Below are 60,948 nucleotides of genomic sequence, written 5' to 3'. Positions count from 1 at the left end.
CAAATATATTAATGACTGAAGTTTCAAGTGTAAAGTGAAAATTATAGTGAAAATGTATTAAATACATTGAAGTTATGTGACGCCTTTGTGTTGCAGAGCCTTTTTATATCTTTGCACCAGCGACACATTTTACGTGAACTTTTGATCTTAGACTTTTGGAATCCAGCAAATCATGACAAGCACCCATGCACACAAGACAACCTTTCACCTCTCACACCTCCATCTGGACGCACCCTTTGGACACAAATTGTTCTGTGCCTGCTCAGGCAGTGTCATTGCCAGAGTGCGTAGTTGTCATGAAAGAAGTCTGCTGTTGGTGATGAGACTCTCGGGTTGTTGTGCTGCTGTTTTTTTTAACACACACAGATGTTGTGAGGAGGAGGAAGGATTGCTCACTCTTTCCGAAATTTTGTGGACTTCTTTTAAACTGTGTACAAATGGGACACTTCACAAGGTATTCATTTTTCTCTCAGGATGAAGTAGTCCCTGTGGTGCACCAGATAAACATTTGAGTACATTACAAGATTCTCACCACTTTATTTTTTGCAGCTCTGTAGATACAGCTTGTGAACCTGCCTGCTTGCTGACTAAAAACACAAAAAACTAACTGAACTTACTCTAACCAAAGCCACAACTTTGACTGCTTTATCATACATCAAATTCTGCAGTGGATTGTCATGATGGCATACATGCAAATCCTCCATAAAGTAACAAGTATTAACTGTGGGGAGAGAGAAAAAAGAAGATAGAGGTGAGGACTGTGTAAATGGAGAGAGAAAGAGGATTTATAGCATGTTAAAGTTAGCCTTGAAAGCCATATCACCCCTCTCAGCTCTCAGACAATCTGTTTTGGGACACAAATTCCATGTAATGGAGTCTCACTGTTGACTATCTGGACAATAAAGAGAGCAGAGGAGTGTCACAAACACACCCAGACACTCATACATGGGGGCTGTGTCCATCAGTACTTTATTAGTTTTGGCGACTCACATTAATACTTTTGTAACAGAGTGATCCACTGATACCAATGTAGCAAATTGAACTGAGCTGAGTAAATAGATAAAGGAAGGGAGAGCCAAAAAGAATAATGTGTGAACATTAGAGCATAAATGCAAGTGAAATTGAAAAATAATTGATTTCAGCTGAGGTGAATTTGTTGCACAATGAGCCAGTGTTTGGAGAGAACTCAGGAAGTGTATCAAAAGGGGTTGATCAGAAAAATGTGATTAAATGAATGTGCGTCTCAGCTTGTCATAGCAGGAAAAGGTGTAACCCAGGTGTAAGTAATAACATTAGTGATGGCTCTCTGCCACATGAGATTGTAACAAGACACCTAATGCTATAATCTGTATTTGGCAAGTCCTAATGTTAGCTGAAGGTCTAGCAACAGCATATGCTAATATGCAAAAGACAAAGTACAAAGTACAGCTGAGTCTGTTGGGAAAGTATGAACAGAAACTTTACCTGATGATGGCTCTATATGAAACACCAGGAGACAGCATTATTAGTTCATCCTGAGGGGAACAGGAATGACATGAAGGAAAAACATCTCATGACAATCCATCCAAAAGTCGAGATATTTCACTGAAAAACAAAAACATTGTGGTGCAAGGGGAGGGATTCAGGATGACAAAAAAAACGCATAAGGATTCATCCTGGTCATCCTGGACCGAGTGACCAAACATTAAGCTAGGCCACCAGCTTGGCTAAAAAAACACTATAGATGCAGAATTTAACAACAGAAGAGAGGAAAAAAATGGGATTAAGAGATCTGACTTCAGACAGATCAGAGTTGTTCTTGCAGTGTGAAACTGACAGGAGCTTCCAGATCTACTGTCTGTGTAATCCTGTTTGTCCACCTGTCAGTCGTGCATGGCTGCATCCTGTTTCTGTTCCTCTGACTTTCACTCAAGACACCGAATCACATTACGGGATAACCTGTACATGAAAAGATGTTGAGAGAGATTTTATTAGAAAAACTGCCATCTACTTAATGGATTTTGGTGTTATCCATTAATGTCCGGTCCCCTATTGTATTCCATTATATTCTGTTGTATCCAAGTCTGCTTCATTCAGTTCTACCAGGTGATTTGTAGGACTGTGAGAATACAGTGACTGAAAGGGAAAACTCAGCATTTCTGGTTATATTCATCAAGTTCACTGAATAAAGAACAGAAACTGCAAACAATGGGAAACCGCCATGTGGAGAGAAAGAAAGGGAGAGAGTGAGAGAGAGAGTAACAAGAGAGGCAATTTATGTGACAGGGGCACTGACAGACAGGGAGAGAGAGAGAGATAGAAAGACAGTGAGATAAGAAATTAGGATTCTATTCAGACTTCATTTTTAAACTCAATTTATGTTTAAGGGGCTTTTTTTATCACTTTCATGACAGTTTAATTTAATTATTGAATAATTATACTACTGTATCACATCTTAATTCAATTCTAAATTTATACTAATTGTAATATAATTCATATTTTACTTAATTTAATATAATAAGCACATTCCATGCTTCTTTGACGCTAATGCAAGGTAGCAGCAGCCCTTACAGACTTTTTGTTATAGTAGCCCCCTAAATTCAATCAACAAGCTATTTGCAAGTTGCAAATGATACATGCTGCACACACAGAGGGGAAAACCAGATGAAGCAATGACCCTCATGTTCTGCAAGAGATTTCTTTTTCACGTTTTGTGAATTGGAATCCACATATTGGCATCCATTAATGTGCTGCAGAGTTTGAGGCTACTGAACTAACGTCACTGTTCCTGTCAGCTAGGACAAGTCCAGATACAGATAAATAAGCTGACAGTTTGTTATAGCAGCCAACATGCACCAAGCTACTACACAGAGAGTATTATTGGGTTGAACTCGAACTAAACTTATACCCTCTGATGGGTATTTTCATCTCTTTGTCCTTAATGTTTCTACTCTCCACATCATAATTCCATCGCTTCATGACTGTGCCTTGAATGAATATTGTTTCCTTTCTCTTTTTCTGTCCCTTCCTTTTGGCAAAATTAGCTGTTGTGTTTGTGTTGATTCTGTGGTCTGTGTAAGTGGTAGTAACATTTTCCACTGCTTCAGGCCGCATGCTAGACTCGGTTGTTTAGTGATCAAAGGCAGCAACGTTCCCGTCACCTAGAGTCCAGTGGAATGAATCACTCACTCATTCTTCTCTCATCCACAGTGTCCAACAGGAAAATAACTGTGAGTACATGACAACTCAGCAAAGTGATGTGAGCACGGTGAAATGCAAAAAATGGGAAGCAGTGACTTGTGATCTTATTTTTTCTTTTTTGCAGCTGTGGACCGAGGAATTCTTCTACTGTGCAGCGTCACACTGACTTCCTCCTATTGAGACAGTAGCAGCATGTATGACAAACACACACAAACACACACACACAGAGCACTGTTTAACCCTGTAACCTCTGCCTTCCTGTTGACCTGATGGAAACTTCTGACCGGTCCACAGCTGCGCCGCAGTAATTTAAACTTCACTTTTAAAACTCTACAACGATGCAACTATTTCACTCCAGTTCTCTGACTGTTCTGGAAAAAACTGTGATGTTCAACTTTACTCAAGTTTTAAACAAATAGTAAGTTGGTCAAATTTACAATCAGTTGATTTTTATTTTTTTCTTTTAAATCACAGCAGACGGCAGTCAGTCCGCTCCACTTCACTCCAGAGAAAGATATCTTTACAAGTAGTCGGCCTTCCCTAAAATTAGTAGCAGCTCTTTGTGAAATCCTTTGACCTTTCCTTTAATGCCACTGTGAGGCCGAAATTCACACACACAAGAAATATCAAAATCTAACTGGAAAACTTGAATGAATGAGCACATTCATGCGCCCCAGAGGATGCCTGCCTTCAGCGGTACTCTTAAAGCAAAATATCAACGCTGCACACCAGACATCTCATAGTCTGATGGGCACATTGTGTTGTACATTCATGTACACATGAGTATTAATCCATCTGATTCTGCATAATGACGCAGTTGCATTTCCTCCAGTGAACAGTCAAGAATAAGCTTAAAAAAAAAAGATATAAACTTTTGATTGTTTTGTTCAAAGAGTGGGTTGTGATAAACACTGCAGCCTGTAGAGGCAGCGAACATAGCTTTAGATTTTTTCAGATTATTTTTACTCAAAGTTTCACACTAAAAAGGTTTCTCTCAGTGAGAAAAGGTTAGAAATTGTGTGCATACATAAACACACACAGACTTTAACTGACAACATCAAAGGTAAGCACGAAAAGAAACACGATGGCAACACAAACGCATACATGTCTGGAAACATAAATACACACACACTCATATACATTCACATACATGCCACCAAATTAGAAGATACTTGGAGGAAGTAGAGGGTGGTTGCTAGGGAAACCAGGGGAAGGACTGTAGAGACCTGATTATTAAGGACTGGCTAGATGAGATTAAGTCCTTCTCTCTCTTCTCTCTCTCTCTCTCTCTCTCTCTCTCTCTCTCTCTCAGTTCAATACTTATTCTCTATTGGCATGTATGTTTTAACAACAATGTTGCCACAACTTCAAATATTCATAAATAGGAAGTAAAATAGTGTTCGTCCCACTGCTTTAACAGTGGGACGAACACTATGCAATAATATGAGCATCAATATAAAATGAAATTTGACCTGCCAGGCATATGTAGTATATACAGTATATCGTATAAACCATAAGCTCTAATGACATTTTAACAAATCACACTGTGTGTGTGACTGTGTGTGATTGTGTGTGCTGTGCGTGTCCAGGCCCTTCATTGTCCCTAGGGCTGTGGTATGTTGATATACAGTATATTGGGCAGGAGTGATCTGCCACACACACACACACACACACACACACACACACACACACACACACACCTTACTCTGTCTCTAATTTTCCAGGGAGGAAATCCTTTTATGGACATGATTTGTGACGTGCGCCTCTGTTCCCTTAATGGAAATCTAACATCATGTGTTAAAGATAGCAGACGGCCATCTGACCAGCGTGTTACTTTAAATGCCACAATGCTGAGTTCAGGTCTGCGTCAGCTCTGTGACCAATTTCCTTTTGTACACAGTGAAACAATGCAATGACCTCACTCGGAACATCAATAGTAATTTGAACGACCAAAGCTTTCGGCCGAGTTTTCAACTTGTTCTTTGGCAGGGATGGAGATTTCACTTTTGTCTGTAAATCTGCTGTGGATATTCATAGTTTCCAGAGGATAACCCCTGATGCTTTTAGAGATGACCTGCCCTTCTATCCATCTTGACCTTGTACATAACAAATGTCAAAGGGAAAAGGGCAGAAGGGCAGCCACAAAAGTTGCTTGACAAATTCCAGTCATTCCATTGCAATTTTACTGATATATATATGTTATATATGAAAATAAAATTCTATAATTGAAAAAATAATACTATTGGAATGATACTATTCAGGCCTTTACTATTTATTATTTACCACTACTTAATTCCAAAATATTATACTGGTTAAATAATAAGCATGTATGCCTGAGTTTGTGTTTGACAATGGCTCTCAGTCCAGATACCTGTATAATTGTCTAAAAAGCATATGAAATTTGAAATGATAATTAAGAGTACACTTCATTTGCATTCTATTCACTGAGTTATTAAATATGCATGCAGCAAGGTGAATCTTGTCCCCTGATGACCCGGACCACTGATTCAACCAGGATATCCATATTGTACTGCAGTAGTTTTTGAACAGAGACTTAGATTGTGAATCATTTGGCAATAGCAAATATTAGTGCTTATGGAAACTCAGATCCTCTTCTTTATAAACAACCCACTTTTGGAGGCGCAACACTCATCACTTCCTTTGTCCCAGAGGATTTTTACTAGAAAGACCTGCCAGTTGATCAGCTTTGGCAAACGGATGAATCAAAGTTGTGTTAGAATTAGTCAAAGCAACTTGCATTAAGCTGGTGAAATAAGAATGCATGGTTGTGATATTCTCACATACTAGAGTATTCACTGAGTGTACCTGTATGTGAATTTGGTTGTGTCTATGCACGTTTGTATGAAAAGTGGTTAGTTGCAGCCGGAGGGAGAGCACTGAGCTCGAGACACGTTGCCTGCCTATTTGCATGTTATGTTCCAGCCATTCTTATCTCCCTCCTCTGCTCTGTGTACTTGTGTTGATTTGTGTACATTAGACGCTTCAATAAATATTTTTTCGCTTTTTGCAAACAAGGAACTTCCAATTTTCTTTCTGTTCTCTTTTTCCGAGCGCCTTTTTCTCTAATTGTTTTGACATGGATTTGTTGATAGTTACCCAGAATAATAGGTTCTGGTGGCATGTTGGCTTGAGCTTGCGTGTGTGCTTGCATATCTTGGTGTGTTTGGCAGGAGGCAACAAGGGCAGTAAGAGCAGAGTGGGGTTTTATGATGAAATTCAGTGGCAATTTGAAGTCTCCAATCATTGAACCAGAGAGTGAGAAAAAGAGGGAAAGGGGGAAAGGGAGAGAGGTGTAAAGAGAGAAATAGGTGGGGGAGAGAGAGAGAGAGAGAGAGAGAGAGTGTTAGAGAAGGAAGGAAGAAGGGTAAGAGACTGCAAGAAAGAGGTAAAGAAAGATAAAGTAAAGAGAGAGAGGTAGAGAGAGAAAGAAAACTAATGGCTTCATCATACAGTAAACTAAGAGACAACATGAAAGCATCGCCTCAGTCTATTTATCATAAAAAAAAAACAACTGTGTGTGTGTCTGTTTGTGTCTCTGATTGCACTGCAGCATCTCCAGCAAGCTTTTTGTGTGTTTATGTCTGTCAGTCTGTGTAATTACTCTCATTCCTCTCCACACAACAGCTATAGCTGCAGGTTTTGCCAAGTTGACATTCAAGCGCTTGTGATAAACAACTCAGTGAGATTTGTTTGGCCCGCTCAGCGCTCCGCGTGCTTCTAGGGAGGGCATTTGAATCGCACGCAGGGAAAAAAAATATAGAAGGAAAAAAACAAGAAAAGGCAGGGTCCTAGAGTCTGGGCACTAGTTAGCACCATTTGGCAAGGAGTGAGGAGAGGTTGCATCATCAGAGAGAGGGAGAGAGGGGGATCACCTACTGAAAACATCAAAACAGTTTAACCTTGATGCTCTCCGTATCACAGCTGCATGACTGGCTGTCAAAGAAAATCTCACAGTATGGTGACCTTGAAAATGAAATGATTTACATTTTTACCTTTTAACACATTTAGCAGACGCTCTAATCCAGAGGGGTATTCATTGATCACAACAGTGCAAAATGGTTCAGGGATAGCTGAGGCTACAGTACTAGTGCCAGTGCCAGTATATAAATGATGAAAAATAGATTAAAAAAAAGGATATATGAATATAAGAGTAAACAATTATTGTTTTCCACATATAGAGTGGATTTTAAATGATAAAATACTGTATTTGAAACAATGAAAACATACCTTATATGTATTGTTTTCTCTATAAACCTGAAATGTCACACAGATGTAGAATTCCTCTAAAGATGCTCCATTTTCCAACCAAAAGAGAGGGAGGAATGACAAAAGGAGGCGTGCGGAGCATGTTTATTTCTCCCTTTCTGCCTCAGGCAGTTTAAACTGAACACATTTTCTGTTGCACTGTGAGTTCATTTGAATTCAGTCATTTGAAAAGATAAAGTCTTTCTCTGTCAGGTTTTTTTAAAATTTAAAATCAGGAACTCATTCTTTTCACCTTGTTTGTTGAGAGCTGCCCAAAATTCAAACACGGGGGAATAAAACAAATGCCAGTTTCACGGTTGTGCATTTTAATGCTCTATGCTGCAATGTGAGTTGGTTTTCTATTGCCTCATTTCAGAAGTCGAGCATCACTCCCTTTGCCTGTAAACAAAGTGTAGAGCTGTGCTGCTCACTGGAGCAGCTGTAAGATGTTGTAGAAACGTGCCATGCAAAGATTTTTTAACCATCTCTACTTTCGATTAAAACAATGAATTGCTAGAATTTGCCATAGTGGATTGTAATGATTGGCATCTCACACAGTTGTCAGTACTTTCAAAAGCTATGACCACATTTCCCATATAGCCCTTTGGTTAGGTGTTGTTGTTTTATGGATGCTGATACTAGAATCCAAGTAGGATGCCATTCAATTCCAGAGGAAAAACTCATATGGTACATTTGCCAAAAAAGCTCATTTCTCCCTCTGGTTTTCGTGTACCTGTTTCTTCCCCAATTGCTTGGCCCACAGACTTATTGATAAAATGACATGTGCATAAAATAATAACCATTTTTGGATTTTAAAATTCATACAGTGTAAAAGAAGAATAACACCAACACACTAAATTCAGACAGTGTAAAAATTCACCTTTTTTATGATTAAAAGGGGAAATGGGATGGGTGAATAAAATGAAAAAATACATGAAATGGTCGTGCTGTAGTACCAGTGACCAATTTTAGCATCCAGGCTGACACACTGTAACAAACTGAGCTTTCTTAATACATCCATGGTCTTTTCTCCATTTGTGCTATAAGAACAGTTCCTTTGTTTATGTTGTTTTCAGGTCTGAAACTTGAAGCCAATGTGGAAGTGCCTTAAACCTGCACTCTTTCTAATGGCTGGCAGTGGCTAATTGCAAAGAGTTGTACAAATGTGGAGAGGTCTGGTGATTTATTAGCACAGTAAACATGTTCATAATGAGTTTATGGTCTCAGTCGCTAGTTTCAAATCTTCTTCAAGACAGCATGATGGTCGTTTTGTAAGTCATGGTCCCATTTCGAGTGAAATCAAAATCAGGTCATACTTCAGGCCGGTACTATCTTGTAACCATGCTGGTCATGCTGAAACCTAACCAATCACACACTGGGGTCTTCAAAGAATGAACATCACTACTGGTTCCAAAACCAAAATGGTGGCTTTGAAACGGCAGTCCACACACCAGTGAGTGACATCATGGTGGCTACGTCCACTTCTCATACACAGTCTATGGTTACTGCACCATTTCCTAATATAGATTGGTGGGGTCTTGGCCCACCACTCATGTTATGCCCTCTTGTGGAACCTCCACCCCGGCAGTTGAAGAGAGGTGGCTGATTATTGTCTGTATCAGAGGAAGCACATGCTTGTCTACTTCCTCCGCCCACCAACAGTGAAGTCACACTGCTCAGGGAATTGGACAAATTTCCTCTCTGGCTTCAACTTGAAGACCCTCTGAGTCTCATGCGCAACTCCTCTAAACCCTTTGAGAGCCAGCGGTAATTTTGTTTTAACATTAATTTTACTGAGCAATTCTCTTGTGTTCAGTGAATCTCTTTTCAGTTCTCATGGCAAAAATGTTAAGATGATCAAAAATGGCAAATCAGAAACATACAGGAGAAAACAGTAAACGTGACAATTTTATAAAAAATAGATTATTGAATAGTAATAAAGACGATCAAAAAGCCTTGTTCTTCTAAAGTTTTTTTAACCAGTTGTATGTGGCTTATATGTTAGCATGCGTGTGTCAGTTTCTATATTTCTAGCAGTGTCTGTGGCTCTCTGTGTATGTTCTGTGGTTTGGTACAAGGCTGTCTTTCTGGTTCTGCCTCTGTCCATGTTTGTGTAAACTGTATGTGCGAGCCTCTCCAATCCTGCTATTTTCTCCAGTTTGATGTGAATGAGGAGTGACTGTGTTAAAAGCATTAACATTTTCAAACCCCGAATCACTAATGGGGATGTTGTTGGGGAGGAGAGGCATTCGGCAGAACACTGCATTATTTAGCATCCACTAGTTAGCATCCTCAAGGAAACACTCACACACACACACACACACTTGTAAATGTATTTTTTCACACTTGATATGTGAAATACCGAGATGAGAGCAAGGCAGAGCACATTAAATCACACAATCACAAAATCTCCCCATAATGAGGAAGAAATACATGCACGCACAGATTTCTTTTCTCAGTGTGCTGTGGCATACACACTTGCATTTCAGATATATACACATACACAGTTAAAGACACACAGAGATACCCTCAGACATCTCGTCATTGATTCAACCTCTGATAGGGTTCGGCCACAGTGGAGAGAGTGATGAAAGACAGGAGCAATAAGAGACAGACAGGTGGGAGAGGCAAGTAGAGATGGGGGAGTGAAACAAGACAAGGCAGCAGGGTGGAGAGTCCGTTTGGGAGAAATTTGTAGGTTGTTATCACTGGATTTTAATGGGGGTATTGAATATGAATTCTGTGTGTGTGCATGAGTGCAACAGAGAGCTTCCTCTATCCTTCGGCCTCTCCCCCCTCCTCTTGCCTCCCCTCATTATTTCTTTACCTCCGTGTTTCTCCTGAACACCTAATGTGCTTCATTCTAATAAAATCTTAAAGGTTCAATATTATGCAAAATACACTTTTTAATGTCTTTTCAACAAAAATATGTGTCCCTAGTGTGCCTAGAGACTGCAAAACTATTAAAAAAGACCATCCTCTCTCTTTTTCTCCTGCTCCATCCTTCATTAAATATGAGTGAAAACCATATGCTTAGATATAGCTCTGTTGGGGATCTGTTGACCTCCCCATAAAGTGATAGCTTGTTTCCGGACCTTTAAATTGGTGCCTCAGTAATGTTTTAATATGTCATAATTAAAACATGGGTTTTATTTGCAAGCATCCATGATACATCCAATAATTTCAGTTTGATAATAGATCCATGAGTTTGAAGGTTTATCAGGCACCAAAACATCACATAGACATTTGTAATGCTCACAGACAGAAAAGTTTTCATGGCGCTAATCATTTTAGTAAAATTAAATCTCCAAGGAATGTGTGCTTGTGACAGTGTGTATTTGATTGGCATACAAATTTCCTTGCAGGATGACATTGCATTGTGTTGCAGCAAAAGCTGAGCGAAGTTCATCTTTTTTTGGCAGATGCATATGTTTTTCTCCCACAGCCCTTTGATTTAATGTGGAAAGGTGCTGCAATTGTTAAATTGCCTGTTTTTGACAGTTGTCAGAACCTCATACCCCCTTTTTTAATATCGACAGGGATTCTCAGACATTTCAGGCTGCTCCAAAATGCACTTTGTTTTAACCATAGTGAGGCCTTTAATGTTGATTGAAAATGATATCAGAGCAGCTGAATGCATCAGTCAGCGGTGACATGTAAGGTCCAAAACAAAATCATGTCATGACTTAATAGGTGGTAACTAAAATTCAGGAAATTCAGTCTGAATGTATCGTTAGTGAAACAAGTATGTTTTCTTAGTTCCTGAAGGTACAAGATTTTCATTTGACAAAAGTGATGTGATAAAACAATTTTTTTAAATGTATTTCCACTGCATGCTTTACTATTACAAAATGAAAAGTGCTGTAATGCCCTAAGTAACAGATGCACTGTGAAAGAAAAGCTGAGGAGATTATAGAGAAAGTGCATTAAATAGCTTGTTATATACTGTAAATGAAAATGCTTATACTGCTCCTTTGTTTCGTCATCTTCCTCTTTTATTGCCCCCCAACCCTCTATCTCTCTGTCTCTCTGTCTGTGTCACCCTGAGGCAGTATTTCACATTACCATGTACATCAGTCACAGGAACTGTAGTTAAAGGCACCTCATACCTCTCTGTGGACACACACGTTTATTAGCACACACACAAAAACACATAGGTCATGTAACGCTCGGTCATGCATGATGACAGACCCTAATAGCTGTTACTTGTCTACAGACACGCAATGGAGGAATGCATGTGCTTGCAAACATACACATACACACACAATAGTGCACACACAGATCATGGTGGTATGCAGGAGTGTACACACGAGCACACACACACACACACACAGACACACAGCTCATCCGGAGCCGAGTAATGTTGACAGCGACCCTGCTATTTTTAAAGGGCACACTTCACAAGATATCATCTCCTCATCATTTGTCCTCAGGGATCTTTGTCTATTTACACACACACACACACACACACACACACAAAATGGTCGAGACACACATGTAAGCAAGCATTGTATAGTCACACACATGCACACAGTAGGGGTTAATAATGTCCCATCTCTGCGGAACTGCGTGTCGTAACAATTCAAGCTGGTAAAAACTGAAATGACGTTTTTTAACCGAGGTCATGGGAGAGTTGGGCGTTTTTCATTGTTTGCCATGACTCCATTTTCACAACATTCTCAAAGTGCAAAGTGCTCTGAATGCATCATAATTTAGCTTAAAATGTAAAATAATTTAGTCTGCAGAGTGCAGCACTGACAAACACCTACTTTGTAAAATCGGCCGCCTGCATCAGAAAATTTTGAATATTTCTGAACATTTGTTATATCTCTGGACTGAAATAAACAAGACCACCCACTTGACAGAGCAGTCATACGCCCTCACTTTATTAAATCTTCAGGAAATTTATTATTCATTAATAATAAATTACCAAAATAATATACTGTAGCTTAACAGAAGACTAAGTGCACATAGCAAGAGTACAGATAGTTTTAGCTAGTGAGGAGTGCATTCTGGGTCATGACATCTTAAAGGCATTTTGTTAATGGTGCATTACACAACTTGACTGAGAAGAAAAGTTTGACATGGGGGTTAATAAAAGTTGGTTTCTGTCTCTCTATTGTCCTCTTTGTAAATTTAGTTGAGAAGTGAAATGACAAAGGTTTTTTACCTCTCTATGGATCATTAGCATCAGACTTATCTTGTTAGCTGTAGCTTAGTCCCATCTCCCAACATGTTGATCTGTGTCGTTCCTCCAAATTAAATCACAAAATATGTTGCCTTTCCTCACCCAAGAGAACATACAGTGGTCTCCTGTGTAAAAATCCAGTGTTCTGTTGATGCATCCAGCCACCTAAACCTCTTCCTTCTTTAGAGTGTGTTGCTCTCTAACAGAGTTTCCTGACTTCCTCATTTTATCCCAAGCTCATTTTCCATTTAAGGGACATACTTATAGCATAAAACATGGGACAAATTGTAATACTTAGTGGGAATCGGTGCTAATGTTAGAAATATAGGCTTGCAAAATTATTGTTACTCGCCATTTTCCATTTCCTGAGAGGAATACAAACAGCATAACTGACCCTCTAATCACATGCACAATATTTGATATTTCAATACATCTGCTCAAGTAGATCTACTGTATTTGATATATAATCCCTGTATGTTTGACCCAAATGCAGAACAGCTGCTTAGGATGAGGTAAAACTAAATAAACACAGCTTTTCTCTGGAAATGAATGGTGCTTCTGATGCAACAACACAGTGAGGAAGTCTGTAAAACCATTAAACCATTTTGATCACTGTGCTGAATTTTACTGGCTGACATTTACATAAAGCTTCTCTAACAGCCTCATGTGATGGTGAGGCGATTAACAAATCTGTTGCACTGTGACTAATGAATCATGACTGAAAATGCATGCTGAATTTATTTAGTGATTGGCTTGTACAGTAATAAGCATGGAAACATTGTTCTTGGGCATATTAGGTGGGTGTACAGTACTCTTAAGTAAAGATGCTTCTCTCTATTGCTGTAATATTTTTTGCACAGTCTTACATGTATAAACTGTAATCTGTTACAAAATAATTTAAATAAATTGTATGAAATGCATGTTAAATGCTAATGGTTTCAAGGTGAAAACATTTACAAGGCCATCGTACCAACCACTTCCTTGTAATAACAAGTTTACCTTGGATTCATTTACCTAGAATCCACGCAAGGCAAGCGAGTTTATTTGTGTATGCTATTCAATAACACGGCAATTCAAAGTACAAATTCAAGGACATGAAAGGCATTAAGAAAAGACAAACAAAACTACATAAAAAACACATTTAAATATGATTTAAAAGGGATAATTTTAAAGGAAAGATTAAAATGAGCTAAATTGAATCCAACAGATAAAACAGGAGAATAAAAATCACAGTGCAGTGCAAGATATGAATGAATGGTCCAAATCTGATAAAATGATAGTGGCAAAAAGAAAAATGTTAAGCCTGTCTCCATGTTAAGTTTTGACTCTGAGGACAGTAAGCAAAGCTGCTCCAGATGACCTGTGAAGTCTGGGCAGTTCAAAACGGAGTAGCACTTCAGAAATGTATTTAGGCCCTATACCATTCAGTGGTTTATAAGCCAACAGCACTACTTTTAAATAAATTGTGTGAACAGGAAGCCAATACAAAGATCTGAGAACCAGATCTGTGGCCCACCCTCCTGGTCTTAGTGAGGACCTTAGCGACAGCGTTCTGAATCAGCTGCAGCTGTCAGATAGACTTTTAGGGAGACCTGTAAAGACAACAAAACAGCAGTTAAGTCTACAGAACATGAACACATGGATACATTTGTCTAAATCCTTCCCAGAAGTCCTTCAGTTCTTTATATGCTCTTAAAATGCTAATATGGATATTAAAATTTAGGTCTGAGTCCATGACTACACCAAGGTTTCTGGCCTTGACATCACTATGTAAATCAGTGTGTTGTCTGCACAATTATCATAAGATATTTTGTTGTTTTATGTAATTTGAGTTAGTGGGAACATGAAGAGCATGTTGAACAGAAGTGGCCCGATAATGGAGCCTTGGGGAACTCTACATTATTTTTCTTTGTGAGTGTAATTACTGTTCTTAAAAAATACCCTGCCAAACGCAGCACTCAGATCTAATAAACACTAAAACTTTTCCTCTGTGATCAGTGGATGACCCTCCCTACCTCCTGAGCCACAGCCATCCTTTGTGATGTGATGTGGTTGAAAGAGAAGGTTTTATATCGGTCTTTATGTAGTTGTTCATTAGTGAGGTGTCTAGATTGCAGTTTTCAGTCCCTGTGGCAAACAGAGTGAGAGAAAAGGAGTCTTGACTGTTTGCAGAAGATCTGATTCCATTCAGTTAAAAACACTTTTCAGATGTTGCACAATTTTACCAAGGTTTTATAGTTGATAGGATGAAATAGTTTCATGCTAATTGAATGGACACAATAATGAACAGATACCTGATATGGAGGTACATGTCTAATTTTCTGAAAATTGCCTTTTCAACACTCTTTTTTCAATTCTTACCTGCTACGTATTTCTACATGGTGCTCTTTTCTCACCAGAAGCTACCTTAACCTTAATGGGGCAATGGTATCAATAAATTATCTGCAAGATTATTGACTGAGAACCAAGCAAAAGCAGGCATTGAACAGAAAGCCTCAATGAATAATAGCTTGCATCAGAGCGATGGAGTTTTTTGATTACCTCTATTTAAACATTCATTTGTGCTGAGATAGTCATCACAAGGAAAACACAGCAATGGCCAAAAACCGCAACCATAGAAATGTTTAGACCCTTGCAGATTATCAAGCTCAGAGTGTGCCCCTTGTTGTGGAGAGTCAGTCCATTGTTATCCAGAAGACAAAACAGTTCTTTCCTGTCAACATGATGACAGACAGAAGTTCAGGATAATCATCATCAGAAGTCATCAAAAAAGTTTGCATTCTCCCCATTTAGTTGGCATATAGATGCATAAAAATACAGATTGACAAAATGGATTCAACTGAAAAGCCATATATTTAAAAGAAACAGAAGACAACTGCTGCTCAAAGCTGGTAGGTTTGACTCAAAAAGAACTGCTGCATTGTCTTGGTCAAACCAAGTTTCAGTTTCCAGTCTATTTACCTGTATCTGCCTTTCCAATGAGAAAAATATCTTCTACCTTTCTTTTTTAATTTGCTTTTGATAACTTTATTGAGGATTTCATTTGTGTGGTTTAGTTCATGTTCCCTTTCAGACCTGGAGCAGTGTGCTAACAGTACATGTCTAGCATGGCGCTTCGGATCAAATGATTTACCAAGGACACATGGAGGATTTCTGGTGCCTCCTCTCATCATTTAAGGAACCACTTCACAGTTTTTAACCTTATCTCTCCGCTTTTGTCATATTATGACATGCCTTTATTCTCCACTGCACTTGTCAATACTCTCTGTATCTCGTAGGCAGGCTCTGTTCACCATCACAAATCCTACACCTGATGATGCAAGCAGCGGCCAAATGGCAGCAAGAAAGACTCATTTCAGCCCCAAGATCTGTAATCATTCTTTTTTTACCAGATAAGACTGTGAGATTTTGAAAAACGGAGCTGGAGTAAGATTTTACAACCAGGAAAACTGCAGCTTTTCTAGCTTTTCCTCATCCTATGAGTATCTTATCAGATAAAGCTACACAGAAGGAAGAAATATTTTACAATCATCAATAAATGCAAGGGTGTTTAATGCTATCTTTGATTGTTCTAATTAATTGAGAAACAGTAAAACTGTGGCATGGTCCTTTAATGAATAGGCTCATTAGTGCACTGGTTATCTAGTTTTTTAAAGCTCTATGTTATAATTAAACATAACACACATGCACTGGGTGGACAGGTTAGATTTCACCACTTCAGTCTGGTACAGTCTGCAGTCCTCTGATCATAAAAGTATGTGCAGCCTGGTGCTTGCAGATAACAGTGTGTAGAATGGTAACTGTAGCATGTTGTGATGGAAGGATAAAAGGAATGAAACAGGAAGAAAACAGGCAGTTATTTATTAAAATCTCAAAAAAAAAATGCAAAAAAAGAAAAGCAATGAAAAAGCTTGAGTCAATTCAACACTGTGCTAGCACTATTCTTTAAACTAGTCCAATTTCTGAGCCTATGCACATAGGCACAGTCGATACAGCATAACCCCTTTTGGAATTTTGGAACTGAAATGAAAAAAAGCTTATGGACAGAAACAGAATGTGACAAAATGTTTTTTTCCCCTACAGTTACGGCATTTATCATTTGCATTGATTATAAAAGCAAAAAATTTTATAACTGTGCTTTGCTACAATTTCTTGTCACTTGACTATCCAGTGCACCATCAGTTTCAAATCAGAACAGTCCTAATTTTAAATGCAATACAGGCTTTGTTAGTAAGTCCTGCAGATGTCATTTACAATACTTGTAAAACTAAAAAGCCAATACGTTGCAATAGATAAATAATAAAAGGTAGCTTCACAAGGTACGTTTACTCAAAGGTCAGTCTCACTCAGAGCATTAAAAACTGGCATTTGCCTTTTTACTGGAAATATATGCCCTGTTCAAAATGGAGACCACTGCCTATCCTACACTGTTTCTAGACAGACACACTGCTGTTCAGCTTTCAGTTCACCAGAAATGAAATTTTCACTTTTGTAAATTTTAAAAGATATTTTGTCTTTATGTGGGTGAACTAGCCCTTCAAAATCAGATTCACTATCGGACAGACAGACAAAATGATCTGGAAAATGATTATAAATCTGAATTCATACTGTGCCATTTTATCAGCTTTAAAATAGTCTGTCAATCAGAGCTTTGGTATGTATGTAGGTTTTGAGAACAACATGAGACAACAAACAGCGCTTCATCCCAGTATGACCCAACCTTTGTAGGAGTGTTTGCAGCGGTGATTTGGGCACTCCATGTTATTTTGTCTACCCACTGAAACTGCTTATGGCAAAAGCATTGCAGGTGTTAATGATGAAAGCGGCCCCTTTAGGCAGATAGCACTGTTAAAAAAGAGCTGTCATGTTAGACATTTGCCTCTCTCTCTCTTTCCTTTTCTCTCTCCGTCTCTCTCTCTCAGTCCTCCAGTCGTTGATGTTCACCTCCCAGTGGTACTCTTCCAGTCAAACCACCAGTGGGGGAATATCACTCGTTTCCTTACATGTCATGAGTGGAGCGAGGATGCAATTTTTAGTGCCAAAGTGTTTTTTTAGGAAAGTAGGCCAAGAGCATGAGGATTTTTGTGAAGACAGAATGACAGAAAGACACAGAGGGGGGAATGAAATGAGATGTGTAAACAGGAGAGTTTCCATCATATTTGTGATGTTTTGTTTTGTTTGTTTGCGGGACAACCATCATTCTTTTACACATCACCTATTTTACTGAAAGATAACAGACAGCCGACATGAGGACAAACTCTTTGTCTTTGTTATTTCCTCTCTTGTTCCTTTTCTCTACATACATACATCACTGTCTCTAACCCAAACCCAATTCAACTCAATACAATTTACCCCTTAACTTAAAGGCGATTTATGGACAAGTAACATGCGCAATACATATTAAACAAAGTATAAATACAGATACATAAACCACAGAATATTGATTACGGTGCAGTAAATACTGATTAGAATGTTGGGTGATGGATTTAAAAATGCATTTTCAGTCACTATCCTTCAGGCTTTTTTTTTTCTCTGGTGTGTAACTGTCATCGAGTCAGTAGTCTCTGCTTTTTCTGTCTAAAATGACAGTTTTACACACACACACACTCTTTGATATACAGTATACGCACAGAATTTTCCGTCAGAGAAAGAGTGAAAAGAGTGAACGGCTCTCCCAGAAGTTGGATGTTAGCTCCCTGTCAAACACAAGATGACACTTAGAAGTGCAGTTCACCGGAGACAAAAAAAATGAATAAAATAATGAAATAAAAAAACATCCAAATAAAGTTAAAAAGAAATGCATACAAGTTAACAGAGAGAGGAACTATGAAGACAAGTGAGAGAGTCTTTCAAATGCCCAAGCAGAGGGAGCATGATGTTGTTATAATACTGCAAGACCGCTTAAGTGTTCTCAGGCGTGCGGACGATACATTCACGTTCACACATTGATGGCAATTTGTTTCAATGAGACAACAGACTCCAAAAAGGCTGATTTGATAGATCCATGAGTTTGAAGATGCCAAAACACTGAACATAAATTGTTTATACTTGAGGTCCAAAGGTTGCCATAAAACATTTTAAAGCTGTTTTTAAATCATGCATTGCTTTCATCCATATTTTCTTGCTAGCAGTTTTCTTCTTTATTGCATTTATGACACCACTCTCCATATATTGGCGCATTGCTGCTCCTAACCATTGATCTGTAGAATAGCATGAAACCTGTGGCAGGGTGTCAAATGTGCTGCTCATGTATGTGCATCCTTGTGCATGTGTGCAAAACAAACAAAATGGGGACCCACTCATAACTCATAGTGGCTCCATAGTGCCACTAGTGGTAAAAAAAAAAAAAAACCCTCCTCTAACCAAGTCATTTTAAACAGTTCTTTAATTATAAAGGTAGCTGATCAGAAAAAACAGTCACATAAATCATTTCTGTAACGGTTTTGAAAGGTAGTGACAAACAAAATTTCTTTCCCTCAGTTTGTAAAATTTGTCGAAAAAAAAGCACATTTTGTATAACAGCATAGCTCTGACCAATCACACTACAGAAAGTGAGACACTACACAGACACAGCCACCACAGTGAGGGATGAAAAGTAAATGTTGTTTTTTGTCATGCTGATGTTATGCAGTCTGCTCCCAGCTGTAATGAAAATATTGTATGGAGTGTGGAACTGAAACTGCAAATAACAAGAGAGTGGGCAAACAGAGTGAGAAGAAAGAGAGGGAGAGAGAGAGGGAGGGGTGAAGGGAGGGATGGAGGGATGGGTGGAAGTGAAAAAGAAAGACAGGACTGCTATTGCCACAGGAGAGGTTTCATGTAAAAACACAGCCGGCTTTCCTGTCCAATTCGCCAAATTACTGATGACCGACACCCCCCTGAAGAGGAGAGGAGGGGGGTGTGATAGATGGAGTGTGTGTGTGTGTGTGGCGGGGCGTCCGACTCATCTCATTTAACGGCTTAGACAAGATCTCTCTGTCAGATACACTCACACACACACACTCACCCGCCGAAGTCAGCTTTCTGAAATATTTACTAGCCTCATGTGGGGAAATCTCTGCGGATTATCCCCAATAACCTGTTTAACTTAATCCTTATCTCACACACATGAATAATAAATCTCTCCCCCACTCCTCGTCTCGCTCTCTCTCTGTCTGAGAGGGACTGAGAAGTAACGCCTCTCTCACCTTACTCTCCATCACCCTCCCTCCCTTTCTTCTCTCTCACACACTCACTCCATCTGCTTCATGAACATGAGCCGGCTGCTTTCTCTGCCTCTCCGAGCGTCTTTGAGCTGTTTTGACATATGCGCTCCCTCCCTGATTCTTTGCCTCTTTCTTTATTCTGTCTTTCCACCGATGCCATACCTCTCCATACCTCTATCCCTGTCTGTGCTTTCCCCTCCAGGACAGGAAGAGAAGCGGTAGCAGGGAGCACCAGCGAAGAGGACTGACCACAATAACAGGAAGAGGAAGTGGGCAGTGACCTGTGTGAGAGAGGACTGTGGTTAGACAGCTGTGGTTCAACACTTTCAACCACTGGATGAGAAAACCACATCAGAGGCGATAGGAGGAAAAAGAGCAAAAGAGACTGAAAACCTGTTGGACTCCTGAGGGGAAACCTCAACAACCTGAGGAGGGAAAACAGGGCAAAGACATTTTTGGGTGACAAACTTCAGAGCTGGAACAACTGGTGTTTTTACCAGTTTGAGAAAAAACCTACAGACTCAACAGAGAGATATCTTCGTGATTACCTGCTGAGATTGCGTAGGTCTATCATTGGAAATTCAACTCTGGGATACGTTTTCATTCAAGAGGCATCAACACAGACTTATCTTATCATCTGGTCCACTGTCCAGAAAAGGATTTGTACACAAACCTGGTCAAAATCAAGCCCAGAGAGAAATCCCTGCCCGTACAACAACACCTGCTGTTCTCTTTCGACATCAGAAAAAAACCAACGAGAGCGAAGAAGAGGCAAAGCTAAATCAGGAGGTGGTTATACTCCCTGTTGAGCATTATTTGGGCTTCATTTTGTAGCAAGACAAAGATCTGATCAACAGTTAGAAGTCTACTTGGCTTGGACTTTCTGTTTGTGTGGTAAGTTTTCTTTTTCTGTCTGGGTTGGGAAAATTGAAAGGGAAATACTGATTACGCAGTGTGCCTAGATAACAAATATGTGAGCACACGCTAAACTAAAGAAGAGACAAATGGACAAATAAATTTATGCAGAGCTTTTCTATTCAGCAAATGGGAGTGTGAATATGCATTTTCCTCTGATTGAAAATCAGCATAGACATAAAATGTAACCCAGATCCTTTGAAAATGCTTCAGGCTACTTTCCCAGTCACTCCAGGGTGAAACCCTCATGAATACCGGTCAGACTGTGTAGATGAAGGTACCGAAATAGCTTGAAATGACGCTTATAACCCCTTTAAGGACAGGCTGTCGGCCGCTGTCACTGTTCACATATGTTATGCAAATGATCTCGGACAGCGCGGTGTAGATTTGAATGCTGTAATTGAGCACTGGCCCCCGCCCCAGAGGCTGGACTGTCATTCCTGAAGACGGACGGCTGTGACCATTAAGATGATACAGGATGATCTGAAAAAGAAAAGCAAACTAAATTCACCAGGAGTTCTTTGGCTGTTCATTTTGAAGAGTTACACATAGAAAAAAAAAAAAGCAACTGTCAAATTCTTGTCAAGTTGATGTGGCTATGAAGTATTGATGACACCATTTAATATTTCCAAAGTGGTGAAGATCTTGTCAGTTGAGTGGTGTCATTTTGTCAGTTGAAGTCTTCCCTGCGATACATACACAACTTTTTTTTTTATGTCATTCTGTGGTTTATTTCCTTTGGACACAATTACACCTTATGACAAAATCTCACTAATGTGAGACTATGTTTTTCCCTATGTTTTTCTGTAAAGACAAGTTTTGTTTCCGATAATTTCTGATGCTGTAGTTCGTGGTGTAGCTGTCCTGGATTCCTTACACAGGAAAGTGTTTCTGTTATTTTGTTTGTGTTTATGGATTTTCACTGTGGATCTTCATATCATGGCCCAGAGTGATTTGATTTAGATGTTACGTCGAAAGCCGTCGATGCAACTAAACCCAGTGGTCTAATTCCTAGAGAGGGAACTATCAGGGAAAATCCTTTGGGCGCCATCTGGGAGACTTCAACCTCCCACACACACACAGACACACAGATACAAACACAAGATTCATGATTAGAGCCATTCATTCATTCAGATATATGTCAGAGTGGTTGACAAGCTGTCCAGCTGTGGCGAGGTTAGCTCAGCTGAAGTCACTGATTACAACTGAAAGACCCAGTTATGGTTGTATTTTCAGTGACTGACCTGTAGTCTGTATTTAACAGAATATACTATGCTTGTATTTGAACGGGTTTTAGGTTTTTTTTATAAATATTTGTTGGTCAGTTTAACATCCCATCTCCAGGGAATAGAGCAGTAAGGACATACACCATCCATGGCAGTACATTCAACATAATACATGTGAATTCATCTAAAATAGCTGAAGTCAGTAGGAAAAAGAGAAATTAAATGTCCTGAAATTCATCGGGAATGGGTTGAATGTACTTGTAGGCTCACCCGATTGGTCCATAGCTCCAGCTCCACCTCAAGTCAATATGGAACATGTTATGCTTTCAAATGCTGCAAACTGGCCTCTCGGGAAAATCTTGATCCCTCATAGCTGGGCTTCTTTGACATTTTCGCTGTTTGGAGGTGCTTCAGTTGGAAATTTCACCTTCAGCAGAGGCAGAGGCTGACAGCTGAGCCAAAACCAATGCGGATTTAAATTATTTTCAGATGACTGTTGGTCATTACTGTCAATTTGAAAAGCTGGTCGACATCATTCATAACCGGTTCGCTTTAATAAAAGTGAAATTGTCTGATTGCGAAAGAAAATAGAATTAAAATGCAGGAACACCAATCAGAGCATTAGTACACTCTGTGACATGACCGTGTCAGTAAGGACAGAGTGTGTGTGTGTGTGTGTGTGTGTGTGTGTGTGTGTGTGTGTGTGTGTGTGTGCGTGTGTGCGTGTGAGTAGTAGTGTTTCCTGGTGTAACTTGCTGGCAGACAGATTGTTAGAAGCTGTTCTGTGATTAAACATGTTTTAATCTCAACGACAGACACACACAACAGTCTTCCTCAGTTGAATACCACAGATTCCAGGCAGTGAAATCACTTCCTGTGCCACATATTCACAAATAAACAAACTCCTGATTTTAGGGTAGTAAAAGTAGACTTAAGTAGACTAAACTGTGTCAAAGACAGCATTTTGAGACAGATTTTTATGTAACCAGACTTTAAGGCTGAAGTCCTCTAGTGCTTAGGCTGATGTGCTCGTACGTGTTGGACAGGATGAACCACAGACATGATTTTGTTGTTCTCGTAGCCTTACCAGTAGCAGGCCTAGTTAGGTCAAATTTGACTGGATCGCTTCTAAAGAACAGGTCATATAGTCAGTAAAATTTAAACAGGTTATTCCTCTGAGGAGTAACAGCAAATGTCATGGTAGCCAGCCTGTTCCATTATGCAGCAGGCTATCTTGTGTGCATGTATGAATCTTCATGTAAAGGTAGTGCTTGATAAAAGGTCATGTGATCATCAAAGTTGACAGGGTTCATCCTCTGGGGCCATGAATAACCTAACGTCATCAACCTAACCCAACTTCATGGCAATCCAACCAGAAGTTATCTCAGTTATCTAAAATGTTGATATTTTGCTCCAAGAATAGCACTTAAATATTGTATAAAATGGAAAAGGTTTATCATCTGGGGAGCATGAAGGAGCTCAATATATATTACATGGTTATCTACTTAGATATTTGTATTTGCTGTGTATAATTAAACATTGAGGCCTCGACTTGATGTTAGAGTTACTGTACTTTCATGGAGTCATCAAAATCTTTAGGAATCATCCTCTGGGGATGGCGAATAGCCATAGCAAAAACACTCACAACTTCATAGCAACCTGGCCAGTTTCCTTCAGACCAAAGTGTTGGACGGATTTATTCAATGACACACCATTGATGCTTAGACTTATCCTTTGGTGGAACAAAAATACATAATCTTGTAAAGTTAAAAGACAGAGGGGGTGAAATTCACTCAATCAGCATCCAGACAGAGGAGAAATGACAGATGTACCACTCAGCAGTGTCCAAGATATGATGAATTACATATAGATCTTCTCACATTTCATCATTGGTGAATTGTATTTCTATCTTTAAAACACAGTAACGACTCAACCAGACTTGAGCACGAACTTCAGCGACCCTTCAGCAACAGCTAAGATTATGAAGTCTTGTTGACTCGTTTCTATCCTTTAGCCTTTGGTTGAGTGAAACTGGGTCAGACCTGTCTGCCAGTCACAAAACATCCCGGAGAATGACAACTGTATCTCTACTCCTCCGACGCACTCACACACACACTCTCTTGCCTGCGGACAATGTACAGATGTTATTACAGATATTCCTGGATGTTATTTATTCTTCATACGTCTGAGAGATGTCTTTGATAAATGATGCCATAAATAACTTAAGTAACTTTTGCATGCGTGATGCTTGCAGTTGAGAGAAAAATGGAAAAGGTGGTTATCATATACAGCTACAAAAATGGCAGACACAAAAAAATCTATAAACTAAAATCTAAACTTTATCAACATTTTCTTGATCATGATCAAGACTCTTGTCACTTTCCATACATCTGTCCGTACTCCCTCTACAGTTTAAAAGACAAAAAAGGATTTATTGAGACTAAAGAAAATAGTTAAACCATGTGTATTGGTGTGTTTATCTTTCGCACCATTTTATAAGGTGCTAAATCTGCTTTTAAGGTGAGGTAGAGAGAGTGACAGGGATGAAAAAGTAGAGGAGATGGAGAAGTAAAGGTGAGAAAAGGACAAAGGAGGACTGATAGACATGAGGCAGAAATAGACTGTGAGAAATGAGACGTGCAGTTCTCACCTTGAGAGATTTAACTTGAGAGAAGTGGAAAAATTTGAAGGTACAGAAATTTTGAAAGAATGAGCAGTGAAAGAACAAGCAGGAAAGAAAAGGATGAATAAGTGGAAGGAAGAGTGAGACCAAACGTGTGAGGCAGCACGAGGCAAGAAAGAAACCAATGAATGAGAAAAACACAATTTGTGACACAGACAGAAACTAAAAGACAGACATGCAGTGAGCAGCAGCTGAATACCAGGAAGGGTGTGTCTGCTCACTAATGATGACCCTTCATTAACACACCCGACGGCATTTCCCAGAAGGCATTGTGTTTACACTTCCTGTTGCTGATAAAGGGGGAGTAAGACGCTGCCCACTGAAGAATCAAATGCAGTTTTAAAAAATGCCCTTTTAGGGAAAATGCCCCCAATGGATTTGTCATCACAGGAATTACTGATGTTTGTGTGTGTGGAAGTCAGTCAAAGGATGTTGTTTTATGTGTGTGAGTAAGATGTTAAATTCTGGGTTCTGAGTCAAGCTGTATGATCTATTATTGATCCAATACAAATAATATTGCCATGGTGAATGTTTGGTGAGGTTCTGGGTTGAAAATATTATTTTTCTTTCAACTCAAACTCAATACAGTTTTTAGTCGATTTACATTAATCATGTTCTTACGTCTCACTGTATTGGGGACCAACAACATGAGCAGCAATGTAAGTAAAAACAAACAGGTGTTTGAATACAGACAGCAAACCAATGGCAATGTTTGATTCACTCATTTGTTTTAAAGTGCAAATGAAATGGACAACTAATGCATGAATTCATCACATGACATTAATATTTTATTGTGAGTTTTTGATAAACGTTTGATCATGTGGACAAACCTCCCATTCTTTGCTTTTTCCTCCTCTAATCTATTACTGCAATCTCTCTCACACTAAATCCAGAAATATAAAAAAACACATTTATTTGACAAAATCATAGTTTTGACACAACCTTTTTATCTAAAATGGACTCCATGCTCAAGTTTAGTCTATTAAACAGCCTCAGTTATGTGTCAGTAAAAGTTAGACAACTCAACTTTGGTGATTCCAGGGAATTTCTATGTAAGAATATAAATAACAGACTCTGCTGGGTTGATTTTCGTTATCTTGAAAGTCATTTGAGGTCTCCTCTCTGCGGGCCCATGTTTTTGGAAGCTACTGCGTGAGAACATACATGTTCAGCACAGGCTGGGATTTCTTTGTTTGTCCAGAACATGTTGAGAGGAAGGATACGGGTTGACGCACAGTAAAATCTAAGAAGAGAAGGACACTGCAGGACACTGGCAGGAAGCATGTTTGGTCTTAGACAGTAGCCGCATTTTGCTGTGAAGTTTTTAAGTGAGGAGTGAATAGAATCACTTAGTTACTATCAACCTCTGTAATGTGTGCAAATGTTTTGAGAAAAGCTAAAAACGATTCAAAGACACCACATAAAAAAGAAGATATTACTGCCAAATGAGCCCAAATACACTGATATCTAAGGAAACAAAGAAAGAAATGGCAGTCAAAGATATTTGATTTACAAGATCCCTCCAATTAGCATGTTTCAAGGCAATGATTTATTATTATTATTATTTCCTGTTGCTGTGATGGTGTTTCTCCAATGATAGTTGATGGTAGAAACAACATCAGCAACTAGCTAAATGTGCAAAGTGCACGTGGGATGTACAGAGAATGGTGAATAAATCACTTTGTGCCACCACTCTATGGCTCATTCATTTGTGAGTCATACACACAAATGTATGTCCATGAACCTGCTTTGAAATGAAAGGAAAAAAGCCATTCAGATCTTATCTCAAAGGGTTAGCCTTAAGTCGTTTAAACATTTTCGTCAGCATTGACAGTCTACTCAGTAGATTTTATATGTTATGTCAGGTGTTTCTGAAGCATCATATATGAAAGTAGAAAGGACGGATGTGACAACAAGATTGAGATAAGAATTTATGTATTAGCATAGCATGGTGCAAACTGATAAATGGCATCAATTTGTTGAATTAAGGGCATACCAGAAGTATTACTTTAAAATAATGAAATTCTGAATTGATAAATACGTTGGTGAAACAGAGGTATGCAAAATGGATGGCAAAAAGTGTCTTTGTTATTGAGAAAGAACAAAGTGTTGAAGTAAGAGGAAGATATTAGCTACTGAGATTAGAAGGCATGGTTTTCTGCTTATTACCAGAGATATGGTGTCCACAGACAGAAAACACAGATATTTACTGGCACTACACAAATGCACTGCCTCTAACCACTCACACTGCCATTCAGAAGTCCACAGTAAATTGCAATAATAGATTATGCATTTCTGTTTAATTAATTTAGTCCTGAAAGGAAATTTAACAAAGAAAAGCACAAGAGGAAAAATAAAACCCAAACAAAGGAATGCAAACTAAAGGCCAAAAAACACTGTTGACTCTTTGTTTGAGCTGATTTGTGGGGAGCCGTGTGAAGAGGTCAGCGGAGGTCAGCAGAATACGAGATTAGGCCATTAGAGGGAGAAGACTTTGTGCCGGTATAATCCCCTCATCGTAATCTCTCTTTCTCCCTCCCTGCTGCTAATGGCTGGAAGACAATAAAATGCACTAATCTGTCTACAGGGATGGCACAGGGCTGCGCTGAGATATCTACTGGAGTACAGAGCACATATAGGCTAAAGTGTTTTGAAGATTATTTCCCTGGCATTTCTGCTTTATTAGATAGAGCCCAGTGGGGGGAGACGTGAACCATGAGGGAGACATAGAGACATACAGAGAGGGTGAGACAGTAAAGAAAGAATGGAAGGAAAAGCTAATGTGTACCACACCGCTGGTGTTTGTGTGCCTTATACATTTTTATTTTGGTTAAATAGTTCTAAAATGGCTTGCAGGCAGGAGCAAGTGATGCAAGACAGTGAAACATTTTCTAACTTGTAATCAGTCAAAAGCCATAAATCAGATGAGTTAAGTTTAAATTTTAGAAATTTTTAACTTGAAAATGAATTATACCCTCGGCTTAGTGCAATTTAGTCTGTTTTAGTCAAGTTAATGAATATTGTGAATCTTTTTTATGTGATACATTAATGATGTTTATTATGTGAGACCACTGATATAGGAAGACAGCCCTTGGCAGTCAACTGTGTCTAATCATATGGGGCCGTTCATGGAGTCGGACTCAAGTTGGTTTAAAACATACTTTTGATTATAAGTTAAGTTGGGTCATCCTTCTAACAATCTGCGATATTTAAAATGCAGTTGAATAAACATTGCTGTGATTTTTCCAGTGTGCTGGTCGATGGTTTCACCACTTTAGTCCTGACTGAAACATCTCAACACCTACTGGGTGGATTGTAAATTTTGCACAGACATTCACCACACAAATACAAATCACGAACTGATTTTCCCTATAGAACCACCGGCTAGTTGGTAGTTTAGGTTTAGATATCTTCATATCTGTTGGATGGACAGTCATGCTCTTTGCAGACTTTGGTGATCTCAACAATCTTTAAGGTAAACAGTAGAATTACACCCTCCATATTGTACCAGGATGTGTCCCCTCTGTATAGTCTGTTGCTATATGATATTGCACTATGTTAAGAACCTTTTTGCTGACCGACGGCATGTGTTGGAGCTCTCTGTGTTGGGCCCCTTGTTGTGCAAACGCAGCTGTCTTAATACATGTGAGAAGGCTGCATTTTCTTTGACGTATTGCTAATGTTTGTGGTAACATGATCGTATTTGACTTTAAAATCATTGTCTAAAACTGACCCATCCTTCTCTAATAATCCTGGATTTCAAAAATTGGTATTAGCAACAAAGCCCTCACTGTGTCATATGCAGACTCTTTATGCTTTTTTCACAATTTGATGTGCTGTATTAAAATGAAAAAGAAAGAAATACTCATCAAAAATTCAAAATGTCAAACAGTCCCTTTATGGAAAATGGCCTTTCTAATGGCTGATAAAGACAGACATCCTAAGTGGTTTTAATGTCATCTCCCCTCTCCGTCTCTGTCTGTCTGTCTCTTTCTGTTTCCGTCTCTCTCTCATGCTACACCAGTGGGTCAGGACCTAAAATGGGTCACAGGCCTATGTTTAATAGATCCCCATACGACCACAGTAGTGATATGCCTCAGCCCAGGTCCCATGATGAGAGGCTAAATGTTTCATTTGGGTCCCAGGCTGAAAAGGTTTAAGAGCCCTGGTCCTAAATGATAGCTAGACCTCGAGCTCAGTGGCACACTGTAAGGGGACAGTGAGTCCTTGGCCTTCACTCTGAGTCTCACCCTGGCACAGTGAAAGGGTCTGTCCACGGCTGATAAGTGGTTTTAATGCGATCTCCTCTCTTCTTTTTTGCTCCCTCTCTCCTCTCTCATTTCCTCTCCTTCCATATTCCTCTCTGCTTCCTCACATCGCTTATTCCGGTCTTGCCTCTTCCTTCTCTCTCCCTTATTCATTCCTCTCCCCCTCTCTATCCCCTCATTTCCCTCATTTCTCTCCCCTTTCTGTCCTAGATGATGGCTTGGCTCCAGCTGTGGACTATGGGGCTTATGGCCTCTGTGGCCTTGTCCTTCTCTCCCACTGTTGCTGAAGACTCTAGCTTTCCCGTGGTAGAAGCAGAGAAGCGAGGCCCTGTTAAGATTGTGAAGAAGGAGTCCCATCCTGTCCTGTTCAGGACGAAGAGAGACTGGATCTGGAACTCTCTTTATGTGGAAGAGGAGAAACCTGCACCCATCGCTTACAAGATAGGACAGGTAGGTTAACATCAGCATCTACAGCAATGTGAGAAGAGTCCCCCTAATGTTTCTGGTCTACTTTCTGGGCCCATCTATGGCTACAGCTCAGCCTTTAAATGCTCAATAACGTACTTGCCATGACTGTGTGATGGGAAAGAAAATCTATTGTTTTCACTTCCATTCAGTTTGATGTTGTAGCATGCCAAGAATCTGGGGCATTAACATATTGCTAACCAGCTCTTTGATAAATATCTAAGCAATTTTGCAAGACTTATTTGTGGGAATTTATTGGTTTGAGTTTTCACTGCAGCTGAGAAAAATCTGAAAACTGTGAGACAGTCATCTGTATTTCTGTGTTTTCTTTCACAGCTTAAATCAAGCCAGAAAGTGGAGGTGAAGAGTTTTAAAATAGATGGTGAGGGAGCAAACACCATCTTCACTGTGGATCGCAAAGGAGACCTGTTTGTCACCAGATCTCTGGACCGAGAGGAGAAGAATGCGTACCATTTGACTGCCAAGATGTACGATGGGAACAACAATCTGATAGAGGACTCTGGAGACTTTGTTGTCCAGGTGACGGATATCAATGACAACAGCCCTGTTTTCCCCAGACCATATAATGGATCCATTATGGAGAGGTCCTCGATAGGTGAGTAAGGTTACTGTCAAAATAGTTATTTAGAAAAGATCATCAGCACTTGATAGCAAGATGAAAAGTGCGCACAGCTTTTATTTTTCAATGTGGGATGGAATTGGGAGATCAGAGTAAAATTAGGTTTATTTTTATGGACCAACTTCCACTTTCTTTAATAGGCTTTATAGACCCACAGCATTAATATGTTCCAACCAGCCCATACTTAGTGAAAGGACATGTAAAAAATAATTAATTGTTCCCAAAACCATAAATGAAACAAATTCTTGCAGGATAAAGTTTCTAATGCTGCGAGTATGTATTTGACATTTACTATCCAGTGATAATTTTGATAGAAAATAGACCAGACTGTGAAAAATGAAACATAATGTCAACACTTGTCACAATCATTAGCACATCCCTCTGTGAAAAAAGGCACATTGCTGACTTAAATAACACAATCTGAGGACATAATCATAATGCATTAATCAGTGGAACAGCCATGATGGCCGATACAAGAAGATTTTGTTTAGACATTTTTGCAAAACACTCTACATTGTAGCATGATGTGTTATTGATAATGCATTTCTTTTTACATTTATGTTCTTCATCTAGGAACCAAAGTAATTGAGGTGAGGGCAACTGATGCCGATGACCCCACCACGGCTAACGGAGAGCTTAGGTACTCTTTGACCCAAGACCTTTCTGCCTTTGAAATCGACAGCATCACAGGTAGGCTTGCTACGCTGACATCCACCGTGACTATTATCTTGCATCAACATTGTCTTTTTCTTCCTTAACGAGTTACTCTAGCAGAGGTGTTGATGAATTTTTACTTGAATATGACTCAGGGCTGATTTCAAAGGTAACACCCTCCCTCCCTGTCTGTCTCTCTCACTGTCCCTCTGCAGGTGTGATCAGCTGCAAGATAAACACTCTGGACCAGGAAACCAAGAGACAGTATGTGGTGGTCGTTAAAGCTCAGGACATGAGGGGAATGGCCTCTGGCAGCACAGCTACCACCTCTGTCACCATCACCATCACCGACATCAACGACAACATAGCTTCTTTCACCCGAAGTAAGGAACAGAGTGCTCGAGTAATATGAAAGCCTATGATAATGATTAGGAAAGAAGATGATCCTCTGGAGATATTACAATGATAACATCCCTATGAAATGTTCACAATACTTTTGCATACTGTAAATACACAACATGATGCTTGATGTGTGTTTTCTGTCTTCAGAGACATACGAATTTCAGGTTTCGGAGGACCACAAGCTGAATGAGAAGATCGGCACTCTGGATTTGGAGGACAGAGATCAGATTCAGAACAAAGAACCCATGTTCATCATCCCAAATGACAATAGCAGAACGTTTAATATTGAACTCAGCCCTAACAAGGATGGCAACCTCATGCTCAAACAGGTAAGAAGCAGATGTGACAACGGACGAATAGATGATATCTCAAGGCTAAGACTTCCTAAAGCAATGAATCAGCAATAAGATTCCTTGCTTTTGGTTATTGCAGTTGATTTTTTTAGTGAGATTACTGATTAATTTGGATTTTAAAATTTTCATCTTTACTGAATTTGCTGCCACTTTACTGCACTACTGTACTACTTGAACAGTCGCTCCCAATCTTTTTTTTGTCTAACACGCTCACACAGCTCTATCAGATGTGTTTTCTGTTTAGTCCTTACACTCCCTACCCTGTGCCACTCATTGGCACCAATTACATTAAAAATATAAATTGCAATTTCAAATGTGAGATTTTTTTTTTTTTTGCAGGACATTGATGTTTAATGCAGAATTCAAATCCAAAAGTACTGGCCTCCTTCTGGCTGGAGAGCTATTTATGGTTGCAGGAATTGTAGCAGGTTTACTTGACTGGATTGTGCTCTTCAGATAAAGTATTTAGGACATCAGAGAGCCAAAAATGTATTCTAATGAAATGAGCTCTGTAATAGCTTGTACCCACTCTGGTCTGGAATCGAATCGCACCACAATCTTCTCTCTGCTCAACTCGCCCCTCAGCTCTGTAGCCCCTCTCATCTTTCTCACCGGCTGTGTTTACACGTACAGAGTAAGCCAGCTATCGGCCACACTACGGTTAAGGTCTTATTCCTGTTAAGCTGTTTATACATGCCTTTGATACCCTGCAACTGAGTATCCCTGTTACCATGAATAATCCAGTTAACAGAATATTCCTGTCTACCTGTGGTGTCCCATCCCAAGATAAAAAAGTCTGCTAGGAAAAACATTTAACTGAACAGTAGGGTATTTCTAATACAGGGGAAGGGAATGATAATCCCAGCAGAAATGTGACGGTAAGCATGGCTTGCCACCATATATTTGTTGTCATGAAAGTGTACCCCTAACACTATGCAACTCTCAGTTTGTGTAGATGCTGAAAAAGTGAAAGGTATGAGGTATTTTCATGCACAGTAACATGTTTAGCGTGAAGGGAAAAAGGCGGTTTTGCTGTGTTTCTCAAATCCACAGTATGAGCTCAACCAGGTTGTTTCAGCTGAGTTGTGACATTTAAAACCTTTTTACACCTGGCATCGACAGCTGTCCTCAGTGAATAGATGCAGGTGTAAATGCACTGAGGGCGAAGGTAGGAGATGCATTTGAGCACATAAAAAATAAAGTGCAAATGCAATATGTCCTTGGTCTAAAAACATGAGCAGGATATGTGGGAATATAAACTTCTGAGGATTAATCTAAATATGGAACTCCTTAACTTCATCAATGGGTAGCAAGACTTTACTAAAGACGTAGGTAGACATGAAAGTTCTCAAGTCTCAACAACATTATGTTATTGGGGGAAAGTGACGTTGAGTGAGTTTATTGCATTTTGGTGAGAGAACAGAGAAATTTCCAGCTGCATCAGATCTAGACAGCATGAATACGAGCTGCATGTCAATGAGAAGTAGAAATGAGCCTTGAAGGTTAGTTATGTAATCAAGTTTCAAACCCTTGTGGGAGCAACAAAATATCTGAGAAATCCAGTGCACCTACTGCTTTAATTATTGCAACCAACAAGTTAACATGCTGTTCTGTTGACAGTATGCATAAAAAATAAAAGAATATGTGTGTCTGAAACAACAGTGTGCAGGATTGGGGGGAGCCCTGTAGTCTTCTGTCTTAGTGGTTCTCAGCCCTTTTGGCTCTGAACCTTTGGACATTCATATTTGTCACAACAGGGGCTAAATAACTTGAGCGTGTTATCCATGCAAGGATGTCAATCCTGATCTTATCAATATATATATCAATATTTTTGACTTGTTGTGGACTGAAATCCTATTAACCTCTTTCTGCGATCCCCAGGCTCTGGACTACGAGACAACAAACAGCTACACTTTCACAGTCCAAGTGCGAGAAAACCTAAAAAATCTGCGCACTCCTGCTGACAACGTGAACAGTGCTGTCACCACAGCCCAGGTAAATATCCCACTTCAATCGTCCTCCAGGGATATTACCAACCTGCTTGTCAGAAATTTTCTACTGACAGGAAAGTTGAGCTGATTATCTGTGTCAGTGGGAAGAAAATAATGTTACTCATAAGGTCTGCTCCTAAGTCACTTTTAAATTTATATATCACAAAAAGTAAACAAGCAAAATCTGTTGAAACTGTTATGAATGAATTTGAATTGACAGATAAACATTAAGGTGTTGGATGTGGACGAGCCACCGGTCTTCTCCCAGCCCATTTACACGTTCACTGTGGTGGAAGAGCGTATTGTGAACAACATAGGAACAGTCACAGCCAGAGATCCTGACAGAGCCAACAAGAGCATACGGTACAATGCTGTGCAAACTACTAAAAAGAGCAAATAATTGTACTAGTCCTGCATAGTGGTTGTTACACTGATCTGTTGCTTCTGTTTAGGTACTCCATCTTAGACAAGGACTGTCCTATCAGTATCAACCCGTTCACTGGCCAACTGTCCACCCTGAGGATGTTGGACCGAGAGCTGGAGGCCACACACATGTTTCAAGTTAAGGCACAGGAGGAGCCAAGTGGTACGTCACACGCTCGTTTATTAATCCTGTTTCCTTCAAACAATAGAACCTCAGAAGATAAAAATTGAAACCATGTGTTTTCTCTAACAGCAGTAATGTGCATACAGGGACGGAGTTAGAGAGGCCAAAAAACATGCTGTATTCTTGTTGTTCATTGAGTATCTCTTTTGCATTAATTGAAGGATGGGAGTGTAACTGGGATTTTTATAGCTTTAACATATTGCCACAACACCTGGTCGACCCACACGGGAAGAAGAGAGTAAGCAGGAAAATCACATTAGTAGGTCCCTTTGTTCTCTTGCAGCTTCCAAACCAAACTATATATTTTTAGACCAGCAATGAATGAAATCCAGAGATCTATTTTAGTGGCTTGTCACGATGTTTAAGGAGCACAATGGTCCCCTGAGCTTGACAAGTTCCTCGATATACAGTACATGTACTGCACTAAAGATAGTTACAAGAGAAATGAAAGATGGATGTTCAAAAAGAACATCACTGGTGTAAAATGAATGTAAAAGCTGCTTTAATGTGACAAAAAAAGTTGCCAAACAAAGAGCTCACAAATAGAAATCCTTTCAGTCACTTGACCTAAATCAGCTCCATCAAAGGCAGAGGTACGCATACCTGATCAGTATCATGGCAATGCGCTGTCAGATCTGTACATTATGGTAAATGACAAGCTGTGCAAAGTGAGCCATACAAGACAAAGGTGACAACAAGAATTTGAATTGAAAAATTCAAACTCTGTGAGATTTCTTAATAAAGTGTAAATGTTTTCCATATGGAGTATAACATATGCATTAAATAAGATTACACCACATCATAGGAGTTACATCTATTTGCATGCATTTGCTCCAAAGAATCCTCGCAGGCAGCCCGCCAACATGTCTTTTCTTTTGACTGTTTCCATTGTCAGCACACTGTGAGGTAGTTAAAACAAGATAAGTCAGTGCTACAGATAGCAAATTGTCCCCTGCAACAAACATCCATCATTACACTTCAGTCAGTCGTGAGCTGTTGTCTCGCCTCTGCAGGGCTGGAGTCATTTGTGAAAGTGAACATTATTGTTCAGGACATCAATGATAACAAGCCTGAACTGGCTGTGGATGAGATCTTTGTGTGCGAGAGTGACATCACTGGCACGGTAAGAAGAACACAGTATTTATACGATACATTTCTCAAAATGTCATGTGCAGTCTGTGCTACTACACACAATATTTGAAAGATGGAATAATATATATATATGGCAACAATAATAATATGTGCCTTAAACTGCATATTGGTTATCATGGTCACTTCATAAACAATTATGAACAAGTATGAATTTTATGGCCAGGATGGATTAGGTTTATTTTTTTGTCATTTTCCTCAGGTGATAGGAACCTTGAGAGCCTTAGATAAAGACGACCAGCCAGCCTCCTTCAGTTTCAGTTTGGCCACTGAGCGCTCCAACTTCTCCATCAAAGACTATGGCAGTAAGTCTTTGTGTGCACTGAGCACATATTTACCTTTCTTTCTTGCTTGTTGCTCTAAACGATGCTCAGAGGAAAGCACTGGCCTCGGCACTTGTTGCTATGCAACAACTGAAACTCCATTTGAGGCGCAGTGCTTTGTTGCTGAAAGTTGAAATTATTTTAACTTCTCAAAGCATGCTTTGGTTCTGCCAGCCAGACGGGAGATTTGGAGAGTCTGTCTGGGACCATAAGTGCTGTCTAGAATGCACAACAACATATAATGAAAATAATGAAAGCAGCTTGGTGGACGTGTAGCTGACTCTGGATTTTAAACCCATCCCAGCTGAGGATGTTAAAGGAACACATCACTCACAGTGCTACTGCGGCGCTTTTAACAATAAAATAAAAGGAAAAATGTACGTGGAAAACTGCAGTAAGGGGCCAACTTTTTATTAGGAATATGCATGAGAGCAGGTACATTTTCATTATGTGTATATTGTGTTAGACTTTTTCAAAAACTATGAAAGACAAAACAAACTTCAAGCAAGGCTACAGCTTGAATTTAAAAGCTTTATTGATTGAACATGAAACTGACTTTGCTTTGTGTACTGATGTAACTTATTCATTTCAGTTTGACTTAAAACAACAAAATGTTTGAAATAAATGCAGGATTGTCATACTGTCAAAACATCTGGTTGGGAAAATCACATTAGTTGCTCTCTTTGTTAACTTGCAGCTTGCAAAGTCTTTATTTTTAGGCCACCAGTGAATGAAATCCAGAGATTTCTAGCAAGTATACAATACATTCCTCCAAACATCTACAGCATATGGCCATTGTATATTTGTTTATCCGTGTAAGCATGGCTATAGTCATGCTAGGGGCTCTGTGAAGCTCTACCTCGCACTGTGGTGCTTTGACCTAAATGCTAATGTCAGCATGCTAACATGCTCTCAATGAGAATGCTAACATGCTGATGTTTAACATGTAAGTACTGTAAAGTTTGCTGCTAAGCAATAAAAGAAAGCACAAAGACTGATGGGAATGTCATTAGATCTGCAGGTGTTTGATCTTAAGCCACAGTATTGGACAAATTGAAATATTTCAGTTGACACTTGTATTCTGCTCTTAACTGATAGCTCCATCATACCCAACATAAAAAGAGAGCTTTCTGTGACCGAAAGATTATTTTAAATTCAAGGAAGCATCTAGAGTCTAAAAATGTGTTGATATAAATGTACAAGTTAGAAAATGTCAGCTCGAATAAACAGACTGTGACACAGATGATGGCGTGAAACTCTGCAGAGACATTTTCTTTGATCCAGACACTGATATTTAGGCAAAGGTTGGTGCTCTGTTACGTCAGATTTCCAAAGTCTATTTGGGTTATTCAACTTAGGACACAAAGTGGCACAAGTAAAACACTTTTCATCATTTTTGATCATTACGTACGCTTATAATACATGAAAGCCCGAGGAAAAGTGTTACCAACTGTTCTAGTCAAATATTAAAAGTCTGAATAGATGAAAGCCTTAGGTACTTGGATGAAAGATTTAGGTGAAGTGTTACTATTTAATTTAAGTGAAACTTGAAACATATTGAAAGGAAGATAAACAGAGGGAAAAAAGGCATGAACTTGCCTCATCCATTTCCTCTCTTCTCGTGCCTGGAGGGGTTGACATGTTGAACCGATGGAGAAAAGGAAGAGGAAGATGGAGGAGAGCAAAAGGAAAGACAGATGAGGCAGAGGTGTAAGAAAAGATGAAAGGAGGCCAGAGGAAGAGATTGGGATTAAGGGAGACGGGTAAAATTAAAGTGAGACTGTGTTAAAATGAGGAGAGAGGGCAAATATAACAGAGGGAGAATGATAAAAGAGGGACAAATAAGAGGATAAATAGAGGAAGGAAAATTGAAGAAAAATAATATGAATGAGGTGAGAGTGAAATAAAGAGTTAGACAGTAAGGAGCAAGAAAGGTGAGAGAATAGAAAAAAGACAGGAAAATCAAAGACAGAAGTATGTGAAGGGAAGATAAGAAAAGGGGGAAAGAGGAGTACAAATAAATGGGAGGATAAATAAAAAGGAGAATAAATAGGATAAATATAAGGGGAGAGGAGAAAACAGGCTAAAAATGAGGAGAGGGGCCAATAGAAAAGACAGAGAATGATAAAGAGCGACTACCAGGAGAATAAATAGAGCTATGAAAGAAAAAGGAGTAAAGAGGGGAAAAAGTGAGAATCAAAGAAAAATCAAAAACAGGAAAAGGAATGTGTGAAATGAAGATTAGAAACGGGGAAGAAAGAGGAGAAAAAAGGGGGAGGAGACGAAATGAGAGAAAATGAGGGGAGAGGAGAAAACAGGCTGAAAATGAGTAGTGGGAAGAAAAGGACAAGGAATGAATGAAGAAATGAGGTTAAAGAGGAGGAGATGAGATGAGGACATGATGAAATAAGGAGAGATGGCATCAGGAACATTAAATGTTTAAATGAAAGGTTTCAAAAGGGGGGGGGGGGTAAGAGGAGGAAAAGAGATCGGGAGCAGAAAAAGACGGAGAAATTAATAGAAGACAAGAGGAATGTGAACTAGGAAGAGGAGAGAGGAAAAGGTGCGAGAGGCAAGGCAAGGAGAGGAGGTGGGAGTTTGATGAGTACTGGCTGTCAGTTTGAACCTCTGTTTTCCCCCGTGGTTCAGGAGTATGACCCCTAAAAATCATCTGACAGCACCTCACATCACTTATCACACAAACCCAAACACTACTTTCACGCATGCACGTATGCAACAAGAGCTGCAAAGTGAGGGCTTTTAAAATATTTATCATCTACCAGCTCTTTAAAACTTGCAAAAAACAACTATGCTTTCATTATGGGATCCACACACACACACACACACACACACACACACACACACACAGTCTGGGTGTAGCTGCACAGTGAAGTGACAGGACTCAATGTTCAGACCAGGCGGGTACACGAAAGCTCACTACATTAATGCCAGACAGACAAGGGAGAGGAGGAGGAGGAAGGACGACAGAGAGATGAAGAGAGAAAAAGACTAATTAGATGCAGGGAGAGAAGGATAGAGAGAACAAAAGAAATATAGACAGGACAGTGAGAAATACACAGAAATCCAGAGAGACAAGACGGAGATGAATTCAAACAAAGAAGGAGCAGGAGACGAGATGGAGAGGAGGGATGAGATGAAGGAGCAAAGCTGTTTTCATCTTTTATTCAGGTAGTTAAGCCTTCATCTGTACATATGTCCACCCACACACACACCTTCCGAGACTGTCTTGTACACAACAGTGGAACGCTGATCCCACTGAGGTGGTTGTATAAACCTTATTTGGGTGTCAGACATTTTGAACTTCTATTAAAGGGTCAGTTTACCCAAATTAGAAACCAACACTTCTCACTCACCTCCAGTAGCATCGCGCCGTGTAATTAGTTTGAGAATAGGATTTTAGATATCATCTGTCAGCTGTATGGACTTTTTGTGCTGAGCTAATGAGATGACTGCTGACTGGCACTTAGGAAGCCTGCGAACTAAGCTATTGAGGCCATGATTTTGACTGAATAGTGTCGGTATGTTAACTACAGCAGTTTATCTGTAGCCTTGTGAGTAGTCCTTGTGTCATTAAGCATCTAGCACCGCCTGTTCAGAGAGAAAATAGGCAGTGCCTGGTCTGGTGCATTCTTTATAATGGACGTAAATAGGATTTAATTTGTGTGTTCAAAATACATAAACGCTACAGAAACATTGACCTGTTTTCATTAAAAGTATTTTTGGTGAGAAAGTAGCTCCAATGATTTGTAAATCATTGGATATATGGTGGAAAATGGTGGAATCAGAGTCAGTTTTTAAAAATGTGACAATTCTCAGGAGGTATGAAACTGTTGAGCCAAGACAAGAGATATAATATCATTTGTATTCAAAGTGCAAATGTCAGCAACACCCTGGTTGTTTTTATCTAAACCTGCCCTTAAACCAGACCTGTGCTGTATGTTTCTTTGTCCGAGAGTTTAACACAGTGTGTCTGGGTACGTTTGAGTGTTCTCAAGCGTGTTTCCTGCCATTGTGTTCTCTGAAATTCCTCCAGCGGTGGGATATTGTGGAGAAAGGTTCTCCCCCATCTCAGCAGGAAACTTCTGCCTGCCGGGGATTTGACTAATGACTGTATTGTTGATCAGGTCTGCTGAGGAGACATTGCTCTGTTCTGCTCAGCATGCTTTGGTTATTTCTATGCTTTTTTGTTTTGGCCTATTCCCTTTTGTGCACTTGGGCTTTTAGCTTGTTGTGTATCTGGACACCTGCCTGGCCACAAATTGGCCACATTACATTTAGATGATCAGTGACTTTATTGTCTTTGGACAGACGTTTCCAGTCGCAACATTGTCCTCTGCACAGTACAGAATGTGCATCAAAGCATGTATTTACGACATGCTGGGCATCATGTAGGATGTAACAGTTTCAGGTTTTTAAGGTGCTGCCATTATCTATAATCCTAAATGACTCAAATCCCGAATACACCAAACAGACAGATAATCACAAATGATCTGTCTGCTTTTATGTAACGACTCTCTTCTTGCTCTCATATCTTGTTTTATCTGTAAAACAGACGCTTGCTGTATAAATAGACTTTAACGACTCCGTATACCGAGCAGGTGAACATTAGATCCGCTTTAGTGAGATGAAATGATGAGTCAGACAAATTAGACATGGATTTTGCAGAAAGGAGGTAGATTTGTGTTGTTGAGGTGGTTGTCATATTTCGTACTCTCACTGTGTGTATTTATATGCTTCTCTCTGAAGACAGCACAGCAGACATCATGGTGAAACAGGGTCCGTTCAGCGTGGATGACCCCAATGATTACAGTGTGGATGTACGCATCAGTGATGGCGGACAACCCATCCAGAACAGTATCACCAAACTGGCAATTAAGGTCTGTGTGTTTTTTTGTGTGTTGGTTCTGATGTACCGAAGTGCTTGAGATTATTTCAGAGCAGAGAATTTTAAATAATTTCACGGACGAATTGCAAACCACTAATCACATGCAGTGTGTGGTTTAAAGGGGCCTTCAGTAAATGAACACTGCCTGATGAATCAATTAATGCCACTCACCGATATAACTAATGATTGATTGATTGTTTGTACTGCCTGTTGTAGTCGTGTCGCTGTGATGCCAGACGGATTCCTACACAGTGCAAAGCTAGTGCTCGAAGGATGGGAGTGAGTGTTCACGCCCTGATAGCCATTCTGCTCTGCATACTGACCATACTGGGTAAGATAAAGTTGTTTTTCTTTCTTTTCTTTTTTCCTTCTTTCACAGTGTGTTAGGGGCTGACTGTGAATGTGGTGTTAAAGCACTCTGAGTGGTCGAAAAGACTAGAAAGGCGTCATAAAAGTACAGTCCATTTACCATTTAGGATTTAACATAGATTTTCTGAGCACTTTTCAGAGGTCATCTGTCAGTGTTTTCAACTGAGTGGAGACAATCTTTTTTTCTTGTTCTTCGGAAAAGCACCTGAAGAACTGCTTTTTGCTGACCTTTTTTTTCATCTCCAACAGCACCCTATGGGGGAGCTCCACCAATTTTCCACATCAAAGTCTGTCAAAGGTTTTAGGGGATACCACTGCAAATGTTATATAAAGTTGTATGAAGCCCTTTGTGACTCTAGAGTGAGGTGTGTGAAATCTGATAAATTGCCTTAAGTGATATCACTTTAGTCAGCATCAAGGAGTTGAAAGTTTAGAGGTTTAAAAATTAAAAAAAAGAATCTGCCGAGTTGTGGAGTAAGGAAAAAGTTAGCTTATCAGACCTTTGTAGCTCGACCCTTCTCACTGCTTTTAGCTAGCAGCTCAAGGCTAAGGCTGCCAGGACAAGGAATAAGAATGTATGTAATAAAAAAAACGATGTCTCTGGTTGGGCCGTATTTTTCTTTTTAAACTGTCCATCACGAGTCTGACAATGTGTTGTAGAAGCTCAATGCTAAATCAGACTCCAGTAAGGTGTTAGGTGTGTTTTTAAGGCGATGGTCAGAGGTCAAACACTGCTTTTCGGTACTAAAAGCGTTTCTAAAATACACATTTCCTTTGTAGTTTGAACCAGAGGCAGAGCAGAAAAACACACACTTGAGTGAAAATGTTGATGAATTGATATCTACCTTTTAAGTCTTGGTTGTTTTACAGTCATTTTACAAACAGGTGCAAAAGACCTCCCACCCACAGAGGTCTTATTCTCTGAGAGGAATTCAAGAAGGTAGCATCAATGATAGATGGAAAAGCGCTAAGTGATTGGAGCATGTGCACAGATTCACTTGCCCTTGCTTTGCGATAAATAAGGTTTGTGTTTTGTGGGGAACGTTTCCCCTCCCTTTGTTGTTGGTTTTATGAATAATGCAGTGGCGGATGTGGAAATAATGCCTGCGGTTGTGAGCTCAATATTCTCTTTGATACCTTCGCCCCCTGCTTCTTTTTTCTGGGGAAAAAGAGACACTTGTCATGTCAGATGAGAGGCACGCTGGTTATAGTTGGCCAAACAAGAGGGATCTGGGATGAGAAGTGCTAAGGAAGAAAGGCAAAGAGAAGAAAAACTTAAAAATTAAGAGGGACGGAGGCGAAGTGACAGATGGAAAAAAAAAGTCCTATATCTGGTCTTAGATATGGGAGGTGGAGAGGGTTGAAACAGGCAGACAGACGAGCAGCGAGTGAGACAGAGAACAGAGGTGGAATGAGACGGACTGAGTGACAGAGTGAGACAGAAAGAGGTTAAGGAAGAGACGCTGAAGAAGAGAATTGTGGGAAAAGCAGCAGAAGAATAGGAGTGGTAATGAGGAGAGTTTATCAGCTCTTTAGGTGCCGTCTGCTTATCAAACACCACCAAACACTCAACCTATTAACTATTAATACACTCCTTCACTATCGCGCCTTTTCCCCTCCGTTTTTTCCTTCATCTCTCTCTTCCTCTTTCCCTTTCCCTCTGGGTCTCTCTCTGTCTCTCTCTGTCTCTCTCTCTCTGCCTCCCTCTCTTCCCCTTTCTGTTTCTCTTTCTCTTTATCAAACACCCCGAACGCAGGCCAGATTAACTATTTAATGCACTTGTCATTATCTGCCAGGGCCCAAAGCAATTTACCGCACTCCCCATTCACCGACGCATTTTCTCACAAGAAGTGGGGTTTGACACACGAAAAGAAATTTTTCTCAGTCGTTTCTATACAAAGACAGGGCTTCTTTTTTCCCCCTCTCTTTTCTCGTCACTCTAAGTCTGATATCTCCAGAGCTTATTAAACTGCAGAGCATGTGTTGTAAAAGATTAATCTGTTGGTTTCCCAGGCAAACTTAAATTAGTCCCACTCGCCCTCAACTAAAAGGCATGGCTAATGCTGCCCGTCCGCTGAGAGACAAAGAGGTTCATATCAGGATCGAGGCTCGGAGGAGACTAATCTAATGTCAAATGTATCCTTCCTCTCCTCATCGGTCTTCTCTCCTGATTTCTTCTCCTCTTTCTTCCACTTCCTCCTCCCTCAGTTGTTGGCAGCTCTCCTTATTTGTTTCTCTTTTTCTTTTGTTCTTTTCCTTTCTTGTCCCCATTTTTCACCTCCATGACCACTGAAACGTAGGTCATATGTTCTTTAAACTCTACTTTGTGTCTTTTATTCTGCTTTCCTATAACTCGGACGGTGAGTTAAAACAAAAGAAATTGGGTTTGGTTGGTGAAATTTGGTTAGATTTAGGCAAAAACTAAAATGATTAGGCTTAGGGAAAGATGATGTTTTGTGTCAGGAACTAGCGCTGACTCTCAGTGGGAAACACTGTTGATCCATCCAACCACCATGACCTCCTTCTTCTGCGACCTTTGTGGCTCCACAACAACGTCACATTACCTCCATCTTTGCTCCTGACAGACAAGAGTCATAATTCCTACTCGTCACTTGAACATCAACAAATGTCGGTTTGAGGCATTTTCTAATGACTTTTTTAAAGACTCTTATTGAACATTCTTGTCCTCACTCTCTTACTTCCTTTACTTTGTTTGCCCTCACCTCTTTTCACCCCCTTCTGCCTCTCTCCATTGTTTATTTCTTTGTCATTTGCCAGGTCCAATTTTTCTTCCTTTTCCTTTCTTTCTCATGTTGTTTTCTCATACTCATTTCCACTTCCCCTGAGTCTTTCTTCCTGTTTCTTATGCTCCCCTCTCTTGTCTCTCTTTGTGTTATCTGTTTGTCTCTAGCTGAGTAGATTCATTTGAGGTTTTCATGCTCGAGGCAAACGTCTCAGGCACCTTAAACCATGCACTCCTCAGTTACTCCCCTCATTCTTGCTCCTGTGTTTTCTTGTGTCACTCCCTCATTAGCGTTCCACTCTCCTCACTTGTTTCCTAACCCCATTCTTATTCTGTTCTGGTTTTGGCCTAATTTCTCTTGTGTTTTTAAATTCATAGAAGTGGTCCAGCAAGAAAGATGGCAGGAAAATCTTTTTTTGTGTTCTTCCTTGGATGCCCTCCATTTTTAGCAGTAACTACTATTTCTTCTTGCTATAGACATGAGACATGCAACAAAAAGGTTTTTACACATGAATACATTCTTTTCTTCATCTACCTGTTCCTGATTTCTTCGAGTGCGTTTTTGAATGTTTTCATCTTGCATGGTCAGGGTTGACCCAGGTACAATTTGAGGCCTTGCAAACGTTTGATTGTCTGCACTGATCACTATCAGTCAAAACCCCTCTCTTGTTCAGTTTTATTTACCTCTTCCCTTTTGTCTTCAAGTGAGCAAATAAATTCAACACTCTCTTGACTTGTGCTGATGGTTGTGCTGTTAAAAATGACTCACATTCAACAAAACGTGCACAGAACGAATAAATATGCTGTAAACTAAACCTTAGTCTGCTGTGGTTTTCAGTCATAGTGATCCTGTTTGTGATGAGGAAACGCTACCAGAAGGATACTCTGGCCAGTATGAAGAACAGCGGGGAGATTCACGAGCAGCTGGTCACATATGATGAGGAGGGGGGAGGAGAGATGGACACTAATGGGTATGTAGATGGAAAAAAAACAAAAAACATATATCAGAATATACACTGTTGCCCATAAAGTTAGAATAAGCCTGAATACACAGTTTGCAAAGGTTAGTTGTGGTTTAAGTTTCACTGTGATATGTTTTGAAGAGTTTGATCAGTAAAGTTGAGAAGATGTACACTTTACTTATCAAGAATAAATCACATTGTCACAATCATTTCATGAGAAGAGGTAAAAAACATTTTATTCCAACTTTATGGGCAACAGTATATATATATATATATATATATATATATATATATATATATATATATCATTGATGGTCATATATATCATCATATCTATCATTCTTTCTCTTCTCACAAAATGAATGAAAAATTATCTGAAAACAAAGGATTGAAATAGTCTTTATTAACAAAACTTGTAGTAAATATTTGACTTAAAATTCATGTATCTGTTTATATTGCATGTATTTTAATACTTATATCTAAAAAATGAATAGAGCGAATACCATGCTTATTAATTTGTATCGATGTTCTATTTACATTATTTTTCACTTTTTATACTTAATAGAAAATGATACAGTCCGTTAAAGGCACAATGCATCATCATGTGTGTGGTGGTGTCTGTATCTGCTGTGATCCTGCTCTCTGCCTGTGTTTTCTTATTTTGCTGCGTTCAAGACGTTTCTCCCACCTAACCTTTGGGTGTGTAGCCCTCTGCCAGTTACAGCGTGCAAGAGTGAGACTTTATAAAAATGTAGCGACCAGGTGCCAGATTGTAAACATGCATCCAAGAGGAAGCTAGAGAAATGGCAAAGATAGACTGGAAAAGCGCCACGTGGACAAAGTTTGCTCCAAACCAAGAATGGTTCCGTTCTTGGAAGACAACTTGTGCCATTGAGTTGGGGAGGAGGTTCCTCCAGTGCTACTCATTCTGCCTTTAACTTTCCTCATTTGCAATATTTATTTACTTTGCTGCATTCATCAATTTGCTGACCCAGTTTACCCAAAAGAATTCATTAAAGTTTAACCTAAGCTGAATCTAATATTATCTATAATTAAATAATATTAAAACCATACATAATCCTATAAGCTATACATGGTAACTGCACCACACTGCATGCTGTCAAAAGTCATGATGGTTTGGGGAAAGTAGTGAACACTTGCAAATGTAAGAGGCAGAGGCAGAGTTAATAATGAATAAGTGAAGCAGCAGAAAGTAAACTGAAATTATAATTCACATGTTCTCATGTCATTAAATATATGCTAGATTGGGGCTTTCAGGATGACTTTCATGTTTTTTGTATGTTATGTTTTAAGATAAAATCTTGCTTCCTAGATGTGAAATAGAATTAAGTATTATATCGAAAATGTTCATGACCTCCTGGAAAACTAACATTTACTTATGAATAAAAACAACTGAGCTCAAGATCCCATTCTTAGATGAGTTAACCAGCTAACACAGTATACCTCTCTTTTAGCTACGATGTGTCAATCCTCTCTTCCGCTTGTCACGATGGCTCCCTGCTCCGCCACCCGGACCGCCACCCCCACCCCTCTCTCTACGCTATGGTCCAGAAACCCCCCCACCACGCACAACCCACAGCATGTAAGGGCGACATGGCCGCAATGATTGAGGTGAAGAAAGACGAGGCAGATCACGACAGAGACGGCTTCCCGTACGACACTCTCCACATCTATGGCTACGAGGGACCGGAGTCTTTAGCTGGGAGTCTCAGCTCTCTGGAAAGTTCCTCCACTGGTTCGAACTTGGATTACGACTTCCTGAGCGACTGGGGGCCGAGGTTCAGGACCCTGGCTGAGCTGTACGGTGTGGATGGACCTGACTACTACCATCAATACTGATGTAGACCATCTGCTAATCATGAATAGAATACGCCAAAATACGCACACAAACACCCAAACACCCAAACACCCACACATCTTAAACAGCCATAGAAATGCACCCACACAATGTCAAAAGCGGTAAATATACACATTTACACACACATACAAGCAGGCTTTGATGCTGTCCATTTTGTTTCTGAACAAGAATCTTTGATCTAGCAGAGAACCGTGTTCTCCAAAGACTTCTCTAGCTCTAGATTCCACGTGTAACAACAACTAACTCTTGTTATTAAGTGTAATTCAATAAATCCATTAGTTTTCCTCCGTCCGTTCACTCTCAGTCAGTAAATTCATCAAACTCCAGAAGGATCCAACAAGCTGAAACAAGGAATTTTTGGAGATCAATTTTTTTGATGACATGGTGCCCTTGGCCTCCTCAGCGGAGATGTTGGAAAGACCTTTAAAGTAACATCAGGACATGACGCCACAGGAGAGAGCGAGAACAAACCACTTCACAGATTTGCAAGAGAAATGGTGGTGACAGTAAGAGATTCACACTGTGTGGATTCGTTTTATTCTGTCACAGTGTTGTGATGCTCGACATCATAACACATAACTTTTAGGCAACCTGTGAGGATCTGAAAGTTTAGTCAGACAAAACCTCCACTTGTGGCCAATCAATGTTTATCTTAAACAACTGATGTGTTAATCAGGACACTGCTGGTCAGCGATGTTACTCCGTTATTCAAATTCTTTATGTCCTTTTCATGTCTCAGCTCCTTCATACAGCATCATTTTGCATCCCCCTTTTTACCACCAGTACCACCACCTTCCTATGCACCTGTATTAATCTACATATACCCCTACCAGTCCTGCACATTTCGTAGTATTTAAATAAACTAAATTGGGACCATTAAACATCGGCACCAAGCCACCATTTACCACAAAAACAATATTATAGAAACATGCATGGTCTTATACCCCGGCTCATATTAAAACACATCAACTTGTCATCTGGATATATGCTCATTTATGTATATTAACTACTTTTGGGTTTTAGATATAAATGGAAGTTAATTTTTGCTCTGCTGGGGATGAAAAATGTTGCATGTCAAAGCAAGTCATTTATAATTTGAGATTTCTGCCATACTTTCTCTGACTAACTCTTCTCTTTGGTATTGGGGGCCTGTAATCTCTTCGAACTTTGATGTTTTTTTTATATATATATTTGACAAAAGGGCAACAAACAAGGTGATTTTATTTTTGATCTGAAGTTGATGATTTGATTTGCAAATATGATTGCTCCAGGGGTTTATTGTTTGACGTGAGAAACTTTGAGCAGCCACAAGAGTTTTAACTCAAAGACGTTTGACTTATTTGATCACAGCACGATGCCAGTTGTGTTTGCTTTGTCTGTGATACTAAAAAGAAGCGTCTTAAAGGAAAGTTCAGTTATGGAAAACTCACACCTTACATCAGTCTCTGTGTCTAGTGAGTTATTTTGTGATATACCCGCTTCCCATTGCATATGGATTTACTACCCTTAATGCAATCTTACAGCAATTCTTAAGAAAAAGTTCAGGTAAGGTGTATAAAAAGGTCTTATATTTGAGGTAGAAACCTTAAAAATCATATTCCCTCTTTGTGTTTCCTTAAACCAACCATCTGATACGAAAGAGGAGTCATTTTCTAAGTGAGTCATTTTGTCCATTTTCCCTGTTATCTTCTGCTCCTAGGAGAGAAAAGACAGCAGACAGACAGAAAGGAAATGGCAAGACTGCTGCTCAGACAGAATTACAGTGTGTTCCCAGGGTTTATTTGACAGAACCCATCATCACAGTTATTGTTGAGATGAAAGCCCAATTCTCAGAGGTCTACTAGAACAAAAGTCATTCAGACAAATCAGGAAACACAGAGTGGCAAAAGCAGCTAGTTGGGCAGTTGTGATGGCTCTGAGGTGGCTTGAATAACTTTAACCTCTCATCCTTTTTGGCTACTATCAGCTCATAAACTCAGTGATGCAAGATCTTTGGATGATTTTTAGCATATTTACAGAAACAAAAAGCACTGAACTGATCATTCACAAACAAAGCTTGAATCCTTTGACTTACCTGGAACTATTTCTTAGCTGTAGTTTGTGCCATCTTACAATGAAGCAAACTTATAAAGGCTTATTAATTTTTGTTCCGCCTTTGATTTTTAATTTTAAGAAGGCTACTAGTTTTAGTTATTATTAGGCTATAGTTTAGTTTTTCCAACTTGTTGAGGTAACATTGTTTATTCAGATTGTATTTGAAAGAGTGCATTATTCAAAAATATAGATGCACGATATTTGATCATCAGAAAATATGAAAAAGACCAATGACAATTTCAAAGGTGATAGATTTGTGTGACCAAAAATGCATAACCAAAAGAAGGTGTATATATATATGATATGAATACTGATAATGTGATGATATGCCGTCTCTTTAGTGACTCGTAAAGTAACCAGGAGCAAGTGCTCCTATGGACTGTTTGACCCCTGGCTATCTGGGAAAAGGCTGTGCAATACCCAGTCAAGACATGTTTATCAGTGACTCTGTAGCATTGAAACAATAGTTACAGACATTGGGGCTTATTATAGAAATAAAGGCTGTGGAGATAAATCAAGCCTTTTATAGTTAGAGAACCATTTGTCAATGGTCGTAAAGGGAAAAGGTCACTCATTGTGGCAACTTCTAAATCAGTTTGCTTAATGTTAAAGGCATGCCCATTAAAATAGTCTAGTTGACAATCCAATATGTAAATACATTGTTTGCCTGTTCCACTCTGCTGAAGACACAGGCACGTGTCCTCAGGACAGACCCATTCTAGTTTGGAGAATATAGTTTATTTATTCTTCTGTTTATTCTGTTTAGTTTGGAGTTGAAAATATGAAAACTTTGGCTTGCGTGGAATTCCATTTGATAAACGGTGGATACAATAGCTGGAAGCCCTCTCAATGCTTTCCTGTTGGGTTCATATATATACTTAGAGCAGCCAGTTCCTCCACCTCACTCTCAGTCCTTCTCTGGTTCTCCTGCACTCCTTGTTTGCCTCACCCGCACTGTCTTTCTCTCTCTGTCCTCTAATCAGCTAAACCAAACAGTAGAGTCCACTTCCTGTCCATCTGGGGGGTTGCTCCCGTCCCTTCCTGTCTGTTATCGCTCCTGTGAGCCGACACATTGTGCTCACTTCCTGTTAGCCTGGCCTGGGAAACAATCTTGGAGAGGAAAAGGGAGCGAGGTAAGGAGCAGCATGGGATGAGTTTGAGGGTTAACAAGAAAGAGAGATGAAGAGAACAATGTAGAGTGGTGATGAGTTTTCCAGCTGAGCAGAAACACTTAAATGTAAAGATGTTTGTGAGACACACTGCACATGCAAGTGGTGTTAACAACATGCTACCATGGCACCGTTATTAAGGAACACTGAATGCAACGTAATAGTAAAGTCCTCACTTTGGTGGCTCCAAATGGCAGGAAAAGCCAAAAGGTTTATGCCTCTTATTGTTCATTTTTACATTGTAAAAGTTTGCACTGATCATTACACCAGTAGGCTCTGTGGCTTTGTTTTTTTTTTGAAAAAGAACTTTAAAAAACTTGGTGAGTCTTGTGGCAGCTCTTATTACTGGTGCACATGATTCCAAAATCCAGTTTAAAATAAAAATTATCTTACAAGCCATGTCGAGCATTCACTGAGCAAACAGCGGCTTACTTTTCTGGCTGTCATCTTTGATTGGGTCAAAGACTGGAGACTGATCTTGTGAATCCTTTTTGTCATTTCACACATGAGGTATTGAAGTTGTTTTTTTTTTTGCATTTGTGTTTTATCACCATTGTTACTGATTACAGATTTTATTTTTTTAAAACTGGCTATGTGAACAAAAAAAAAAAAAGCATCAGTGTTGAAATCAGTGCCATGTAACAGATTGAGGTGTTCTATTATCTATTTCCAATAACAGCAATAAGTGTTGTGTGTACTTAGGATGAGAAAATCTGGGACATTTGAAGGCAGATGAGTACATTGCCCAGTTATAGTCAACAGCGCTTTTAATTTCTTTGGTTCTGTTCCAAAACTAAAGAGTAAAAAAAAAAAGCCCAACATGTAAAACATACAATTTCTAGTCATTTATGATCTTGTTTGTTTCTCCCCAGCAGATATTTTACAACATTACTAGATTCATCAGGAGTCCTGATTTCTAAAACACCAATCTCCATAATTCACTAAGTAACAGTGAAGTCATTTTGTTGTGGTGTTGACTTTTTTTTAATATTTTAAAAAGTGCCATATTTAATTTTTATTCATTGGCTATCAATGGTTGTGTGCGAGCATTCGTGTTCTCCGTCGAATGGTGAATCACTTTGGACCCAGACAGTGAAAATAAATCTCAGGTTGGGATCCAGGCACAAAAAAAGTTATGTCAAGAAACAAACACTGCATTTGTATCAATATACTAGCTTCAAAAACAGACCTTTAAGTGATTTAACCATAATTTCATCTGTGTATGCCATGTGTTATTGAGGGAGCATACTTTGCGTGAAATGTATATAGAAAAAAATGTGCCTAAGTGATTTTTTTCTGGCCTCACCTTGTTTAGATTTTGCCTCAGTTAGTGTATTTAGAAGATGTTAAACTTGACACAATCTCTTTTTATTGCTGTAAAAAATAACAATATGTTCATTTCCTACAAATGAAAGAAAATAGTCTTTGATGCATGAGTGACAGCTCGAATGAATATGTGATTTTCTGTTTGTGTTCAAAAGTGTGTGTGTGCGTGCGTGCTTGTGATTGTACCCATGTACATACACACAAATGTGTGTCAACTCAATATAAAATAGCAACCACATAGAAATACATTTTTTCTTGTGTAAATACAATAAGGGTCTTTAAGGGAGCAACATGTGCCTTTATTCTTTAAAAAAATATTCTGCAATTCATTTTTTGATGGCAAACAATGTTTTCTATATTGTTTTTATGGTGTATAGCAACTACTTTTTATTACCTGACATTTTTGTAAGTGTAGAAGAAGAATAAACACTCAAATAAGTTTTGTTGTGTTGTGATTGGTGTTTTAAAGTTCAATGACAGTCAGATGTTAGTATGAATCAAACTAGATAAATAATGGACAAAAAAAAGATTTTATTTACAGACACACTGAAATTTGTTTTTAATTTATTTATGGTTTTCATTTCTTGGCCATGAGACGAGGAAAATTATGTTTTCCCCTTTGAGCTAAGAAGGACAACTAGAATGAAAAAGTAAACAGCACATAAAAACTGGATATCTGAATAGTAAATATATTAATTTACAAAAACATGTATTCCATTGATTATAAAAGCATTTTCAGGGACTTTGAGCTTTGTTTAGAAACAATGACATCATGTGTTTTTTTTATGACAAAAATCATGCCTATAAAAGGAGAGGGTGGGTTGCTGATGATAACCCCACAATAGGTTGGGTCAGGTATATGACTTGTAGCAGATTTTCACCAAGTAATGTAAAGTTTAAGCATTAATATAGATCAGGTGAACCTGTGAAAATGTACATGTTACCAGTTTTTATATAGCCAGTACATACGATTCCATGTGGTGAAGATCAGGTCAGCTCTGTTCCTTTGTGTAAAATGATCCAATATGTCAAATGTTACATGTTATGAGGCGATGTGAGAAAAGCTCTGATCTCCTCTCCTTCACCTTGATCTTTGACATGCGATCAGATGTGAGTTGGAGGACATGTTCTGCTTTTCTCCTTTTCAAACCAAGTGTAAATTCGCCGCAGGTTCATGCAGTTTTGTTATTGTAGATGGCGGCAGATTGAGGGGTCACATCTCCATATATGTGATCATATCCATATGATGCATGAACATGAGACATGACTGAGTGTCGAGATCCCATGAGAGAGAGGGAGAGAGAGGGAGAGAAGGAGAGAGAGAGGGAGGGAGAGAGAGAGGGAAATGCCAAAGTGACGTCAATTCCCCCGGTATGTTTTAGGTTGACACCCTGCTGGGAATACACGCACACACACACACACACACACATACTTTTAAAGATCAACATACAAGAAATTGTGATTTTGATCTGGCTGACAAATCTTCTTACTTTAAAGTAGGACCAGGTTTCCATACACCCCCAGGCGTTGTTCAACATGTTAGAAAACTCAGTGGCTCATGGCTTATTTGTCTTACTAAACAATCCATGACTATTCCCTAAAGGTTCATTGCTCTACCTTCACCTTTGCTTTTGAGAAACAACAGTTTGCCATAATTGTTTCCCAGCATTTGAAAACACAGCTAATATTGTCAGTTTTCTAGTGAATGCAGTCTCTTAAATTCAGGCCACATTCCAACATCAAACCCACTGACTCACTGGTACAGTGTGTGGATCACTGTCAATTCCACCAGCCTTTACATTTTGCCATTAATTTTCCATGTTCTGTCCATTCTCTACGTTCTGTCCTTTCATAATAACCACCTGTTTGTTTGTTGTTGAGTGAAAAAGTATCAGGAAAACTATCCAGAAATAGTGACTTCAGTGCAGCCCTGTGATAGTATGTAAATACATGAAGCAGAGGCCCTATCAAGAAATAAAAAAAGAGATGCTACGTAAGGCTAGTGAGCTTCCTACTCGTGCAGTCATTCAGCTTCACAGTATCCAGAGAAAATACTTTAATACTTTTCTGTGGATACTGTGAAGCTGTTTGGTGTAATTGGTTGAACAGAAACATTAAATCAGTGATTAAACACAGAAAGTTGGCTTCCTGATGTTTCGTGCATTTGATCATGAGAATGATCGTGAACGGTATTTTGAAATGTTACGGCAAATGGTAAATGCACTGTACTTGTGTAGCACCTTTCTAATCATTTTACCACTCAAAGTGCTTTAAAACTTTCATCCATTCACCTGCCAATTAACCATTCACACACACTCACTCATCGAAGCAATGTTACAGTCAGGATCCGGCATTCTTTAAGTTGCATCCCTGGTTCAAAAGTATGCACACACAAATGTTAGATATGCCAATTAAATGTACCAATTTAAACAAAGGAATGGTGGCGGGGAGATGTGAAAAGAGTCACTGAGCCCAGAGTTTGCCTCAGACCTTTGACCAAGTGGATTTGCCCAGTTGACCAATAGAAACACAGAGTCACTGTGCTTGAAAATGGAGAATAAAGGTCTCCTAACATGTTTTATCATCATATTTAGTCGTGCACTTTTTCTTTTAAGTTTGCCATCTCTCTGATCATGTTAATCTGTTAACCACATTAGAGCTGTGACTTCTCCTCCTTTTTTGGGGCTGTGTGCTCGGTAATGACATTGACTCGAAATGTAATGTGACTGTACCTTAAAGCGTGTCTGGATGAGTGAATGTGGGTGTGAGAGTGCCATGAACCTAAAATTAATCAAGGAGTTGGCAGAAAGTGGAGTATACAGATGCTACCCTGGAAGAGAGCGAGAAACAGGCCTCAGATATCCAAAGCCAGCCAGTCACGACGACCAACCCAGGCTGAATGAGCACATCAGCTCACAGGTAGACAGGGAGGTAGTCTTTATCACCATAGTCATCCAACCTGTAACAGCATACACAAAAAACAACCTTACCCTTTATACACTACATGACTCCCTATTAACATCCGTAATATCCAATACTTTATATGTCTCTGAACCACAAATCACCATTACAAGCAATTTTCTCACTTCACCCCACAGACAGTACAGTATAACAGAACTATTAATGATTCCATGTGATTCCACCATCAATCCTTGATATTTTCTCCTATTTCCCCTATGCTAACATCAGCATGATCTAATCAGGAACAGGGATGGTTTTAAAAAGCTTTCACTGAGTCTTGTGAACTGCACAGACACCAAATTCACATCATCAGTTATTCAGGCAAGGAGGATGGCTGGAAGATGTGACGGATGTCTGCAGGAAGGAGTCAGACTGAAAGGAAAGACAAGACAGTGATCCAGAGAGGCATACTTCCATCTCATCTTCCCCTCCTCTCTCAACCTCAGCTCAACTCTCGGTCTACTTGTGGCGAGGATGGGACGGGACCAGCTGGCGGCAACATGCCAAACATTGCGTTGCAGTCAAACTACAAAACCACACTATTAAACTGAGGCATGCTTTATCCTTGAATACGATTACATGGAGACTGCGAATGGATAATCCTTTGAAGCCTGATCAAAGAAAGTCTGAATTTTGAAGTGGGCTGCAGTATGTGTTTACATGCAAAAGGAGTTGATACGGGTAGCTGTTTACATGACTACAGCATGTAATCCAGTTAGAAAATGCTCTGCATCTTGTCACGAGCAGTTATGTTCGTATCTGTTTGCATGACAAACTGCACAGATGAATCTGAAAGAGTAACACAGCTACCTGTGCCCATTGCAACAACAGAAGTTTGCAGTACTACATGCACATATCACGTGAAGATATTTGATATGTGCAGGTTTCTCTGATTCTTTTTACTGCACAAATGTGCCTTCAGTAGGGTCATGCAATCAATTTTGTTATACATCATTTTGTATTTGAGAATATTAAATAAGTTTAAATATCTCACATCAGTCAATATATCTTCACTCATACACAATGTATAAACCTTAAGCTGTGAAATTTGTCAGTTAACAGATGTACTTCATTCAGTACAGATGGCAGTTGTGCACTTAAACAATGTCCAGACCCTCAAAACCATAAAAACTTAGGAAGAATATTATTCTTACTTTGATTCTCTCTATGAATCTGGAGGGAATACGGAAAAATTGCGGACACAGCACCTTGAATTTCCTATTTAATGTGATGCTGCAGCCATAAAAATATGATCTTGAGTTTATGATGGATTCATTTTGCAATGTTCCATGAGACTTTTTCAGTAAATGTAGACTCTTGATGTCCCATCTTATATGAATCCATGCACCTTTAATTTTGGTTACGCACTATGTGGGATCTTTGGAAATGTTGGAATCCTAACAAGAAGTCAGAATAAATTACAAAGGGTTTAAAAAGGAGACCAGGTTTCGAAAATATATTTTAAGGCTACAAGACTAAATTCAGTGTAATTGAACATGAGGAATGTCTTCCATTGTCAGACAGAAACTTGTGTTGTTTCTAAAACCTCATAACTTGTCTCCTTGCCCACATCTTTCGATAAAATCTCATAAATAAAAACTCTCTTTCTATTGTTACTGCAGGAGGAGAGAAAACTGTTTTCTTTGGGTTGTCTTTGCAAATATTTCACTGTAGGGTAACACAAACATCTATAGACTAAACACTGTGGCACACATGTTCTGGCCTCATGCTGTGTTCATGATTTGCGTTTGGTTCTCTTTTGTTTCATGGCCTCTGTTGGTCTGTAAAGCAGATGTGTTTTTGTCTTTGTCAGAGGCAGAAATAAAGCTGTGGCATGTAGCTAAGAAGGTAGAACATGGTATTGCCAGACTGAGGGGTTCAGTTCCCTACGTGTAAGTCATGGTAGAGCAGGATTACTCAAACATATCAGTACCCCTCCCATATGGATGCCCGCTGGAAACTGGCCTGGTCCTCATTCCTGGTTTGAAAAGCACTGCAGTCAACCATCACAAAAGCAGGGCTGCATCAAACATCCCACGGACACGCTGACAAACAAAATTTGTCTAAACAACCGCTACAAAAGTAGGAGCTGTTGCAGATGTAGACACCACTGAGGCCCAACATCTCACTGAGAGGTTGTTGGAACCTGTCTGGGAAAAGAAAAACATGGTCTGGTAACTAATCAGCTAGGAGATGTTGTGGTGCTGTGCTACAACAGTGATAGACTGCATTGTCAGCTGCTGTGATGTAAAGTAAAAGATATACACAAAGAGTGATTCCAACAATGACTGCTGCTGTAGCTATTTGACCAACGTCCTGCCTGAACAGTAAATCCTTTACAACAATGTGAGGAGGAGGATATCCCCTTTCCCCATCCTCATCCTCCTTGTTTTTCCCTTTTGGTTTGTGTAGCAAAGCAAAATGGATAGAAAGTTTTAAGTCCAATCTTGGAGTCTTGGGCAGTTTAGAACAGTTGGTCAAAATAATAACAAAAAAAAAAAAGAAATCATGCATCTACACAGACTCGTCTGCAATACCTGAATTCAAATCACCATTTCTTTGATCGGCTGATTTTCCACAGTTGTATGTTGACTTCTTTGAGTGATTGTACAATAACATGTGGATATTTGGTTGCATTATATGAAATTGATATTTATACTTGAACAACTGTGAATCCAATATTGTAAAAATGACAGGAAAATCTTTAAAAGTAAATTCTCAACGAGACAAAAGAGAAACAGACAACAGAGATGTTTTGCTAAAACTCTCAACCTATGATTATAATAACAGATAATAGAGATAATAGAGATGATAGATCATTTATTACCCACAAAGTGAGAAAACAGCACAACCTAAAAAGGCCAAACTCACAGCTGGCTAAAAAACTGGCAGTGCTTTGCTGCCCCGTTGTGGTTCAAAGCATAAAATACACCGTGCATCCGTTCATGTAGAGCATTTTATCTGATGGAGTGGATTTTAAAATATGCACTCTTTTCTAATGAATATGATATTTGATTTTAAAAATCTGTAAAACAGAAGTAAATAAAGTCATTTATTCTATCTGCTGTGCCAAAGTAACCATCCTGCAGGAAATGGAGGGTTTGATAATCAATCTGTGTTGATACAAAAGATGTTGCTCTTCAGTGGGGCATCTTTCTATAAAGCAGCGGCAGAAGAAGCACTGAAATCATCTGAGCTAATTTCACTTTTCATTCAAATAGAAAAAGTATATTATATTGGTAGTAAAATGAACTCAAGCATCAAAAGCTAAAGTGCTGATTATGAAGAATAGCCCATATGAAAGTGTTATTCAAAATAAAAGAAGCTTACGATCACTTCTTTGGAGACATCTTATCCCTTCTGAAATTAATTAGATAACATATATTTAGTTAGTGTGTGTTAATGCTCAAATATGGCTTATATGGCTTACTGTAGTTCATGAAAACATTTTGCAGATTGCAAAACAAGCAATTGCATTACTTTGGATTTCTCATAATTAACAAGGGTCATAGTAACCAAACATCTGGTATGTAGTGGGAGAAAAGTACTGTATAAAGTCTCTAAAATGGAGATACTCAGTTGAAATGACCTGTAAACCTAAAAACTAAAAAGTGCATCATTTGAGTAAATGTAGTTTCAACAGCAGATGGGCAGTAAAAGAAGGAAATGTGATGCAGAAGATTCACAGGCAGTGATTAAAGGATTTTCATACAATTTGCTTGTTTTTGAAGGTTCTGTGCACCTAAACAGGTGTTTTCAGTTCAGGCTGATTAGACCTCTGCTCAGGTTGAGGGCTGGAGGTACTCTGGGATTACAGAGATGGATTACAGGATTTCACCAGACTCCATGTAAGAACAGACCTTTTTGTAGTACGACAAGTGCAGGTGTTACTAACAATGTGGATTCAACATATGTGATTCCAAAACTACTGACATTAAGGTGCTGTTATAGCAGATTTCACTCTTCTGGTTTCAGCCACGTGAGCCTAAGTGAGTTTGCCCACTGGTTGGGTGCTAAATCCTGGCTCACAGCTGGTGTTCAAGTTCATCCCAAGTGTGTTGGAAGGGTTGAGGTCAGGGCCCTGTGCACGCTAATCAAGTTCTTCTTCCATTTATGTTACACGGAACTGAACTGGCTGAACCCACAATACAGACGGACACAGACAATGGTAGGAGACTGGTTAGTTTATTTGCAACAGGGCAGGAGGTAGTAGCTGGGAAGGGCAGGCTGGCGGAGTGAGGGACTGGACCGTGGTGGAGACCGGGGGGAGCAGGCTGGAGAAGAGGGAACAGAGCCGGAGGGGAGACCAGGAGGGAGCAGGCTGGAGAAGGAGACAGGAACAAATGCAAAAGCTAGCGCTAGAAAATCTGGAGATAAGGAGCTGGAAGTTACCATACGAGAACGGACAATCTGGCAGTGAGCGAAAGAGTGAACAGGGCTTATGAAGACAGGGGAGGAGTAGGTGGCTGGATTACTGATGAGGAACAGGTGTGTGATTATTGCAGGTGTGTGGGTGGATGACCGGGAGTAACCCTCCTGACTCCGCTCCGGCGACAGACATGGGGGGGCCAAAACACACAAGAGGGAGAGAGACAGCAGGATCATGACAATTTATTATATCACTTTATACATGGAGGCTCGTGAAAAGAGCCCCAAACTGTTGCCACAAAGGAGAAAGCAGACTTTTGTCCATTTCAAGTGTAATTCAAAACATGCCCATTGCTTGGCCTCCAGTATTGCTGCTTTCAACTTTCTCAAGAACTGCTCATCTAAAAGACTTCACACTGGATACTGTGCTTCCTTGGGTCCTGAGTAATGCACTTGCCTTGACATAGCTGCGTCTTCTCGCGAGAATATACGTGCCACTTGGGTCCAAAACCTCACACGAACATTTTGTGGCCTGAATTAAGTCAAAGCTCATTTCAGTGTCTCTGGACAAGCCCCAGATTTTACATACCTTAATAGTGTGATGTTGTTTCCTGGAGCAAGAAAGCACACTGCATCTGTGCCCAATGCCCACAACTAGCTATTTGGGACCAGGCTATTTGTGGGAACAGTAAGGGTTTGCTAAAATGTCCAGCGTCTCTGGTCTCTTTCTTCATCTGCTCTTAAATGCACTGTAGCGAGTGATACCCAGCATACCGTTTGGTGCATAAAGTCAAAAGAGTTCAACTTCCCGGGTATAAAAGTATGTGGCTCTTCTAGATTTTCCAAACGATATCTGATCGAATGGATCAAATTCTGATGGTGAAACAAGTCATTTTGCTGGGAATTTGACCCCCCCAAGAAATGTGTCTGCTGATTTCGTTATGTAAGTATATGGACAAAAGCCTTTTTGGGCCCAGTGGCATCACATGATGGACGCCACCATTGTAATTATTCTGTTTGACCACTATGTGAAATTGGGTTCAAAGCCTGGCATATTTCCTGGTTGCTTGGTCCGCTCTCAAAACATTACACTGTGTGTACTTCTGGCAGTGATATCGCACTACTAATAAATTTGTACTATAAATTTCAATAGCTTCCATGCAGCACTGCACTTTCTCAGCAATGCACAAGCCAAGTGTGAAGTCTGTGGAACCTCAGAATGGCCATTTAGAGAAAAAATATACATATCGTGGCCATGTTTTACTACACTGAGCTTTCAAAATCATAATTTGTGTGCACAAGATGCAATTTGTGGCCATGTTTTCATGTATTCAGGGTCGACATGAGACCATCCTGCGTACTTGTTTTGACCTGACCCGACCAGCACTGAATGCTGTGGTTGTCGTGCAGACGAGCCGAGCCAGAGCTTCGTGTTGTTACCACATCTCTACCACATTAAGTGCACAAACGAGCATCTTGTGAGCTCAGTGTAGCAAAACATGGCCTCATTATAAATTATTTTCTCTCCATGACCACTCCGGGGCTCTCGTAGAAAAGATACACACACAGTAGCTAAATCCTGACAATTTCCCTTAATTGGTCACAGGGGCCCAAACTATGTGTGCACTTAACCTGGCTAAAGGATACATATTCATTCTTTGTATATAAAATCAGACCTAACATTATGTCTGGTAGTTGGCCCTCTTATGTAACATCCCCAAATGTGTGTGCATGTACTCTGGTGTCACTAGAATAAAACTTTCCCATTGGCAGCTGTGTTTGTGGGACCAAACTGTAGCCTAACCATTTTTTAATATTTTGACAGGGACTTGTAGCTGCGGGCTGATTTCTGCACATTAAAGCGTTGCAGTAATTTCTCAGAGCATCGCGGTTTGTTATTGGTGAGGGCTTTCCTTGCTGCTCAGTCTCACCATCGGCATATGCCTGCCCTGGATGATGCGCCTCTCTTCCCAAGCATGACACACTTACTGGGCTGCAGAGCCGAGCCACGGGACGAGCCACGGGACAGAGACACGGCGAAGAAGCCGAGAGCACAGAGTCAGGCGAAGATGATGAGGAGGAGGATGCGGGAGAGAAGAGGAGATGAGAGCTAATGATGATAATGATGCCATCGACAGAGGGACGTTCATAGAGAAAGGAGGGAAATAAAGCTCAGCGGGTTGGAGGATGGTGACAGTGGTGATGAGGATGATGATGATGGTGACGATGATGTTTGTTGTGTTGTGAGGACGGGACCGCTCGGAGGAGGATGCTCGGACAATCGGAGCGCTTCTCTGCTCAGTGCTGATCATCTTGCGGGTAAATCTCGGGTATCGCCGAGAGTTTAACGAAGCGCTATTCTGAGGAGGTGGGCCAAGTCCCGAGAGAGAGAGAGAGGGAGAGAGGGAGAGAGAGGGGGAGAGAGGGAGGACCTTCGGACTGAGTGATCACATTGGGATGTTGCTGCTACTGTGCTCAGTGATGTGAAGCGACATGAAGGAGCTGATGAAAGGACTCCTGCATGCGTGTGGACACATATTTCAAATTTTTTTGCAGGTAAGCAGCTCCCCCCCCTCTCTCTCTGTGTGTGTGTGTGTGTGTGTGTGTGTGTCCATCGCCATCTAAACTCTCCCTCTCTGATGATCATAAAGCTACA

The 60,948-nt window shown here is 39.7% G+C and overlaps 1 protein-coding gene across 1 annotated transcript; it reads left to right on the top strand.

Annotated features, from left to right (window-relative positions):
- The first annotated feature begins 20,687 nt into the window (after positions 1-20,687).
- cdh5 (cadherin 5) lies at positions 20,688-47,901 on the top strand. Its single transcript, XM_070841369.1, has 15 exons — positions 20,688-20,733; positions 29,142-29,381; positions 29,733-30,012; positions 30,610-30,726; positions 30,906-31,073; positions 31,240-31,421; positions 33,327-33,440; positions 33,657-33,799; positions 33,889-34,022; positions 35,057-35,166; positions 35,395-35,497; positions 40,283-40,413; positions 40,638-40,752; positions 44,372-44,504; positions 45,971-47,901. The coding sequence occupies exons 2-15, from the start codon at positions 29,142-29,144 to the stop codon at positions 46,353-46,355; spliced, it is 2,355 nt and encodes a 784-aa protein (XP_070697470.1). The 5' UTR covers positions 20,688-20,733; the 3' UTR covers positions 46,356-47,901.
- The last annotated feature ends 13,047 nt before the right edge of the window (positions 47,902-60,948 follow it).

This window comes from Pempheris klunzingeri, chromosome 12, assembly GCF_042242105.1.
Source record: "Pempheris klunzingeri isolate RE-2024b chromosome 12, fPemKlu1.hap1, whole genome shotgun sequence".
Taxonomy (NCBI): Eukaryota; Metazoa; Chordata; class Actinopteri; order Acropomatiformes; family Pempheridae; genus Pempheris; species Pempheris klunzingeri.
Note: the sequence above shows the minus strand (reverse complement) of the source record. Positions and strands in the feature narration are given on the sequence as shown.

What these genes read in the sequence shown, in the direction of transcription:
- cdh5 (XM_070841369.1), top strand. Translation starts at nt 29,142, where the DNA reads ATGATGGCTTGGCTCCAGCTGTGGACTATGGGGCTTATGGCCTCTGTG. An exon ending in AGAGTGACATCACTGGCACG is followed by an intron (nt 35,167 to 35,394) that starts GTAAGAAGAACA and finishes CATTTTCCTCAG; the next exon opens with GTGATAGGAACCTTGAGAGC. An exon ending in CTCCATCAAAGACTATGGCA is followed by an intron (nt 35,498 to 40,282) that starts GTAAGTCTTTGT and finishes TTCTCTCTGAAG; the next exon opens with ACAGCACAGCAGACATCATG.